Source organism: Paramormyrops kingsleyae, chromosome 5, assembly GCF_048594095.1.
Source record: "Paramormyrops kingsleyae isolate MSU_618 chromosome 5, PKINGS_0.4, whole genome shotgun sequence".
Lineage (NCBI taxonomy): Eukaryota > Metazoa > Chordata > Actinopteri > Osteoglossiformes > Mormyridae > Paramormyrops > Paramormyrops kingsleyae.
The window spans coordinates 37088268-37158593 of record NC_132801.1 but is presented as its reverse complement, the minus strand read 5'-3'; the positions used below and the strand labels follow the sequence as shown (position 1 = coordinate 37158593).

General features: G+C 42.2%; 4 protein-coding genes across 11 annotated transcripts in view; all 4 read left to right on the top strand.

Annotated features, from left to right (window-relative positions):
• Positions 1-10807, top strand: part of LOC111833206 (band 3 anion exchange protein-like) — a 15632-nt gene extending 4825 nt beyond the window's left edge. Inside the window, exons 3-17 of the mRNA XM_023791221.2 lie at positions 1-61; positions 959-1028; positions 1747-1789; positions 3211-3395; positions 3607-3817; positions 3930-4133; positions 4248-4396; positions 6149-6343; positions 7112-7342; positions 7610-7699; positions 8549-8715; positions 9372-9613; positions 9728-9897; positions 10170-10343; positions 10575-10807. The exon at positions 1-61 is cut by the window's left edge and continues 75 nt beyond it. Of these exons, the coding sequence (XP_023646989.1) occupies positions 1-61; positions 959-1028; positions 1747-1789; positions 3211-3395; positions 3607-3817; positions 3930-4133; positions 4248-4396; positions 6149-6343; positions 7112-7342; positions 7610-7699; positions 8549-8715; positions 9372-9613; positions 9728-9897; positions 10170-10343; positions 10575-10655 (2273 nt within the window). The 3' untranslated portion in view covers positions 10656-10807. The remainder of the gene's footprint in view (positions 62-958; positions 1029-1746; positions 1790-3210; positions 3396-3606; positions 3818-3929; positions 4134-4247; positions 4397-6148; positions 6344-7111; positions 7343-7609; positions 7700-8548; positions 8716-9371; positions 9614-9727; positions 9898-10169; positions 10344-10574) is intronic.
• A 1770-nt stretch (positions 10808-12577) lies between these two features.
• LOC111833202 (nucleolar transcription factor 1-like) lies at positions 12578-26151 on the top strand. The gene is made up of 22 exons (XM_072712707.1): positions 12578-13124; positions 14033-14126; positions 16111-16168; positions 16566-16738; positions 17512-17595; positions 17810-17965; positions 18334-18398; positions 19156-19285; positions 19439-19549; positions 19640-19773; positions 19864-20005; positions 20147-20188; positions 20281-20388; positions 21103-21258; positions 21867-22013; positions 22218-22328; positions 22425-22513; positions 22664-22853; positions 22999-23046; positions 23158-23226; positions 23315-23443; positions 23614-26151. Exons 3-22 carry the CDS (start codon positions 16132-16134, stop codon positions 23716-23718), a joined length of 2226 nt encoding a protein of 741 aa, XP_072568808.1. The 5' UTR covers positions 12578-13124; positions 14033-14126; positions 16111-16131; the 3' UTR covers positions 23719-26151.
• Positions 26152-27382: 1231 nt separating this feature from the next.
• LOC111833203 (ataxin-7-like protein 3) lies at positions 27383-38977 on the top strand. 3 transcript variants are annotated; one of them, XM_072712706.1, is made up of 15 exons: positions 27383-27843; positions 28128-28168; positions 28354-28440; positions 28581-28691; positions 28982-29114; positions 29458-29629; positions 29966-30063; positions 30333-30355; positions 30588-30633; positions 34416-34453; positions 35229-35297; positions 35592-35635; positions 35963-36034; positions 36530-36681; positions 37459-38977. In XM_072712706.1, exons 4-15 carry the CDS (start codon positions 28641-28643, stop codon positions 37647-37649), a joined length of 1089 nt encoding a protein of 362 aa, XP_072568807.1. In that variant the 5' UTR covers positions 27383-27843; positions 28128-28168; positions 28354-28440; positions 28581-28640; the 3' UTR covers positions 37650-38977. The 3 variants fall into 3 exon arrangements, with proteins under 3 accessions (XP_072568807.1, XP_072568806.1, XP_072568805.1); XM_072712705.1 differs by lacking the exon at positions 28128-28168; XM_072712704.1 differs by having other exon boundaries at positions 27383-28168.
• A 12412-nt stretch (positions 38978-51389) lies between these two features.
• Positions 51390-70326, top strand: part of atxn2l (ataxin 2-like) — a 20323-nt gene continuing 1386 nt past the window's right edge. The window contains exons 1-22 of one of the 6 annotated variants that reach the window (XM_023791214.2): positions 51390-52031; positions 53035-53074; positions 55533-55589; positions 56367-56438; positions 56530-56689; positions 57477-57598; positions 58419-58510; positions 59313-59561; positions 59687-60180; positions 60289-60375; positions 60676-60807; positions 61339-61419; positions 61498-61559; positions 61839-62176; positions 62272-62341; positions 62442-62576; positions 63331-63394; positions 63514-63692; positions 63768-63906; positions 64089-64198; positions 64351-64533; positions 64619-64796. In XM_023791214.2, coding sequence (XP_023646982.2) covers positions 51916-52031; positions 53035-53074; positions 55533-55589; positions 56367-56438; positions 56530-56689; positions 57477-57598; positions 58419-58510; positions 59313-59561; positions 59687-60180; positions 60289-60375; positions 60676-60807; positions 61339-61419; positions 61498-61559; positions 61839-62176; positions 62272-62341; positions 62442-62576; positions 63331-63394; positions 63514-63692; positions 63768-63906; positions 64089-64198; positions 64351-64533; positions 64619-64796 — 3160 coding nt within the window. In that variant the 5' untranslated portion in view covers positions 51390-51915. The other 5 variants (XM_023791213.2, XM_023791218.2, XM_023791216.2 and 2 more) reach the window with 5 other exon arrangements.

Below are 70326 nucleotides of genomic sequence, written 5' to 3'. Positions count from 1 at the left end.
AAAACGAGATCCGGCCCAGTGACCGTGAGGAGCTCCTGAAAGCCTTGCTACAGAACCGGAGGTAGCCTCCCCCAATGTATGCCAGACATGTAACCCTTTTCATATCCATAAGGAGCAGCATTTTTATATAGTAAGACATCATCCCACTCAGGGTCAAGCCCAAGCCTTTGGATCAGTTTTCACTGATACTTAACCTGCATAATACCTACTTTCTGTATTGTGCTTTTACCAGTGGTCATATAATTAGGCACTCCATTTTTCTCACCCCCTCCCACCCCCAAAATGATTTATAGCTTGATATTTCACCAGAATCGTTTAAGTTCCTTTCTTAGAAAAACTGCAGCAAACTCTGGATTACATGTGCATGTCCTGTAAACATTATCAAATTGCAACTGTACATAGACTAAAATTATGTGTGATTTGAACATGAAAACATATTGGTAATAATTCTGATGTGATAAACACATGGTAGATTTTTTTATTTTATTGTTTTGTAAATGCATGTGATCTGATGCCCCCAAAGGTTTCAGATCTGATTCCTAAGCTTGGCTCTGGGTTTTTCATGTTCTCCCCATGTTTGCATGGCTTTGCTTTGGTGCCCCATTTTCCATAGTCTGTCAGCATGTTCCCACTGAATGACTTGCATTCCATCTAAAGTACCCCCTTCTCTGAGCTTCCTGACACAGACTCCCAACTTACTACAATCTTACACAAACTAAGCAGTTCTTGTAGAGTTTGTAACATAGAGAATGTGTCAGTGTTTCAAGGAAGAGGTTATATTGGGGGACAAGCAAAACCGGATTTGATAATCACTCAATTTGCTGTGCTTAAAGATCTGGAGGGCAGCAAACTGGCCCTGTTTCAATCTACGCATCTTAAAGGTCTGTTTGCCAAACAGAAGGTTTATCAAAAATGGGGTGGATGTAAATGTATGACCTGAGTTATGAACTCTCCACAGTCAGTCTGAGCCAAAAGAGACCCAGACTCTGGCCCCTGGTTTGGAGATGACATGTTCAGTGTCAGGCAAGGTAAGACTTTTACTGACACACATTTCAAATGGGAAGAAGAAATAGAAAAAGAATAGACATTTACACGAGACAATAACATTTCATAGAAATGAACTGAGAAGATTGTGTTGTTTCAGAAATAACAATAATACAGATAATAATACATCTATTTTATTGTCAATTTTACAGTCACTTTCTTTTTATAGTTACTTTTATTCTTATTTATGTCATGTCAAGAGAAACAAAGGACTGAAGGTCAGGTCTCAGGTGAACAAAGGGGGCTTATTAAACAGAACAGGAGCAGGGCAGTGAGGGGTTGAAAGGCGAATGTTAGGACTGGGAAGGGCACAAGCAACAGGACTGTTGACCTTAATGACTGGACTGGGGATGATGAGACAAAAAGGTACTTATATACAAAGACTAACAAGGGGTAACAAGGTGTGGCTCATTAAGGCCACACTAGGGAGGAGATAGGAGGGTCAGACAGACATGGTGGGCAGGACATAACAATTTATTCCCATCTTTAATACTGTTTTGTTTTTCTTTGTATCGTATTTTTCCTTTCAAGCACAATTCTGGAAGCAGGTGAAAAAGCTTTTCATTACACAGATGTGCAGTGGATGATTGTTTATGTGAGAAAACCTGAGACTACAAAACTTGAACATAACACTGCTATTAGTCTGAAGGTGAGACCATCACATGCTATTCACTTCCTGAAAGAGCTGGTTTTCTCTTACAGAAAGATGTATCTGACACCAGTGAAGCTTCAATGGTCCTGGTTGGTAAGTGTGAACCAGATTAGTATCCAGTAAAATGGCATTTTGCATTCACCATCTGAGACTTTTCCATAGATTAAAAATTGAATCTGAAATTCTATACTGCATGAAAAACAAAAACTAAATACTCATCCCTCAACTTTCGCACGCAGCCAGTTGGACCCAATTTATTATGCTGTATTGTTACTTACATATTTTTTTTACAGCTTCTTTTGTTATGATTAATATATTCATTCTAAATTCATATCCTGTGTCAGTCATCTTTTTACTTGCACAGTCAAAATAGAAAGAAAAAACTAGACAGCATATTAAAATGCGGCAGATGTCTGGATGGAAACACAATCAAATTAATGGTATAAAAGGAGCTATTAAGAACAAAGAATTTCTCACACAGCTCAGCTCTAATCGGCAAAACACAAAAATACACACGGCCAGGAGCACGTTACATTTCTGTTGAATTTATAAAAGTGATTTTCCGGAAGAACACCTTTAAACAAAAATGCTTGTAGAGGCCATATGCAACATTAAAGAAGTAGAAAACCTAGTGCCTTGAAGAATAGTTCCCAAACTGGAGTCAGAATAGAATAATGACTTCATTAATCCCCATGGAGAAACTTTCTTTTTTCTGAGACACACTGACAGCAAGATTGGGGGTCAGAGCACTGGGCGCCCCTGTAGCTGGGGGTTTAGGGCCTTGCTCAAGGGCCCTCGGACGTGTGTCTATTCTGCCGAGGCCAGGGCTCAATGTGGCACCCTTCCAATCACAGACATGGAGGCTTAGCTCCTGAGCCATGTACCATAGACAGGAGATACTGATACACAAACATATATACATAACGGCTGATTGGGAATTTCACTCAGTTAATGCTGTATCACCTACCAGCATTAGAAAATCTGCTCATGGTATGATGGGAGAGTATGGGAAACTTTATATTGTAATGGACAACTTCCTGGGAGGACAGCAAGCCAAATCAAGCAGGAGGAGATTCCAGGACCTTCTGCAAACACAGGATGCAATATTGGTGACAGTGTAGTCCAAGCTGTTTCGATGCTGACAAGCGACAAGCCGTAGTCCAGTCAGAGTGGGACCGTCTCAAACAGAAATTGTCAAGAGACATCATGAGTTACTTGAGTTTTGGAAACGGCTATCTGAAATTAATGCACCAGAACGTGTACTGTTATGGAGAAAGGATTACTGAATAAACAGCTTCTTCCAACTAAACCTTGCTTCGATTTTTACCCGGTACAAGGCTAATAGAGCTGACAAACTGTGCTTTTGCAAGGATTGAATTCTGTGACTGTTTGGATAATTGTTCTTAAATTTGTATTTTTATACTTATTACCAGCATCATCCCTGTACCCGAACAAACACTGCATGCCAGGGGGCAGTATGTCAGTAAACCATCGTTTGTGTTGTTGTACAACAGGAGCCCTGGATTTTTTAGAGAAGCCCACTGTAGCTTTCGTGAGGCTGAAGGAGGCGGCGGAGTTGGAATCGGCTTTGAAGGCCCCGGTGCCGGTCCGCTTTGTGTTTGTGTTGGTGGGGCCCAATGACAACAGCATGGACTACCATGAAATCGGACGAGCCATGGCCACATTAATGGCTGACAGGGTGAGAAGCCAAGGTGGGCGCGGGGTTGCAGAAAGCAGGGGAGAAGCATAAGGATTCACACAGGAACACAGAGGGAGAAACTGAGAAGCTTTTGAGGAGAAATTGTACTTAACTGGGATTTAAGGGTGAGCAGAGAGATGGAAATGGAACAGTTAGTGGTGACTGGGCGATAACACATTGGTTTGCTAAATCTATGTTCTCTCTCTCCCAGGTGTTCAATTTAGCAGCTGTCCAAGCGCAGAACGATCGTGACCTGATGGAGGCTGTTGCAGAATTCATGGACTGCAGCATCGTGATCCCACCTACTGAGATCCAGAATGAATCAGTGCTGAGCTCCATTATTGGCTTTCAGAAACAGCTTCTGCACCGACGCCTGAGCCCATCCAGCCCCCAGGTCTCCTTGGACTTGAAGCCTCACAGAGGTTTGAATTTGTTGTATTATAATCTATTATTTTCATTTAATATGATATTGAGCTATTTGCCTAGCGTCCTTCTGAGCCTCATGTGACATCACACGTCCTGTTTATTCGGTAGTTACAAAAGCAGAGAGACCTCCAGCAGAGGACCCGCTGGCCCGCACAGGCCGGCCATTCGGTGGAATGATCAAGGACTTTAAGAGGCGCTACAAGCACTATGTCAGTGACATCACTGATGGCCTCAATCTCCAGGTCCTAGCTGCTATCATCTTCATCTACTTTGCTGCTCTGTCTCCTGCCATCACGTTTGGAGGTCTGTTGGGTGAGTGACAGTTTGTGCAGCTTTCTGCTGTCATAACACTGAATTAAATTCCATATGTTGATGACTGGTTAGCATGTGAATAATCAACTTAGTTGTCATTTCTCATCTGCCCAGCTGATAAAACAGATAACATGATGGGCATATCCGAGCTGCTGCTGTCTACTGCTCTACAGGGAATAATCTTCTGTCTCATCGCTGCTCAGCCAATCCTGGTCATCGGCTTTTCTGGACCCTTGTTGGTCTTTGAGGAGGCCTTTTTTGCGGTAAGTACCTCCTAGAAAGCATGTTGGAGGGGCTGGCATACTGTGACACGGTATCAGTCAGACGTTTGAGTACATATGCTGGAATTTAGGTATTATCACAGTGTTTTAGATCAGATTGTATATTTTTCTGTACATACGGTGAAGCACACAACATAAAATATTGAGTACCAAAGTATTATTCAGGAAAATTGAAAATTTCTCTGTTCCTGCTTGATAAAAGCTTCACAAACATGAGACACTCAGTTTTAGCAGGAAATTACCTGACATGATTCCCCTGGTTTTTTTTGTAACATTTCCCAGGGATGTAGGGTGCTTCTGGGTTGCTTTATTTTGACTCTTCTATCTAGTTCAGAGCTGTTCATTCCTACACCTGGCCATCTACCACCCTACAGAGTGTGCACAAGACATAGCTGGTTACTGAAGGGCCTGATTATCTGTATCAGGTGTGTTAGGGCTGCATCTAAGCTCTGCATGGTGGTAGATCTCAAGGAGCAGCCATGGTCTAGTTCATCCCATATAGGTAACTGAGATCTAGCAACTAGAGAAATTGACTAATTAAACGACGCCCACTGCTGACACAGATATAATTAGGCACACTGCTATGCAATCTCCAGAAGCAACACTGGAAGCAGAATGGATGGCTGTATAGAAGAGATTAGTGACTTTCAATTTGGCACCATCACAGGACTCCACCTTCACCACATTTCTGTCCTGCTATAGCTGCCCTGATCAGTTGCAAGTTGACGTGATTGTGAAGCCCAAAATGTCTGGGAGAAACTCCAAATATATGGCCATACAAACTCACAGCATGGGACCTGATTGGCGGCAAATCCTACCAACAATGTCCCAACATCTAATGGAAACCCTTCCCAGAAGAGTACAGGCTATTATAGGAACCAAGGATGGACAAATTTCATTTTAAACCCCTTGGTTTCAGAATGAGATGTTGGACAAGCTGGTGTTCATATACTTTTGGCCATATAGTGTATTTTTGTTTTGGGTTATCATGCTAAATCATGCAGGACTGCCTACTCAACCAAAAACCTGATGGAATGATGTGTCTTTGAAGATTTCCACAGTAATCATGCTGGTTGATATTTCCATTGATTAAGGACTGCCAGCTCTGTCACCAGCACAACAACCCCAGACCATGACATTGACACCACAAATGCTGAAATGAAACTCATGTGCTCATCCTCTCTATAGTCTATACCGTGGCTGAACCAAAATATTTCAAATGTTAATTCACTATATTGGGCAGTGTGTGGCTCAGTAGAGTAAGCGTCTGCACCAGTGATTGGAAAGTCAGCAGTTCAAGCCCGGCCTCTGCAGAATAGTTATGTCTGTGGGTCCTTGAGCAAGGCCCTTAAGCTCCAGCTCCATGGAGCTTGCTCTCACCTACTGTGTGTCATGGAGGGCAAGCTGGGGTAGGTAAAAAGAGAATTTCCCCATGGGGATCAGTAAAGTATCTTCATTTCATTAGTCGGTAAGGCCAACTTCCAATTCTCTTTATAGATAATTGCACATTGTTTAAAGCACAGATGACTATGTACTCAAACTTTTGTCTGATACTGTACAGCATATTATAAATAATTCCTTGAAAAGAACAAGTTTCCAAATGTAAATCTAGTGTACTGGCTATATATTGTGCACATAATTTAATTTCAGTAAAGCTACATTATCAAAGTTGATATTTTTGCAACGTGTAGGGAGGGTGTATGCATTATAATGACCAAGCAATGTCTGTTTTAGTTCTGCAACTCACAAGAGATCGAGTACATTGTGGGCCGAGTGTGGATTGGCTTTTGGCTGGTGTTTATCGTGGTATTAATGGTGGCATTCGAGGGCAGCTTTCTGGTCAGGTTCATTTCACGCTTCACACAAGAGATCTTCTCCATCTTAATATCCCTCATCTTCATCTATGAGACCTTTGCCAAACTCATCAGGGTATGTACTCCTCATCCTCATCTCTCCTTCAGCTCCAACATTTTCTATTGCAAGACCTTAACTAATCTTTGACCCTCAATTTTATTGTCGATCTGTATGTCTTCCTTCCTTTTAATTTTATTTTTGTTTTATTTGCCAAGTGACACAAGCATCTTTTACTCAAGCTTTGAAGTATGAGGCACAGTAAAACATCCCTTCCAAATAGATTCTTTGACTTAGAGCCCATATCTTGAAGCATGATGTGAGATGAGTCAGCCCGTCATGAGATACTGACACACGCACACAATAAGTCCCTGTGTAATCTAAGATTCCTGATTTAAACAGACACCACAGAACAGGCCATTATGTTCCCCACCTCGTTCTGTTACACTATATCACGTTCATATTGAAGTTTGTGTATAAGTAAATGCAAAATAGTATAAACGTTTTATCTTCCCTTCTCCTTAATTTAACCCAGTGTTTCCCAAACCAGTCCTCGGGGCACACTGGACAGATTCTCATTTTTGTTTTCCCCAGTTCCCAGAACACCTGACCCAAGCAGTCAAGAACGCTAAATACCTTACAGGTGTGCTGGGACCTGGGATGAAACAAAAATGTGGATCTGTCCAGTTTGCCTTGAGGACTGATTTGGGAATCACTGATTTAACCTGTCCATTGTTTTCAATATTCTTTCTTCAGTTTTTTAGTCCTTAATTTTCCTTGTTCAATATCTTCTTTAGTTTAAAATAACTTTTTCACCATATTTGCAATTTCCTTTTTTTGGCCCAGGTTTTTCAGCAGCACCCACTGACTCGTAACTATGAATATCTGAACAGGAGTGCAGGGAATCCCTTTTACGCTGCCCCTAGCCGTCACTCTGGCAACGCCTCCACCCTGGCTACACTCCAGGAAAAAGCATATCCCAACACTGCCTTGCTCTCCATGTGCCTAATGTTTGGGTGTTTCTTCATTGCGTATTTCCTCAGACAGTTCAAAAATGGACATTTCCTACCAGGCAAGGTAAACTTTTTGTCTATATATTAATACCAAATAAATAAAGGTGTGTTAAATAGTACATCCAGTATTCAGAAAACCTGTAAAAGCACACAGGAAACCGGAAGTCAAAAATGCTTAAACAAAAGAAAGCATATATACGCCTGTAAATATTTTATAATGGTAGGTTTAATATGATATTTACCCTATCATAAATCTGAAATTGTCCACATGGTGATGAACAACAATAACTATTTTGGTTACCATGTCTGGTTTGTGTCTGTTATGTTACAGATCCGCCGCTTGATTGGAGACTTTGGTGTCCCTATTGCCATTTTCTTAATGATTGTTGTGGACATCAGCATTCAAGATGTTTACACTCAGGTGAACGTTCTGCCCTATTAAAGATATTTAGTATTATGCAAAATGTATAACTATAGAAAAATGTAGACGTGTATAGGTTTGCTAATGTATTACTTAGCAAAGAAGAAAATCACATTTTCTTGAGCAGTACAGGGAAACTTTTCTTTCGTAGCTTTATCGACTGGACTAGACTAGACTAGAATGGAATAGAATAGAATACCTTTACTGTCATCGTACAGTATACAGTGATATTTGGCATGCCCCTCCAGCGACAATGCAGGAGAAAAATTGAACAAAAATAAACAAACAATAAAAATATGAAATATATACAAAATATATATTAAAATTAATACATTATGAAGTTTAGAACATGGATGAAATACTCTACATGAGGAATAAAGTGCAAGCAGGTGTGATCTTGAGGGGGGCAGAATGTGGGTCAGTGGGCTAAGCCTGTGTGCCTGTAATCAGAAGGTCACCAGTTCAAACCCAGTCCTTAAGCAAGGCCCTTAACCCCCAATTCCCTGGGCGCCCCAACAGGTGGCTGCCCTTTGCAGACAGCTTATCACAAGAGCATGTTGTGGGAGGCATAAAAGACAATTGCCCCACAGGGATCAATGAAGTATCAATTATTATATTGCAACAAAACGGCAGTGACGACAGGTGACAGAACATGGTGTGTGTGTGTGTGGTCTTTGATCATACTGGTTACTCTGTGAAGGCAAAGGGTGAAATAGATGCTGCCCAGAAGGTGAGCTCAGATCCCAAGACACACAAATTTAAACATTAATATACCAAAAATAGGAGTTGTTTACTACAAGTATATGGAATGCATTAACACTTAAATATATCCTCCACTTGCCCCGACAGAAACTTCTGGTGCCCAAAGGTCTGACAGTGTCCAACCCCAGTGCAAGGGGGTGGGTAATCAACCCATTGGGGATAAAGAGAGCTTTCCCTGTCTGGATGATGATAGCCAGTGTCATCCCAGCGATGCTCGTCTTTATCCTCATATTCCTAGAGTCTCAGATCACTACGTGAGTTGACACATTCTGTCGTAACCAAATTATTCGCTGTCAGTCTCAGTAGAATGAATGAAACAATGCTGTCTGGTTGGCACCATGACTTGGTGGGAAGTGCTGTTGCATCACACCTCCAGGGTTGGGGGTTCCACCTCCTCTACGTGTGTGGAATTTGCATGTTCTTGCTGTGTGGAGGATGCCTCTCACAGACCAGAGACATGCAGATACATTAATTGGTGTTTCTAAATTGCCCATAGAGTATAACTGAGCATATATGTGCCCGGTGGAGGACTGGCACTGTCCAGGGTATACCTGAACCATTATGTCCGGTGCTGCCTGGCACAGGCTCTGGGGCCCCCATGAGCCTGACCAGGATAAGTGGTTAGAAGATGGATGGATGGATGGGTGAATGAGAGACTTACTTCAATTGGATGACATCGTGACCACACAACTCTGTTACATGGCTTAGCTGTCCTTCCTGTGTTTGTGAAGGGCCTAACAGCAGACTTCTGTAAAACTGCAGCACTTGGGGAAAATGTTTGTGTGCGCACTGTAATCTTGGCACTCTGTAACAGCACGAGGCTGTCTCCATCCACTGCTGATTCAATGCTTAGTACAAGGCTTAGCAAGTGCATGTATTGATTACGCGATTTATGATGACCTCCTGGCAGACTGATTGTGAGCAAGCCAGAGCGGAAGATGGTGAAGGGCTCGGGATTCCACCTCGACCTGCTAATTCTAGTCAGCATGGGGGGCCTTGGTGCCATGTTAGGGTTGCCCTGGCTGAGTGCTGCCACTGTCCGTTCAGTCACTCATGCCAATGCTCTGACTGTCATGAGCAAAGGACCAAAACCAGTGATTGAAAAAGTTCTGGAGCAGAGAGTAAGCGGCATATTGGTAGCTCTGCTGGTCGGTGAGTACAATAAACACTATTTTTAACTATTGACTTTCCACACTGTCAGTTTGGAATCCCTTATCTATCCTGATAGAATATTTCAGTTGCCTGATCTTTTCTTGTCATTTTCAGGTCTGTCGATTTTAATGGAGCCTATTTTAAAAATGATCCCCATAACAGCTCTGTTTGGGATATTTCTCTACATGGGTATTACCTCACTCAGTGGAATCCAGCTTTGGGACCGCATACTGCTGCTTTTCATACCCAGAAAGTATCATCCTCAGGAACCATATGCCACCAAGGTACAGATACACAATATTATTACAGATTTTATCCTGGTATCATATTACTTCATTTTATTACATAATACTAAGAACAATTTGGCATTCCATAATGGAGTCCTACCCATAACTCTATTTCTTAGGACCCTTGGGTATATTACAATGATTAGGTATTATTATTGTATTTCTTTATTTTGATTGATGAAACTTCATAATTTGTGTGTTCATACACATACATATATTCAGATATATTAAGTAACATCACTGACTATCTCTCTGACACTCTGACTTAGGTGAAGACCAATAAGATGCACATATTTACTTTGATCCAAGTAGCATGTTTGGTGGCACTGTGGATAGTGAAATCCAGCCCCATCTCCCTGGCTCTGCCCTTCATCCTCATCCTCACCATTCCCCTGCGCATGTTAATGAGAGGCCGCCTCTTCACTGAGCTGGAAATGAAATGTGTAAGTACTGGCGAATGTCTTAATTGCTATCTTTTTCCTAAAATCCCAGTTCCTTAACACAAAACACATTATTAAGATATGCCAGAGCTGTTTTTAAAGGTTTAACATTGTCTTTTACTGTGGTAGAGTTGTGGGCATTTCCAATTTAATGAGCCCTGTAGGGAGATTGTCTACATGCAACCATGAATCTGTTAAAAAATGCCTCTATTATAACTGACTGTTGTGTTTCAGCTGGATACTGATGATGCCAAGGTAACATTTGAGGAGGAGCCAGGACATGATGTGTACAGTGAATCCCAGATGCCACTATAGACATCTGGATTGGACCACGCCTTAATTCACTTTAAATGTTTCATGGGAAAAAAAGAATGCTTTAATATGATATTGTGTATAGATATTTCTCTGTCTCATAATTCTTATGTGTTTTAAGTATTTAAATAAATATTAGGCTAATACTGCCTTCACTCTCTCTGTAGTGCATTTACCCCCTTATTGCTGTTAGGCTCATTGGCATCCAAAATTACTTATATGTGCCCTACAATGGACTGGCGTCCTGCCCAGGGTGTACCCCAGCCCTGTGCCCTGTGATGGACTGGCATCCTGCCTAGGGTGTACCCCAGCCCTGTGCCCTGTGATGGACTGGCATCCTGCCTAGAGTGTACCCCAGCCCTGTGCCCTGTGATGGACTGGTGTCCCGTCCAGGGTGTACCCCAGCCCTGTGCCCTGTGATGGACTGGCATCCTGCCTAGAGTGTACCCCAGCCCTGTGCCCTGCGATGGACTGGCATCCTGCCTAGTGTACCCCAGCCCTGTGCCCTGCGATGGACTGGCATCCTGCCTAGTGTACCCCAGCCCTGTGCCCTGTGATGGACTGGCATCCTGCCTAGGGTGTACCCCAGCCCTGTGCCCTGTGATGGACTGGCATCCTGCCTAGGGTGTACCCCAGCCCTGTGCCCTGTGATGGACTGGCATCCCGCCTAGGGTGTACCCCAGCTCTGTGCCCTAGCGGTATGAGATGAGCTCCTGGCTCCCTGAAACTCAGGGGCAGTGCCAGGGAGGGGCTTGGGGATGCTGTAGCTTCCCCTATGATAGACATAGCCAACCCCCCACCCACCCAAATTCCTGTGGTTTATGTAGATTTTTTTCTTTTTTAATGTGTGAATACTAGAATTTTATATCTGGCCTTGTGTTTAATACTGAACGTCATTGTAACTGTCACAGGGTGGGTACTGCATATGTGCGTGTCTGTTGGTGTATATGTCAGGGGTGTTGCAGTAAAAAGTGTGGCAACCGGAAACCCTAAATTTCAGACCACCCTCACTGAAAAGCAACCCCATAGCACCAGCAAAAGGAAATCTCTGGCACCAACCCTGCTGCACCATGTTCAAAATAAGAGGTTGGAAAAAAGGGACATAAAACATTCAGAATTACAAACTGGTATTTAAATGTTATTTGGGCATTCCTTTGCAAATATATTTTGACATTAATACATAATATCCTAAACCAAATTTTACATCTTTGGGTCAGTATATTATTTAATAATATCTATTTATAGATTGAGGAAAACAAGAGATTACGATAATTTAAAATGATCCCACTACCTGTATTTTTAAAAAAGCTAACTTGTTACAAATTATAGATGATTGAAGAGCATGTACTAAACAGCCATAAATATAGCTACATTTTAGATTTTCCTTATGGCAAGGCACTTTAACAACAACGGTCTTTAGATTATGTTAAATTAAATATTGCTGACTAAATGTATAACAAGAATATCTAAAGGTCTGGGTGAACATCTGGAAAAAGCGGAGAACATTCTTTAAAATAACAATGAAAAAAATTACTGTTTTCTGTCCATTTTGTCAGCTCATACTCTATTCAAACCATATTCTATAACATTTCTGACGTAGCACATGTCATTATTTCGAAAACTAAAAACTAAGGTATAATATCGCATCATTTTTCAGCAACTTACTGTGATTTCGAAATACTTTAAATCAATACTCAAAGTGCCTCCGACCTGTCCGTCCAAAGCGCCCTCGCAGTGTCGCAGCGGCCGATCCGGAGCCCGTGCACTTCGACGCGGAGACAGGTTGCCGCTCCATTGAAGTTTCATGAGGCTGCGCGCTTACAGGAATGCCATTCAATTTCCGAAGATCCTGCATTTTCGATTGGCTGCCTCGGGACCCGCCCACAAACAGGCAAGGTGGAGTTGAGAAAAAATTAAATTAAAAATGAAGCTGCCAAATAGACTATGCAAAGGAGAAATGCACAAGGCAGAAGATTATCAATGAAACTGCTTGCTGTGCGTTTCTCCTGCGGAAATAGTGCGCCTTACACTGGAGCATGATGATCACAGACAGCACGACATCAGATTTAAAACTTTAATACACTTATTTTAACTTTACATTCTCCCCAATCTGATTAAATTTTTATTAAATAGATATTAATCGCTACGCATAAAGTCTATAGTTACACAAAAACAGCGGGGAAAAAGAAGTTATACAGAAAAAAACAAGCGAGCAACTCGAACCACAGCCGTAGCTGAGCAAGAGAAGAGCAAAGTTGTGGATGTCTCGGCTGTTGTAAGAGAAATGGCTGGTTTGCGAGTGCCGAGCGCTGACTGGAAGAGACAGAGAGGGAGAGAGCAAGTGAGATGGAGGCGGGGGAAGTTCCCATCTCTGCGGGGACTGGAGTGTCTCTGCCCTGGACCAGCAGCGCAGTGCTGGCTAACATTCAACCCAACCCTTCCACAACGAGCTCGACACACGCATTGAGACAGGTAAGGGAACCAGCCGCTTCAAATGCAACACGATTTATTAAGATTTGGCGGTAAAACGGTCGAAAATCCACAAAATCGCCCCCTGTTGCTGTTGGTTAAATTTCACAAAAATCCCACATGCAAAAAATACAATAAAAGCGCACTATTTTAGCTAGCTATTTCTTGCTAGCTGTAGCGCGGAGAGGAAGGGAAGGGTGCGTTTCGAGGTCGCCATGCCGATTGACTGCCCCCGTGTCTCGGCTAGAAGGTGGATGACGAGCGGCCGCTTTTAATGCACAAAGTCCGCCGTTTATTCTGCGCCCTGCTCGTTCAGGTGCGATTAAAACCGATCATACAAGCATGCATCTCCTTTGTGCAAAAGCAGAACGAGGGTTTTTACCTCCACCAGGGAGCTCCACGCGGTGGCTGCAGGGATAACCCGCCGCCTCTCTGGTTAGCCATCTGGGATCGTAGTTTAATTTCTCACCGTGCGGGCTTGAGTCTCGGCTGGAGCAGGACCGCCTGAACCACGTTCCTCGGCGTTCACATTGTGCACCGTTTCCGCAAGCCGCTGTCCCGCAGCATTCGGCAATCCCAGACGGGTTAGTAGCCAGCTTACATGCCGCTTATTTTATTTTGAGTTGATTTTTGTGTTTTTTCCACCCCGCCTTGCATGTGCAGCAAAGCGCTTAGGGTGTCCAGAGGCGCCGAGCATGGCGGCGCTAGTTCTTGCTGCGTCGCCATTCTACCGCCCCAGCCATACCAGCCGTCTCTGATGCTACATTTTCGATTTGAACTGCGTTAAAAATAACAGCAGCCGCAACCGAGGGACATTTATGAACACGGAAAGGGCGCACGTATTTAAATCCGTGGTTTTATTGTATAGTGCCGTGGCCGGTAAATTTCACTTTTTTGTTCTGACTCGCCAGCCTTTGAAGAGCGTATTTCTGCCGCCATACCACGACTGAACCCCCTGCCTTCCAGCCCCACTCGCCGGGCTCCATAGGACATCTTTAAAAATAGGTAAGTACGTGTTTTATACACAGTGCGCAGTATGTTTAATAAGCTAACCGCGATCTTTCACTGGCATCTTGTGTGTTTCAGGTCAACTATGTTTTTGGTTTATAATTTTTATCCTGGTTGAGATTCGTAGAGGTCAACAAGGCACCGGGCGCTACGTACGGATCGCCATCTCGTTTTAGCCCGGCTGCATTATCAGCCCACTGGCTTTTTGTGGCATATATGCATCATTCGTATTTGTAATTTAATATTTAGCGGACGGAGCTAAATATTTTCAGTAAGGGTACAATTCAGCTTAATAAAGCGAAATATTATACGCTGATTGAAAACGAATTTCGCTCAAAATACACTTCCATTTCCAGTTTAAAAACCATTTTAAATACTTAAACTATGCCAAATGTAGGCTATTTTGTGTAGATGTATTCATACATCAGTAATGTTCCGTTTAGCAGATCGGTTCTTTGTGGGAATGATCTTACACCAAGCAAACTAGATATAAAATATGAAAATGTATTTTATTCTTTAAAAATCCCTGTTGAACGTAAGTTTTGCTCAATGCGTGGACTGCCAGTAAAAGCATTTTAGAGGCAGATAACGTGTAAAATAACGAATGAATTATTGGCGAAATTACGACGCCAAGTCTCCAGTCCACGCGAAGAGTTAGAGCGAGACTCGGGCGCTATGGGGCTTTTTGTTACGGCCGCCATTTGTTTCACAGTCGGTAACGACCACTGGAGAACGCCATTGCTTGCGATTTCCGTAAAAAATGTTAAAACGTAACATTTAACGTTGTATAATTTAAAAATGTAGTCGAATGAGTCGAAATTCCTGAATTAGGGGGGATAAATCCGTGCCGGGTTCCCCCCGAAGCGCACGTCGGCGGCTGAGCAGCATTGCGTAAACTGGCTCCGCAGCTCTGTGGGTGTGCGCTCTCAGGCGAGTCGGGCATTTTGCAGCCGAGCCAGTGATCCCGGCACCATTTCCCCCGTCAGCAGCAGAAGCCGAAAGCAGATCCGCCGTGGTCAGCTGGTCCGCCTGCTGCTCGCATGTCATGCATTTTGCGTGCTCGCCTCCTCCACCCGCGCCAGTCCCTGTAAAAAAAACCCCGACTCCGTCACGGATGAGGTCGCGGAAAAGAGCCTCGGAGAAAAAGCATATGGCACGAAATGCGCTTATGGGGGGAGGAAAATAGAAGAAAGAAAAAGCGACAACGCAGCCGATGAAGCTGGTTTATCCGAAGCGATTTTCCCCCTGCGGTGTGGCGCCGTGCTCTGAGTGTTATGAGGTCCTTAGTCGTCACAAATCTATAAACATGTCTTCTGTAGTGCAATACGCTCCAATGGGCGGTGTAATGAAGAGCATTTAAACATCATCCTGGGTTGGATATTTTAACCCGAGGAATTTTATAGGCTGAAATGACCTATAGGATCGTATTTTTTAAAAAAGAAAAAAAATCTTATCCAACAATGATTCGATTATGTATCCTTGTTTAGTTGAAAAATAGACGCGCTGCAGACTTGAACTCCTGCGGTTTCCTCCTCGTCTCTCGCCACCTTTTTGTTGCATCGTCCACAACGGAGTTCTCGCGTCGTCGTTTTTTTTGTCTCATTCCTTTTTTCAAATTTCCTGTTAATCTGTTGCCGCTCGTGTAAATATCATTGAAAGGCATATGTCGGATTTTGATGTTTTTGACCTTTTGTACATGAAGTAAAAATGATGTAATAAATACTTTTGAATCAGTACGGGTACCTAAACCATACTTAAAGAGATATTTGCTAGGTTATCGCCTATTTGTGGTGACCATGTAAGATGTCAAAAATAAAGCCTAGAAAAGAGCGTGAAAAGAATCTGTCTTGTGTTCTGTAGGAGATTTAAATATTGGACATAAGATTAAAAGTCAGTGATTTTAGTTTGAGATCATTCTGAATTGTGCTTAACTGTAATACTGCCTTTTCTTTAAACTCAGTGTTTTTTTCTCTCTCTCTAGAGACAACCAAGACTGTAGAGAATGAATGGAGAAATGGAAACATCCGCTAAAGATCAAGGTGAAGGATTTATACAGGGTTGTTGTGGTCTGCTGCATTTCCTTCTCTGCATAATCCCTTTTCTATGTATTAAAAGCAAATCAGAATTGTAGTTGTAGCGTGTGTCTTTGAAACATGGGCTGGGAAATCCAGCATGAATGTGATTCAGCTGATGTGCTTCCTTAGCTTTATACTGTTATTAGTTGCCTTGCATATTACCCTTTAAAGGCAGGTGATTTTAGACTTTTTCCTTTAAATTTTGAGTATCTCAGTGATGCAATAGGAAACTGAAGACTAGATTTTATGGTATTTGGTAAATTTTTGGGGGCTTTGTGTTAGTCATCAGAACCAGATGGTATGTATTATTCACCTGATGTTTATGTGTCTTATTTTAATGTTACATTTTAATCTGATGTAGGCTGGGGCAAGGATGATTTGCTGAAGTTGCTGGATGGCATGAAGGGAAATCTCCCACAGAATGACATCAGTAAATACAAAACTGCAGAGTCTCACCTGGATTGGGAGAAAGTGGCCTTCAATCACTATTCTGCAGAGATGTGCAAGCAGAAGTGGCTGGAGGTGTCCCGTGAGGTGGGCCAGTGTCACAGCAACGGCAGTGTTATGGCGTAATGCTGCGTTCCATTTACCTCGGAGGTCGGAGCTGGGAATGACCTCACACCCAAGTTAACCGGGTTCCAGTTCAACAAGTCAGATAGCCATTTGGCAATACCAAGGACCTGTTTCAAAAAGCAGGATATCTTTCTTAGCTGGTTTTAAGGTACCCTAGTTAATGACCTTTATCTTCATTCACTTGCGTTTAGCACAGAATACCTTAAATCTGACAAGCTATGCAGCTAAGCAAGAAATCCTGCTTTATGAAACAGACCCCAGTTCTAGCTAGGTTCATTGTTAGCCATTGATAGTAGTGTCAGTTCGTAACAATGCATTACGCAGTATTTTGCGCATACAAACACCATAGCAACATGTCCACAGATAGCAGTCATACAGTACTGTGTACGAGTGATTTAATGAAGCACATAAAGCATAAATATAATAAACAGTATATAATTAGAGCTTTCACTCCTTCTGATGAAAGCTGCAGCCATCTTGAATTCTGGGGCTGGGGTTGCAGAGGTTCCTCCAACTTTGAGTTGGAATTCTGACTTCAGGGGACGTTCCAGTTGAAATTTCTGACTAGGGACTCAGAAATATGCACCTTACGAGTTCAATTAGAATGCAGCGTTATGCCTGTGACTGATGTAATTGACATGGGGATGTACCTAAGTCTGCACTGTCATTATCAGTGTTTTGGTACCATTTGTCTTTTGGTCGTTGTAGCATTTTTTCCTTTTCCATGATTTCAGGTACGCAAGTTTCGTACATTATCTGAGCTGATTGTAGATGCCCAGGACTATATCAAGAACCCATACAAGGGAAAGAATCTGAAGGTATGCTTTTGAATCAAAGCACAATGCCATGTGTTGGGTACAGACATTTTCATTTTCATGAAAACAAACGTGACCTTAATTGCAAAAATCCAAAAAAGATTGCAGAGTGGCAGTAGATCTATTAAATGTACTTGTTAGATTAACCTGCTGCATTAACAATGTTGATATGGTTTTCTTAAGCAAACTGCATAATTTTCTATTTTGTTTTGAACAGAAACATCCAGATTTCCCAAAGAAGCCTCTCACACCGTACTTCCGGTTCTTCATGGAGAAAAGGGCAAAGTATGCCAAGCTACACCCTGAAATGAGCAATCTGGATCTCACCAAGATCCTTTCAAAGAAGTACAGGGAGCTCCCTGACCGCAAGAAGGTAAGCACACCAGAGATCCTTATTTAACCATGCCTCCATGCCTGTCATGGACAAAATACTATACTAATAAATGTAAGCTAAACAGTTGGCCTGGTCCACTCCATAACAAAGTGTACACTGTCTCTTTAAATGGGCAAATAGCTCTTTGGCCTGCTAAAATCAGATGGTGTATGGTCTCTCTTGTGGCATTGTATGAGCTGGTCCTCTGCTGCCACCTAGAGGTCAGAAGGAATACACAGACCCTGAGATGGGTGGTTGGAACATTTCTTGGTTTGAATGAGGGTGTGTAAACCTGCTGTGCAGCATTTTTGCTATGAAATAGCTGCTGGTGATAATTTTTTAACCTGTGTTTGTTTCTTTTAATACAGGCAAAGTACATGGAAGACTTTCAGAAAGAAAAGGAGTTATTTGAACAGAACATGGGAAAATTCAGGTTTGTTTCATTCCTGACCGTCTTTTCTGCCATTAATCCTGTTAATTCTCCAATTAGTATAAAATATCAACAAGGATATATCTGCTATCTACTACTATTATATTATTATTATATATATTATCAATTGCAATAATATTTTAGATTATTATGATAGCTGTATGCTGTTTTAATTTAAGAATTTTCCTGCTTAGAGAGAAGTAAATAACCTTTTTAAAAACAGAATTACTACCTCCAAAGTAAGTGCAGTATCAAGGGGAGATGTTTACTTTGAGGTAATTACAGTTTTTTAGGCATATATCAAAGTAGTGTGAATGTTCTACCCATTTAGTGCCACATACTTAGACTGCTTTTCATGGGATTGCAAAGATCATCTATTCATCCAGATTGTAGTGTCTTTTGGCAAATGCAAAATAATCCAAAAGAAGATAAATTGTTAGATGTTGGGAAGGGGTGGAAAAGCAGACATTTTTACTTTTCTGATGGATGGTATTGCATATAAAACAATCAAAAACCATGCTGAACAGTTGCACACCAGTGGAACAATTTGTTGTCACTTGAGTAAATGTTCAGGATGAACTGTGGATGAAAACATGTAGTTGGTTTTTTTTTTTGTATGTTGTTCAGTTCAAATCCTTAAGCACCCCTGCCGAGTGCCTGTAGATAGTGTGTTACTGCGAAGGCTGGTGGTTGACGGGCTCCTCTTGTCAGTCTGAGCGATACGGCTCACTGAGTAAGTGACACTGAGCTGCCTGTGCAGGGAGGACCACCCAGACCTGATGGAGAACATGAAGAACATGAAGCGCTCAGACGTACCAGAGAAGCCCAAGACTCCACAGCAGCTCTGGTACAACCATGAGAAGAAAGCCTTCCTCAAGGCGCATGCAGACGTAGGTGACACCGGGGGTCCTCATCTCTTCTGGGAGTAGCTTTGCCTGCACAGTGGTGTCTGCTTTGGTACCTTAGGGCAGGATCCTTATCTCCCCAGATCTCTTCATACTGAATTGTTATGTATGAGGAATTTTAACTTTGGTCCTCTGCAGGCTACAACAAAGGAGATCAAAGAAAGCTTGGGGAAACAGTGGACACAGCTGTCGGACAAGAAGAGACTGAAATGGATCAACAAGTCTCTGGAGCAGCAGAAACAGTACGAGGTGAGCACCAGGCCAACCTGCAAGAGCTTCCCACTGCATGGCTGCAGGTAATGTGCGAGTATGAGTCTTCCTGTTATCTCTGTGTTCCAGGAATCAATGCGTGAGTTCATCCAGCAGCACCCAGAACTGAATATGTCCCAGGAGAGCCTCAATAAGTCCACACTGACCAAGGCCGAAAGGCAGTTGAAGGACAAGTTTGACGGCAGGCCCACAAAACCTCCACCGTGAGTGATGCAACCCAGGTTTTTGTGTTGTATGACCACCTTACATCTAAGTCACTTATTGACTTGCCATTTTTCCCCCTCTGCTGCCAGAAATGGGTATTCCATGTTCTGTGCGGAGTTGATGTCCACCATGAAGGATGTTCCAAGCACCGCACGCATGGTCATTTGCAGTCAGCAGTGGAAGCTCCTCAAACAGAATGAGAAGGACAGTTACCAGAAACGCTGTGAACAGGTCTGCATCCGAAACAGATAGATGTACAGCAAAGATGCATGTCCCAGCCAAAACTGCAATTCGGAGAGTCCTCAGAGTGATTGAATGACCATGTTTGGGTGATAGTGTTTTAACTGTGATTTATGGCTTTTTTTTCCCCAGAAAAAGAAAGAGTATGAAATTGAAATGAACCGCTTTCTTTGTGTAAGTTTACCTTTTTCCTCCTTTTCCATAAACTACTTGCTCCAAACTTGTTCTTCTGGGGTTAAGGCGGAGCATTTTATTTACTCCACCAGAGTATACCTGAAGAGGAGCAGCAGCGTGTTCTGGGTGAGGATAAGATGCTTGGGTTCAACAAGAAAGGAGGAAGCAGCCCCTCTTCTAAGAAAACCTCCAAGACAAAGGTGAAGAGTTGCGGGGGGGGGACGGTATTGCCCACTGCCTGTCCTGCAGTTGTGCAACTTCAAACTTTCTTATCAGAAATGTATCAGGGACTCATCAACATGGTGTGGAATAGCTCAAATAACCACGTGAAGTATAGGATAATCCAGGCAAACCCGGAAGTTAAAATGGCCTTATTTTCAATATTTATCTATCAGAATCAGCTTAATTTTGTTGAGTGTGTGTACAAAATGTGTGTGTGTGTGTGTGTGTGTGTGTACAAATTCTTGGCCTAGTATAGAAATTCATTTCAAAGTCGCGTGAACTGGGTTACAACATGCCAGGTTAACATTTGGTGCATAAACAGTGTATAGCATGCAGTGCAGTCAGTGTTTATATAGTGATAGAAGGCAGAGAGAAGCTGAAAATCATTGTGCTGCAGAAATAACAGGGAGTCTGAAGGAATCAGCAGAGTTGGGTGCATGGAGAAAGCTGAAATGCAGATTTTTTAATAGGAACTGTAGCAGAATGGAATAATATCTGGTCTCAAAGTTTTTTACAAAGGGAAGAAACTGACGTCTTCAGCCTAGTGATAAAATTGAAGTTGACGTGTTTGTGAATAACTGAAACTATCTGTCAGTCATTCATAAGTAGTGTTGAAAAACATGCGATGTTTCCATATAATTTGATCGTTGCCCTGGCTGTATTAGTAATCGCTCTCCTCCTTTCCTCCATAGGGTGGCCTGAACAAGCCTAAGCGGCCCATCTCCGCCATGTTCATCTTCTCAGAGGAGAAACGGCCAAAGCTGCATCAGGAGCGGCCCGAACTGTCGGACAGCGAGCTGACTCGCATGCTGGCTCGCATGTGGAACGAGCTCTCCAGCAAGAAGAAGGTGACGGCTGAAGCTCATCACATAGCACCCACCAACCCACCAAGTCATCCTCCCGCAGTGGTGGATAGTTCAGGTCCAGAAAGTAAAAATCCAGACAGATTTTGTTTCGGCCAACTAGTCAAGAGGCACAGAGTACTCAACTGATTGGTTGAAACGAAGTCATGTTACTTTTTGGACCTGAGCTATTCACCTGTGTCTTCCCATAAGGGATAACACTGTAAACATTGAGATATGGTGTGTTCACCATAAAGAACAAGGAACATTCTGGAAGTTGCATATATTGAACATGTCTTGATAAATGCATGGGTACAATGAAAGCTCAGACATTTGTGTAAAGTATCACTATTTGTGTAGCTTTGTACTGCTATTACAAGCTAGACTAAAGCCTTTACAGGTAGCATTGGTCATGAAAAAATGACTCTGGCCATATCTATATACATATAATTTAATCACATAGGAACACATGAAAGTAGTAGATCCAATATAAACTAATGTATGACTTATGTCATCAGGATAGGGAGGACTGAAGGAAATGTGTATCTGGAGGTTAAACTCCAGGTGAGAATGGGAACATGAGCATCCTTGAGAAATGTGTCACTGCCTTACAGGAAAAGTACAAACGTCTGGAAGCAGCTCTGAAGGCCGAATCAGAGAAGAAGGAGCAGGAGGAGCGTAGCCGGCTGCCTGAGTCACCCAAGACGGCCCAGGACATCTGGCAGCTGAGCGTGATTGGGGACTACCTAGCTAGGTTCAAAGTATGTGCATGGCCACCATTACCGGGAGTGAGCAGTGGAGAGTCAGCTAATGTCCTTCAGTAAAGCTGCAGCAGCTAAAGTTTGCTTGTTGGCAACACTGTGACTTTAAGGTTTTTTTTTTTTCCCCCGTAAACTGTGTCACGCTGGTTAAAATTGTGGTGTCTTTGCCCTGCTTGTTTGAACGATCCACCTATCTTCCTGCAGAGTGACCGGGCAAAGGCCCAGAAAGCCATGGAGATGACCTGGAACACCATGGAGAAGAAGGAGAAGATTGTATGGATTAAGAAGGCAGCAGAAGACCAAAAAAGATACGAGGTACGTGGGATTCTTTTCTGCCAGTGCATGTTGGTTGATTTGATACGGTGACTCTTGTATGAGCCTCCCTCTGTGCTCATCGCTCATTTTCTTCAGAGGGAGCTCAGCGAGATGCGCTCTCCAGCTGCAGTTGTCACCTCAGGGAAGAAAATGAAGTTTGAGGGTGAACCGAAGAGGCCACCATCGTGAGTATCCTAGCGCTAACATGTGGGTGATTATTAATGCGATTGGAAGCAATCTGGGCACTTGAAGAGCAGGCCAAGCGCTTCACTCGGCCCTAGTGGCCTTCAGTGGCGGCAGATTCACACCGCCTGTCGTCCTGTGGTCTTCTTCAGGAACGGCTACCAGAAGTTCTCTCAAGAGCTGCTGTCGGGCGGGGAGCTAAACCACTTGCCCATGAAGGCACGCATGGGGGAAATCGGGGGGCGCTGGCAGAGGTTACCGCAGAAAGAGAAGGACCGCTATAAGAAGATGGCAGAGGAGAAGCAAAAACAGTACAAGGGGCAGCTGGAACACTGGCTCAAGGTATGGCTGTGGTGTCCCAGCGAAATGGCTGCCACTTACTGTTTGCTCCTGTTTTTTCTTCCAGCTTTTAACTGTTTTCAAGTAAATTGTAAGCTCGAGGTCATTTATATGTAGTGCATTTATCATTTTTTTTCCTGTGCCATAGACCTTGTCATCACACGAGAGAGCCATGTATATAGAATATCATTCAAATGTAAGTAAACTCTACAACCACGGGAAATACCAAAAAATCTCATGGTATCTGATGGTTTTCTTTCATTAATTTCCAAAGCTAACCACAGAATTGCTATATTCCCCCTACCAGAAGCGCAAAAGCACAGGAAAACCAGGAGGAACAAATATTAAGTTAAAGGCTGGAGGCTCCAGGAAATCAGTAAGTTCCTTTGCTTGCACTAGATTATGGAGTCAGTCTTTCTTTACCAGCTTGTACCAGCTCACCTTTTTTTTTCTTCACTGCTCAGGACTCAGAAGATGATGATGACGACGACGATGATGATGACGACGATGATGATGACGATGATAAGGCATCATCTGATGAGTCATCCAGTGAGGAGGATAGTGAGGAAGAGGATGACGATGATGAAGAAGAGGTATGAGCCTGGAATCATTTTTAAATGTGACGCTTTGGACAGATTCAGTATAGGCCTGGGTCTTTTACGTATCTAAGAGTGGCTCTCAGACCGATTGCGCAGGAGATCAATAAAAGACAAACAGATTTAGTGCCATTTTCAACATATGCTTCTGGTGACTTTCGCTGCAGAACGAGGAGGAAGATGACGATGAGGCTGAGGATAAAGAAAATAAATCTGGGAGCAGCAGCAGCGGCTCGAGCTCGGAAGATTCCTCGGACTCTGATTCAGACTGAGACCCACCCACCCCAGACCCCACCCCCACCCCCTGAAGGACTGTAGGCAGCCAAGTATCTGGGGGTAGAATCCGCCCCTCTGGATCTTCCTGGCCAACAAAAGGAGTCCGTCACTCCCCGTCTGTCATTTCATGCTTTTCTTTTTTTGAAAGCCTATCACCGTCTTATTTTTGAAATCTCTGAGATCTGCGGAGATATTGGCTAGAAAAACACATAAAGACGACTGGAACCCTTCCCCCCCCCACCCCCACCTCCCACCCGTGCTTTTCCTGCCATACGGACGATTTGGCTTCAGCGTTGATGAAGCTGGCGTCATTCACCGGAATCTCTTCAACGTGCAGACTTTATCAGTGGTCTACAAGGGGAAGGCTCTCCATTTGGCTCATTATTTCTATTGTTTTCTGATGAAAGAATGAAACTATTCCAATATATTTTATGTGAAATGCCCCTTTGGATCTGTGTGGTGTAATATACAGAAAGCGGTTTGAGGGGAATGGAAAGAGAACGTACCGCTTCAAACTGCTTCTCGGTCTTGGAGAAAATTCTCAGATATGTTATGCTTGTTTCTGTTTCGGCTCCTAAAGTCAAGGATTGTGTAATTCTGGGAGGGTGTTGGTGGCCAGGTCACTGAACTCTGAATTTGTTGTTTCCATCTTTTTATCGGTGTCTTTTTGACAATGTTACTTTAGGAAGAATGAAGCCATTTTGAATGCACTGTGTTGGTAGGCAGAACGCCAGTGAAATGGTGCCTTTTTGTCTCTGGGTCTTGTTTCGAGTAACTTAGCAGGAATCTTTCTCTGCTTATATCTCTGTGATGTCCGTTTTTACAGGATGAGGGAAAGTGAACTGACATGTAAAATAAGGATTCTACAGGAAGGTGTCTGACCTTGTAAAATTACTTGAGTGGTGCGTTATTTGATGTTAGCGTTTACATTAAAGCTTTACAGTTTAATGGTAGGTTTGACAGTTTTCGATTTACTTCAGTGGTCTCCACAGACACTGCTTCAAATTCTTGACGACTTATTATTCATTCAGTCAGCTGAGGAATATGATGACATGAAAAAACTTGTAAACTTGTAAATGTAAACCAAATGGTAAATTTGGCGTGCATTTTCAGCTTTCAAATTCTAGTTATTTGCGCATGTAGATGGTTCTGGTACAACTGGAGTTGTTTCAATTCTTAACCACTATTTTACAGCTGTTTCTTAATGTATGTATACCCAAGATATTTATTGTTTTAACACTTGGTTTGATTTGTTTTTAGATCCCAAAATTTGTCCTGAAAAGGAATGCACTTAAAATATATATCCTTTCCATTTCCCAGATTTTTTTTTTTATTATAAATCTTGTACCTGAGCCATGTGTAATGAGGAATTTAAAAGTTAGTCTGTTCTTTAGAAAACTCACGCACTTGTGCAGGGCCAGTTAATCCTACAGGCAGCTGCCTAGGGCACTGGCTTCTGAGGGGGTGCTGACTGGGCTCGGACACGGGGCGACGGCGGTGATGCTCGCCTAGGGAGCCACAAGGATCGGGACCGGCACTGCACATGGGACGGCTGTAACCTAGATATTCAGTGGCCTGAATCCAGACTTCACCATCCCTCACCACCGAGACCCTCCTGCATCCATTACACTGTAAAAGCATTAGCAGCAGTGGACAGCCTCTTCACAGTAGTTCTGGCCGTTTGTGTCTGTTGGTGGAAGTGCTGCAGCAGAAGAGTAGCCCGTCTCCTCAGCAGTAAGTCAGGGATACCAGGATTTTCTTTGTAACCCTGGGCAGCTATGTTTAAAGCAAGGTCCCTTTCACTTTTTAATCTGTGCTTTCTTACTTGGGACAAAGACTTATATTTTTGTTTAGTTAAAAAGAGGAGAAAACGAAAATCAAATGAGGGTTGTTCCATTTGAAGCTCTGAAGAACAAAAGTCATGACAAAGGGGATTTTGTAGCAGTTGCAGGTTTTGTGGTATTTATAATTTCCGAAGGGGGGGTTTGCGACGCAGTAATTTGGTAAAGGGGGCTGGGGGGATGAGCTGCTCTGTTTTTTGTGTTTGATTTATTGTTGTATGGTATTTGTATATAATGCTTTTTGTAACAAGTGGACATTGTTTTATTTGTACCTTTGTTTAGCTGTAGATTCACACTGGCATTAATAGCCAGGTCAGTGGGGACTCTTTGGCAGGGGCGAAATTCTGTACAGTTTGGCACATCACCAGCCCTGGGAGGGAATGAATGTTTTTATTTTGTGCTCTCTTTCTGTTTTGTTTATATTCCCTTCTCACAATTTTTTGTAGAAATGATTTTAAAAGGTAAAAAAAGCTTTGCAGATTTGTATGGCTGAATAAATATGAAACATTTCTGATGTTTTCTATAGCTAAAAGTGTTCTGTATTTCCTGCCATTTACTATTTGGGCAAGTAAACTTGTTTTTACCAAAGCCTCCAGCCTCTGTCATTCTTCACTTTCAGCATGCCCCAGGGTCGATGACTTTATAAATTAATTTGAATTATGTGACTTAATTTCTGCTCCAACAATGTGCACTGCACTTAGAATAAACCATTTGTTTTGTTTGTACAAGAAGGCATAGTCCCATTAATTACAATAAAGGAAAACATGAGTAAAATTACACATAATTCATCCAGTTCCCCTTAATTTCATATTGTATTTAAAATTCAATCTAATGTTTGAGAGATACAGTATTGAAACTTTTCAATAAGTGAACTAAACATGAGTTTTGGGTCAACTGTTGCATACAACACTGGGCGTGTGAAATGGTTTTGTTCTCTGCTTAAATTATGACTACTGAACATGGGTGTTGCTGCCATTAAATCTGAGGGGGACATGTCCCCCTCCCATTTCATAATTATATAATAATATTAGTTTTATGCCAGTGTGCCCCCCCCACATTCAAAATGCTTCTGACGCCCCTGCTACTGAATGGTGGTTTGTGTGTACAATGGGTTTCTTTTCAAATTGTGTAGTGTTATAATGTTCTGTGTTAATTATGTTTAATTTAACTGGCCTATGATACGTATTTTCTGTAAAAAATTAGCCTAATCTACATAATGAAGCCTCCTGTGAACTATAAAAAATGCTAATCTGGCTTCTCTGTCATTGCTAAAATATTGGTAACAGGACGCATCATTTTCATTAAGAGTATTCTTTACCTTAGCTCATCAAAATACCGTAGCATTAATTATTGCTGAGATTATTAATATTCGCTGTATAACATATCACATAAAAATTAATAGATTCAGTGGATGCCACTGTCGTCTCACACTTCCAAGGCTGTACGTTCGGATGCACCAATGCTCCGTGCCTGGAGTGTTTTATGTCCTCCTGCAGTCAGGCTAATAACGTGTGCATGTATGTGCCCTGTGAGGACATCCTGTCCTGGGCATACCCCAGCCTTGTGACCTGCGCTGCCTGGGATAAGTTACAAGCCCCCTACTGCTCTTCTGAAGATAAAGCGGTTTTAAGATGGATTGAAACATTATTTTCTATATAATTAAATTATAGTGTTAAAACGTAGTACAGTTGCAAATATCAAGCGCCAAAAAAGGACAAGAAACAACCGCAGTGGCGTCACACAACTAAACGAAGGTGTCCCCTAATAAAGGTATTTAATTGGAAGCTGGTTCACCTGTTTGCATTCCAATTGGTTAGATGAAACGTCAATCAAATAATGTCGGCTTGAAACAATAAGTCGACGTTAAAAATGGTTGCCTTTAAATGTTCTTTTCCGTTGTTGTACAGATGTTATGTAAAGTGGTTACTTCTGCAAAACCTCGTTGTAATCAATCATTTTCAAGCATTTGCGGCTCACTCGCGACCGCGAACATGCTCCGGCGTTGGCGATTGATTAGTTTTGCCTTTAAATGCAGGACCAAAAAAAAAAATGGCAGCTGATGCTTAAAGCGTGTTTCCTGTTGAGCATTTGACAGGATAACTGAGAGACGTGATGATGATGATGATGATGATGATGATGATGATGATGATGGTGGGGGGCTTAGCTCCTTGCCATGTGTGATGTTTGGCCAGGGGCTCGCAGACAGCCGCGGCCGCGGGCACCGCTAGACGGAGCAGCAGGTCTGCTCTGTGACGGTCCGGCCGGCCCCGTCTGCTTTGGGTGAGTCTGGTGCTCCGCTTGTAATAAAACGCCACTCAAACAAATAAGTCTGAGATCACCGAAATCATTTCTTTAAGTAACACCTCGGCGATAGCGAATTCCCTCTTCGGAGTTTCGATTCCCTACACTCGCTTGTTTGATCTGTTATTTTACAAGAAACGGCAAAAGGGACGAGCAGTTCCTGTATATGCTCCATATATTAATGGCCAGAAAAGCCGATGTCGGCGTTTTGTCAATCGGTAGTACAAGGAATCCTGGATATATAGACAGTTTTTCCGTCATAGGTTGGTTGCAGTTTTTTGTGAGGCACACGAACTGTACGAAAGTAATTTCCCCCACACCCTTGTGTAATAATTGTATTTGTGTAATATCGTATTGTTTGTTATTACATTAGCGTGACTTATTTGGTTGAGATTCTTTGTTGAACGTTAAAGACACCCAAATAATGAGCAACGTGTCAATAATTACTTATAACAAGTGGATTCCTTAATGCATGTTTTCAATCTACAGGACGGTATCGAGAGCAGTAACCTGTAAATATTCTAATTTGTTGCTGCTGCTCAGAAACAACAGCTTGACACGGGGTTGTACACTAATGTAAGTACACCCCCTTACAAGTTATCTCTTTAAACAAGTGGATATAGATGGTCTTGGTGTGATTTAAAAATAATTGTTTTAAAATAAGGATTTCCAGGGTGTTCTAAAGCTCCTATTGTTACTTTTTCTTTCCTGTCCAGTGCTTCACAGCTGCTGTGCCACAAAATGTAGGGAGGTGTCTTATACCCAAGCTTTTGCAAATGACAATGGAGGAAATGACCCAGTCAGACCTGGACAACACTAAGCTGGAGGTGCGTTAGCAAACAGACACACTGCACTGCTGCATCTGTTCTGAAAAACCACAAAATACTTTGCCTGGCCTCCAGCAACCATCACCGATGGCTATTTCTTTTTAACATGTCTAAGTCGGTATACTCCACTGGAGTTGGAAGGAGAGTTCCTGTTAGTTTGTAATTCAAGAACTGCTGCAACAAAGACAACATGAAAAACAGCATTTGCTGCGCCTACATGTGGATTGTAGGGTTTGCCAAAGTTGTGCAATCAGAATCAGCTGATGTGTAATAAGAGCAGCTTCTTTCAGTCCGTAGCTCATGACATCCTGATGGATTTGGTAGAGGATGCCTGCCTGGGCCTGTGTTTTGAGGTCCACCGTGCTGTCAAACAGGGATATTTCCTCCTGGATGAAACTGATGTGGAGAGCATGAAAGACTTTGGTAATTTTTTGCTTCCCCAGCACATACATTTTTTTTTTTAAATCTTAACTCCTGTCCATTTCTTTTCCTAAATTCCATAAAAATAGATATAAAAATGTAAACAATACTGTCTGTCTATGTTATGTATCCCTATCTGTCAATCTACGTGTATATCTACCTGTGTGTGTGTGTGTGTGTGTGTGTGTATATATATATATATATATATATATATATATATATATATATATATATATATATATATATATATGCATGCATTACAAATAGTTTTTGCTCATTATCCATGGCATTTTTGCCCTGTTGCTGGCACAACAGTGATTCTTGAGTCCATTGCTTTTCCTCACAGAAATCGTGGACCGGCCTGGAGTCGACATCTTTGGCCAAGTTTATAACCAGTGGAAGAACAAGGAGTGTGTGTGTCCAAACTGTGAGCGCGGCATCGCCGCTTCCCGCTTTGCCCCGCACCTGGAGAAGTGCCTGGGCATGGGCCGCAACAGCAGCCGCATCGCCAGCCGCAGGTCAGCCGGGGCACTGCAGAGACATTGCTGCCTCTTTCCGCTGTTGCTAGCGTTAGCAGGTAGCAGTTTGACTTCCCTCAGATTAATGTGCATATGTGCACTGTGCCACTATGTTTTGGTGTTATCCCACTCATGCTTAATAGGTGGGAAACTTAATAGCTTTTATCAACTGCATCTGTATCCTGGGTAACTCTATTGTGTATATATTGTGCAATATTTTAAATCAGAATTGGTTACGGAGTCGTCCCGTGTTCTCTAGTAAACACACTGAGTAAATAATTGAGATACGTTTGAAGTATGTTTTGTTTTTTCTCCTCTGCCTCCTTATTTGAACAGAATAGCCAGTAGCAACAATGTGAACAGATCAGAAAGTGACCAAGAGGACAACGATGACCTCAATGATAATGACTGGTCGTATGGGTCCGAGAAAAAAAGTAAGTGTGCTGGTATCCAGTATCTGCTCTCACTGGCTTTTAATTCTTTAGTCACACCACATCTCCAAGCTTATGACAGGTAATTTAATGTCTGTTTTGAGTCTGTGGTAGATGATCATTAGAGACTGGAATCGCCACTATAGATTCTTTCAACTTGTAGCTGGTCATTTTTTTTTCTCTTTGCAGAATCTTTTTCTTGGCAAGTAAAAATTATCACCAGTTTGCCCTCTCACAGCAGAATGTTATTAAACTTGACTTTTCTTTTATAGCCAAGAAGCGAAAATCAGACAAGGTATTTTACATTATTCAAAATGAACTGTTATGTGAAGTAATTTTTGTAACAGTTTTCCTTTGTTCCTTTTCCTTCCTGTCTGTGTAAGATGCACAGTTTGGTTGCTTTCGGTACATTAATACCTTATTTCTGGGTGCTTTTATGTAATGGAGTTAATAATAATAATAATAATAATAATAATAATAATAATAATAATAATAATAATAATAATAATATATTTCTCCACCCCCAGAACTCAAATTCGCCTCGAAGATCAAAATCATTGAAGCATAAAAATGGTGAGTAGTACTAATGTAATGTGTCCACAGCCTCAAATGAAATTTATATTATTTTCTTGTCCTTCAGAGTATAGCGTCCTTAAAAAGGATCCTGATTTGGTGTTATTAATCCAGTATCTTTTTTTAATTATTATTATTATTTGCGTATGTGTTTAATGTATATGTGCAAAGATTGTGGGATGTTACCACATTATACTATGAGTAGATGCTGGATTGTTGCGCTGGGGCCAGGGGGAGGGTAGGGTTTGAGATTCTCTAATCACTTAAAGCTAATTACAGCTGAACTGCAGGGGAAATTTGTAATGAGCCGAGATTACACAATTAGCTAAAAATGGCATTCTTCAGTATTATTAATCATTCTGTGTTTTAAACAGAAATATAGGCTTGTAGTTATTTATAGGAATTCTGTAAATGGAGCAACTGAAATAACACCAGCATTTTTATCTGTTTTTGGCAGACATGCAGAGGGGTACTGTTTGGGGTGTGCGATGATCTGTGGCTGCTGACATTTACTCTAACTGTATTAACTGTTTAAATACTGCGAGTGAGGTATCCCTATTTTGCCAGAATACTCCACAAACCTAAAACGTTTTGTCTTAAGATTTTACCACCAATATTCATAAGTAAGGCCTGCCTTCTGTGATTTGGTGCACTTTCTAAATTCAGACAGAAAACATTTACCAAGTTTGCCAAAAGAAGAAACAAAAACAGCAATATTTGTGATTTGATATTGAATCGCCCATAAACTTCAACTTGTTCAAACGGTATGCACCATGACTGTTAACAGTACTTCTTCCCATATGTTTGTGAAAATCACCTAATTTTGCCTTTTTTGTCCTGAACAAATCTGTTTTAAAGAGGACCACACCAAACACATTCAAGAATGAGTGTGGTCCTCACGGTTTGGACCTTAAAAGATAAGAAATGTGGGCAAATCCGATTTGATCTGGAACATCTGTGTGTCAGATGAGGAATATTTATTTGGTGTTAGATTCTTCTGTCTCCTAGAACACCTTGAGCTTTGGGCTTTCATTATATACATTATCTTAAATCGACAGGTGAGATTTCAGCTTTAGGTGCGGCATGTTGGTCTTAATCATATAACGTAATGTGAGTTATTTCCATGGGAGCTTAGTAGTGTATCTGACATATAATGTAGATCTTAATGTGGTTGCCCTTTTTTCTTGGTACTCTATTATACTAATGTGAATGACTGTGCTACTTAAATGGATGCCCCATTATAAATATCCTAAGTTATTGCAAAAACAAGCTTAAGGACATTTAGCCTTTAAGATGGCATTGTTGAGGCCTGGGTGGTGCTCTTAACTAGTCTGCAACGTTCTTCAGTAACTCGAATGATCCCCTCCAGCTAGAATGCAGACTGTCCTTAAAATAATCAGGCCTTTCCAAAAAAGTCACCCCAGTTGTTAATAAAGGCTGTTTTTGAGGGACTCCAAGTGACTAACCAGAGTAGCCTAATATACGGTGCATGTCCTATACAGAGAATTGGTAAGGCTGTTAAGTTTTTACATTTTCTTCAAGTGATGTTGGCAGGAATCTTTTGGGTCTTGATAATTCCAGAACAGCCAAGTAAAGTACAGAATTCGTTGCTATAAAATGAATCCAATTTAGCTTGAATATGAAATGGGCCCTGTGCTGATATTCCACTATTAGGAATTTTGGCATGTCTGTCTATTGAGTGCTTACTATTGAGCACCCTATCCAGAATGGCAGGCTGTTTAAAGCAGAAAATGTTGGTTTGAGCTGGTCAATGGTGTGCAGGTTGTCTCTTCTTTGACCCCAGTCTGTAACCCAGGCTGCTGCTGATGCCCAGGGGTCAGAAATGGCTGGGTAATCAGAACAGGCCAAATCCATCTCGTTGTCAGTCTGTCTGATATCTAATAGCATGTTAATGTGCAAATCCTGTTCTCTCGCTGTGCTGTAAATAAGCATTTTTGACGTTATCTTCAGTTTGAACAGGGTTCTCTGCTTAATTCTCACACATCACAGGCAGGCTTTTGGGCAGGACCTGGAGAGCACATATCAATTTGCTGCTATGCATACAAAAATTCTTCTTATTGTAAAGTTGTAACCAGTAGTCACTGAATTTACATCCCCCTTATCCTTGATAGCAGATGGTGTTTCTTCTGTGTTCCTATAATTAAACTAAAAACTCTTATTTGGAGTTAGTGGTGTTTAAAAGAGCCATTATTGTAGAGTTAAGACTAAGTAAATGTCTTTGATGAAACTGTGTATCTTTCAGTGTGCCTCCAGTGCACTCTTAAGGCAGCTGTTGTATCTCAGTCCAAAACTGAGAAATAAAATATGTTGCCAACCCAGTTATTCAGACAGTGCCGTTTTGAACTTTCAATATGAAGAGCCAGTAAGAAATGGAATAGGGTGGAGGATGTGTATGGCCAGAGGGGGCAGGGCACGGCGGGGAGGGACAATGTGGGGTGAAGCTCTGTGTAGCATGAGGCAGCCCTAGGAAGTATGTTTCCAGTCAAACTGGAGTTTATGGGAGATTCAATATCAGTCACAAATATTGCTGTTTGTTTCATCTTCTGCATTATGTGTAGGCTTACATACATGGTCCAATACAGCTTTGCTGACACAGGAAGGAGAATTTTAAAGATTTCATTGGAGTTGCTCATCTCACATTAGCTCTTTTTTAAATAATCATATCCTTTAAAAAAAAATAAATAAATAATAATAATAAAGGACATTTTCTTAGTTTATTAGTGTTGTTAAAATGTATATTTCATGTTTTATTCCATACACATGGGGGGTAGGTTAGTGCACACATTAAATTTATAGAGATCTGTACTTTATTATCGCTGAAGAGCACAAAAGCAGATACAGAATCACATGTTGGAGCAGATGCCGTGCAGGAGTGTTTTCTTGCTTACTGGTCACTGTGTGTAACTGAGAATAATTACTTAGGAACTCGAGTTATACAGCACGCTTGCCGGGAGATCGGCACATTTTTCCTTTTATATGCTGATCTTCTTTTCCACCAACCTCCCCACCTCCCAGATTCCACTATAAAGAAAAGCCAGGCTTGACTCTCCCTGAAGGAAATTAAAGCCACTTGATACATCTAGACCAGGGGTGGCCAGTCTTATCCGCAAAGGGCCGGTGTGTATGCAGGTTTTTGGGATAACCTGTAGGTCAGCTGTTCAAACTCAGGTGTGAGGACTCTTCAGGCAATCACTCCTCTAATTAGTAATCTAATTAGGGAGTTGCAGCGAAAACCCGCATACACACCGGCCCTTTGCGGATAAGATTGGCCACCCCTGATCTAGACACTTGGTCTTATACTGTGAGGAGTTTTCTGTGGTTACGTGAATTTAGTGCTGCTAAGCTTGGCCTGGTACCTGGTCAGTGTGTCAGATGGAGGTGGGTCTTTCTGCTCCATCTCCTAGTTCATCTTCCGTAGTTGTGCATTACTACAGAAATACTTTTCTCCTCATCTTACCAGCTATTGAAGTTTGAGTTTATTGTTCGTTATAATTTATCAGCCTGATTCAGTTCATGCCTTCTTTTAATCTGCACCAAGGTCAAACTAAGCACTTATGTAAGTCACTCTGGCTAAGGGCGTCTGCCAAATGCTGTAAATGTAAATGTAAACTAAACCATTGAGTAGCGCTGCATGTTTGTCATGTTAGATGAGGCAGGGGAGGTTTGAGTTTTTAAAAGCGGTCTCCCTGTGTAAATAGCTGTGCTAGGATACAGAGTGTCAGTCACCGAAAGCCTAACTTTCTATTTTCTTCTCTTTTCAGGAGAACTTGGTAGCCATTTCAGTGCTGATCAGTACAGGGTACAGTTTCCCTACTCTGTCTGCTCTCATTTTAATTGAATTTGTTTCAACATCATCTTGAATTATATTAATAGTAATAGGCATCCCATATTTCTTCTGATTTGAAAGTGGAAACTAGGGTTGCAAAATTCTAGGAATATTCTTGTTAATTCCCATACTTTCCCGTTAATTCCCATGGAAAGTTTCTAATGTGGAATATTTCCAAAATTCCCCAGCTTAACTTCCCATGGAACGGAAAGTTTCAGGAAAATTTCCAGAAATTTTCCAGCCCTTTGCAACCCTAGTGGAAACAGAGAAAGTTTGCCTTACAGCGCCAGTCTGATGTGTGTTGGACTTTTAAGCTGCAAAACGTACTTCCACCCCACCGGTGTCTTTACCTTGTTCATCCACAATTTCTGCTTTGAAAAAAGATATTGTAGCTGCCAAGCTCACTTTCCTCCTTTCTTCTGAGGGAGCACTAATCTTTTCTATAATATTACCAAAACAGTAGCACGTGGCTGCTGCATTCATTCAATGAACCATGGTATGCATTTGTTGGGTGTAGGTTTTCTGTTTTTTTAAGAATACCATATGACTGGTTGGGATTTCATTCTTTCCTGTGATAGGCTGATGTGTGCTATCAACAATGTTCCTTATTGACAGTTAGATTCTTTTTTTTTTGTTTATACAAAATTGACTTATTGCCATACACAATTTAGTTTACCGTCCAGCCCTAGATCACAGTAATCCAGTAAAAGTCTGTAAACCGCTAACCTGTAAGTCCCCCCCCTCACAGTACCATTGTAACTCTGGAATAAATTATGAAACTTTGGGACCAGATGAGCTGAGATCACTGTTAATGACGGTAAGATATTTCCTTTCTCTTTTCTGTTGTGGAAATATTAATCATTAACAATTTCCTTGAGCTGAGAATTTTTGTGAGTAATTTGGATACTCACACCCACCTTTCTCAGTTGGGTGACCTTTTTTTTTTATAGGCATTGGAGTGAAATAATTTATGCTTAATTATGTTACTTCATAAAATGTGCAGTCCCTTGTCCAAAAATCCATCCACTTCAAAGCACTTACCCTTTTATAATGGGTTAAGATGCTTGTTTTCTGGCCTTTGGTTGTTGGTGATTTTCTGTTCTCTCTCTAGCAATGTGGGGTGGTATCGGAGCACACCAAGCGGATGTGCACACGGTACGGAACAAGCATTTACACCCTTTCCCATGAAGAATCTGCCTAGCAGGCGAGCTTGACATGTACCTGCAAATTTCATTGTGAAAAGGACAGTAAAGTTACTCGGTAGCTAATATCTCACAGCTTGAGAGTTTTCAGTTAACGTTTGACCATAGCTTAGTTTGTGTGGTATTTCCATGAATGTGATAAGTTGCTGCTTTTATCCGTCATGCATGCATGTGAACTGTATTTGGACTGAAAAGCAGCATTGGAGAAAGGTCTGTTGTTGCAGGTGAAGTGGTTTTGTGGGGTCTTGGGGATATTTCACATTAATCTCTGTTGCACCAGGTCTCTGAAGTGCCCCCAGCACACAGATGAACAGAGGAGGGCTGTCCGGCTCTCCCTCTTGGGGCCAGCTGCGTGAGTGCCCCCCCCCCCCCCCCCCCCAAACACACACCTAGGGTCAGTCCAAAATATGTAGTCAGCTGTCCAGTCAAATCTTGGATGTCCCCCTTCAGTGGTATGGAATTGACAGCCAAATGCTTCACTGACCCCCATTTCCCCTCACATGTGAACTTCGAGTTAAAGTTATCTCCAACATGCCATGTGGAATATTAGCTGCTCGTTCATTGATCTTTTCATGTTATGTGCCACCTGTAGTCTTGCTGAGTATTTCTCCCTGGGGAGGCAAAATTGTGCTGGAGTGTCCAGTGTGAGCGTGACTGTCACACTGTCACCATAACGTTCATCTGCAAGAGTACACAGACGCGTCTGTCACCTTGCTTTGTATTTTCCCGGCTAACATCACAGCCTGTTTCTCCCTCCGCTATGTGCTGAGCCTCACTGACACATTTCCCATAAGCCCTTGGCCTCTTTCTCTGCTGTACTGGCAATATTCCTCGTTGATCTTGCCAGGCCGGCGCTGCCAGATGGAGACGCGGTAGTGGAGAGCGACAGCTACGAAGCTACCAACGGACAGCAGGTGCCGATTGGCCGGTTGCACTGGGGCGGGTCGTCAGACGTCTCCCCCTCTGACTCAACCTCCTCTAAAGCCAGTGAGTTCTTTGGTAAGATGGATTCCTTGCCGTCGGACTAAATGCAGAATTGAAGCATAGGTTAAAATTAATGCTCCTAGATTCTGTGATGCTACTGGCTTATTGTCGACAGTCGGCTTACTGTTATTGATTCTGTCTCAGTGCTGTTCTCCTCTCCCTACACAAAGCTGGCCACTAGTAATAGGGAGTAATAATCCGTAAAACAGAGGCTAATCGGGATGGTTCCCAGTGGAAGGTTTCAGAGCAGATTATCATGGGCATGTGGCAGGTGTCTGAAGAATCACTACTCCCATGGATGGTGAAACTCTGAGTGCATTGGGTTAAGCAGGTGTGTGTGTCTGTGTTTGTATTTACCACTAAATATCCCCCACATTTACTTTTTAGGTTATGGGAACATTTTTTCTGGTCCCCACAATATAAACCTCAGGTTTATGAAAATGTGTCTGCAATCAAAACATCTAAAAGAATCTAAAATCTTGTATTTTGTTTTTTTACTTATGTTTAAGGTTAGGTCTGGGTTAAGGGTGAAATGAATGGTGTGTGTGTGTCGCGTTTGTGGAGGAGCTAAATGCAAAAAACTTTGCTTATTCTTAATTTTAAAGATAAAAATTTGCCCTGACAGAGGGAGCTTTATCTGTCGTCAGGTGTTGATTTTAGCTGCTCGGCAGGTACAGGATGTCACTGGAGAAAAATACATTATACCTGCAGTTTAGAGTCCAGAACATGAAGGTTTGTGGTTTTCATTTTTAAGTTTTATAACTGTACCCCCCCCCCCCCTCTGTACTTCAGGTACCAACAACTCGGTCTCCACGAAGCCTAAGAAAAAGAAGCCGTCTTTGAGCCTGAGCAGTGCTGGACAAGGCCGAGCCTTGGGGGGAGGGTTTGGAGCCTTGCATGGAGATCTGGGCCCCTCTAACCACCGGAAGAAAAACAAACATCCCGTGACCCCAACAGCCGGCATCTACGAAGACATGAACTAGTGAGCAGTGAGGTGTACACCTGTAAGGGCACATGCGAATGCAATCGTACTGTCTTGGAAGATCAAATGGCAACTGTTTTCACCTGATTCCTGACACAGCCTGACACTGTCTGACCCGTGCAACCTGTGTAGTGGAAGCCCAAGTGAAGCGGCATGTCTGGTAAACATACTGGGACCTAAACAGCTGTCCATATGCACCATATGTAGATATCAAATGAACTAAATCAGTCTGCAGTTATACAAGTACTCATACAGTGAGTCTGAACATTCCTTAAATGTTTCTGGTCCTTTATGATGTTTCACAAATGTGTGATTGTGAGTTATTACCTTTTTTTTTTTTTTTCCTATGATTTCTTTCCCGAGCGGTGATTAAGACCAAGGCAACATTTTGTTCCTTGTTCCATGCACTTTGTTTTTCTGATATAGGTTCCTGCTCTTTGTAATCAGGATTGGACCATTTCAGAACAATGAATGTGAAATATATATGTGCTTATGATTACGCTGTAAGCTGTTAAATAACGTTGTTCTTCTGATCAGTCAAATCAATTTTTTGACTTGGTTTCTACAAATTACCCACAGTCATGGAGGTGGTCTGTATGTATTGGTTCGGGGAACCCCAAAGCCTCCTATTTGTGGCATGGCACTTGGCAAAGTGCACCCCTGTGAGTCCCTGGTGTCATCCCTTCTTCAGGGGTGCCAGTCCAGGAGCAGATATGCCCGCGGGCAGCCGGTGTGGCACACTGCCATAGCGCCCATTGCCAGTGTCTGGAAAGCTGCTAATCATGTGTGATGGTGCATGTATGTATGGGATTTGCACGCATGGCTGAGCTTCAAAGTATGCGGGCATGAACATTCAGGTTTACCGCTCCTGTTGCTGAGTGTGCTGTGGTGTTTGTGTGAGCAAGTCATTTTGTGATTTTTGCATATAGCAGTGTGTGTGTGTGTGTGTGTGTGTGTGTGTGTGTGTGTGTGTGTGTGTGTGTGTGTGTGTGTGTGTGTGTGTGTGTGTGTGTGTGTGTGTGTGTATATATAATATATATCACTGTGCCATTGTATGTGTATATGACTTAGAATATGTGATTTATATTTTTGTATAACTGTTATGAATTTGTGTGTGCTTGGAACTCCCCTGTATCTTCAGACCATTTTATTATATAGCTACCGGTGTGGGTATCAAAGCAGGCAGGTGGCACCAAAAAAAAAAAAAACTTGAATCATGTATAACTGCTTTCTTGGAGATAATGAAAAGATGCACAGACTGCATCAACTGGGCCTTGATATGACATACTGCTTGTGAATGAAGTGTCAGTATTAAAGCACTTGTATGAACACCTGTGTGAATTACTGGAATTTTGATGTTGTACATCTTTTTCACATTGTTGATGTTTATCTTTGTATGAGATGGGCAGCTTTTATTTCTGGTTTATTTGCCACCAAATGAAATTGAATAGATTCCAAATCATTTGTTTTATAGTGCTGTCGACATTGTGTTAAGGTTTCCAGATTAATCACAAGCGTTAACATACTATTTTGTTTTTAATGCGACTTAACCCTCTTAAGGTGGCAAAACCACCTTCAAGATAAAAGAAATCTCACCAGATCATCTAAAAATAAAAAACTTAGTGACACCTGAAAACACCCCAGAAGCCTCGAACAGTCTATTTTCACGTGTGTGTGTGTGTATTATACATAGTGTTCAGCATAAATGAGTACACCCCCTTTCAGAAGTAAGATTTTAATCAAAATCTCACTGAACACAAGAACAATTTCCACAATTTTGACAAGAGTTTTATAGAACATTTGCTTAATAATATGACTTGGATTACAACATCTTCAGTTTTACTCAAATCAGATGATGCAAAAATGAATACACCCCACAACAAAAACTACTACATCTAGTATTTTGTATGACCCCCATGATTTTTAAGGACAGCACCAAGTCTTCTAGGCATGGACCGAACTAGTTGGTGACATATTGCAACATTATCTTTTTCCAGTCTTCAAGAATAACCTCTTTTAGAACCTGGATGCTGGATGGAGAGTGACGCTCTTCAGAATTCCCCATAGATGTTCAATTGGGTTCAGATCAGGAGACATACACTCACCTAAAGGATTATTAGGAACACCTGTTCAATTTCTCATTAATGCAATTATCTAATCAACCAATCACATGGCAGTTGCTTCAATGCATTTAGGGGTGTGGTCCTGGTCAAGACAATCTCCTGAACTCCAAACTGAATGTCAGAATGGGAAAGAAAGGTGATTTAAGCAATTTTGAGCGTGGCATGGTTGTTGGTGCCAGATGGGCCGGTCTGAGTATTTCACAATCTGCTCAGTTACTGGGATTTTCACGCACAACCATTTCTAGGGTTTACAAAGAATGGTGTGCAAAGGGAAAAACATCCAGTATGCGGCAGTCCTGTGGGCGAAAATGCCTTGTTGATGCTAGAGGTCAGAGGAGAATGGGCCGACTGATTCAAGCTGATAGAAGAGCAACTTTGACTGAAATAACCATTCGTTACAACCGAGGTATGCAGCAAAGCATTTGTGAAGCCACAACACGCACAACCTTGAGGCGGATGGGCTACAACAGCAGAAGACCCCATCGGGTACCACTCATCTCCACTACAAATAGGAAAAAGAGGCTACAATTTGCACAAGCTCACCAAAATTGGACAGTTGAAGACTGGAAAAATGTTGCCTGGTCTGATGAGTCTCGATTTCTGTTGAGACATTCAAATGGTAGAGTCAGAATTTGGCGTAAACAGAATGAGAACATGGATCCATCATGCCTTGTTACCACTGTGCAGGCTGGTGGTGGTGGTGTAATGGTGTGGGGGATGTTTTCTTAGCACACTTTAGGCCCCTTAGTGCCAATTGGGCATCGTTTAAATGCCACGGCCTACCTGAGCATTGTTTCTGACCATGTCCATCCCTTTATGACCACCATGTACCCATCCTCTGATGGCTACTTCCAGCAGGATAATGCACCATGTCACAAAGCTCGAATCATTTCAAATTAGTTTCTTGAACATGACAATGAGTTCACTGTACTAAAATGGCCCCCACAGTCACCAGATCTCAACCCAATAGAGCATCTTTGGGATGTGGTGGAACGGGAGCTTCGTGCCCTGGATGTGCATCCCACAAATCTCCATCAACTGCAAGATGCGATCCTATCAATATGGGCCAACATTTCTAAAGAATGCTTTCAGCACCTTGTTGAATCAATGCCACGTAGAATTAAGGCAGTTCTGAAGGCGAAAGGGGGTCAATCACCGTATTAGTATGGTGTTCCTAATAATCCTTTAGGTGAGTGTACATGGCCACTGAATCACTTTCACCCATTTTTGCAACATGGTCTTAAATGAATTTGTTAGGACATTTCCTTTTTTGTGTGAGCGAATTAACAAATCTTGTTTGCAATCAATGGCCGACATTTGTGGGAGTATTTTGTAGTATAATATCTCATAGATAATGTTGATTCTGAAAGGAAACTAAAGGTTTTCTGACAAATCTGTTGGGGTGTACTCATTTATGCTGAGCACTGTATATATGTATTGTATTTATATATTGGTAGAAACTAAATATATTTTTAGAGCTTTCTTAGTGGAATAAAAATAACAAAAGTCCAGTTTCTGAGTTCCTGACCACCCATCCATTTGCAAATAGAACTATTCATATGATAACCAGGGCCGTAGTCAGCTATGAGGTCACCAAGGTCCAGACCTCGGTAATTTTTTAAGAGCTAAAAATAAAATTTTGGGGCAAATATTCACGTGAATAAAAAATTAGACTAATGTTTCACATAACTAATTAATTCAAAGTTGCAACACAAAATTTAAAAATAAAGAAAAGAAACTGGGGGCACAGTTCCCCATGCAACTGAATGGTTTCAACTGCCCCTCTTACCAGTTTGTCATGCATTTCTTTGTTCCAAGATCACTCATGGATTTGTTTCAACTTCCAAAAAATACAAGCAAATACTACCATTTTAAAAGCATGAGTAATCATGATTAATCACAGACTATTATTGTTTTTTTGTTTTTTTAATCAATTGACACCACTAATGTTTAATAATATCTACAATGGATTGACATGGGTGTTATGGATTATACAGCATTATTTTATGTGTTCTTTTTTCCCACAGCAGTTCTTCACCAAAAATGTTCACAATTGGGAAAACATATGTATGTTTGCTTCAACTCTGTTCAAGCAGAATAGACATGCCCCAGTCTTTTGAGGTTACACCCCCCCTTTTTTTACTCCACAATTTACTCTGGAAGTACTGCCTTTTGTTAGCCTGTTTATTAAAGACTCTTAATCCTTTTCTCACGTTTTTTAACATCTGAATGTTTGACCAAGGAAAGAGGTTTTAAATGATGTGTAAGACATTACTGGGTGACCATGTTATGAGACCGTATGTGTATTTATGAATTATTGGTATTGGCAAAGAAAATGTTTTTTTTACATTCAGACAAGAATGTGCATGTTTGGAGTTAATGAATAAATGAGTATAGAGCTAGTTGTTAAAGGTTTAAAGAATGCAAATTGTATGTGGGTGCCAAAATGTCAGTCAGTGCAGTTTGTTTGATACTCCCTTACAGTAAAACATGTAACAATTGAGTATATGCAGCTCCAGAGGTACAGATTCTGGGCCATTCCACCGAATGGGTGCCATTTCCGTCTCCAGGAAATTACATGCACAAAAAATAACTGTAAAATACATTTTATTATTAAGCATAGTATCTTGTACATTGACCTAATTGTAAATTTAAGATATATAATTAAAAACATTAATAAAAACTACCTAGAACACTGAAAAAATACCATTTGTTACCTGTCCCCACTCTCTAACTATACACTTTACTTTGAAATATAATTATTAAAATCCTTCAGAGATTTAATTTTTTTTGCATTGTTGTGTGACTCCAAATCCCATCTGTGCTTTGAAAATATTTTTTTCATAAGAAAACCATAATATTTAAGTTACAATACACATTTTAGTTGTGTCCCTAGGTTTTCACTCAGTACTGTTACCTTAACACATTACCCCATCTGAAAAATTTGGAACATTCCACAAGTCACATGTTCAACAGGAAGTTGCATCTGTTGGATCTTCTGAAGGCCATGGGTAGATGAAAAGTAAGTTCCCTCCTTTTTTCCCTCTATATTTGATAAAATTTTAACTATGACTGAGGAGGTCAATCTCAATGTTCTGTCCTGATACCTAAATTAATTCTTGGATATTATCATGTAGCTATATTTCATGTTTTTGCTAATTCTATACTAAAAACTCAGTCCTGTTACTTTCAGTCCTGTTACTCATATAAAGAGTAACAGGACTGAGTGCCAGTAACAGGAGTGAGTGGAGCCCTCTGGTTTATTGATTTATTAGTGTGAATATTAGTCAGTGTAATACTATTCAACTTTTAAGTTTTACAGTTGAAATTACTGAATTTGTTGAGATTTAAGATCAGTTTCACAATGTGGATACCATACTTACAGGGTGCCAATCCACCCCTAAGTGTTGCAGAAAAGCAGCGACGCTATCGTGCTCGACGTGATGCCGACTCAGAGAGGAGAGAAAGATATTTAGAGAAGGAACGACAAAAATACAGGGAGGACCTAGAATCAGGCATGAAGAAAAGGATCAATAACCTAAGTGAGAGAGAAAAGCGCAGACAATGCAAAAAGTGGAGGGAAACATACCATAGAATCAAGGACAGGAAAGAAGCTCTACAACACCTCATCACCCCTGCACACAGTCCCCAGCTATCAGCAGCACAAGCTGTAGATCCACAACCAAGCACTTCCAGGTGTAGTTTATGAAATGGGTCAAGTGTCAAAGAAAATGTGCAAGAGATGCAATAGGGCATGTGTGTGTGTTTGTTGCAATGTAATAAAGTGTTGTGCATAGGGTTGCAAACCTTGGAGGCAGAAACCTCGAGCAGAACCAGACTCAAAAAAGACTTGATTGCATTTCAGTATAAAATTCTGCTTATCAAGTCACAGAGATAATGCAACAGTGCATTTTAACAACTGCAATGTGTTATTTAATGTGATGCACATGTGTGTTTTAGGCAACATAATCAAGGGCAGAGAAGATAATGAAAAAAACAAGAGAATCTTCAGAAGCAAATTCAAGAATTACAGGTTCTGTTGAAGAAACAAACCCAAAAAACAGAAAAGTACAAGAAACAAGTCCAGCACATGAAAAAGAATAATGCTTCTCCACGCACAAAAGTAAAAAGGCAGATGAGACAGCTTCCACGTGCGGCCATTCAGAAGACACTTTTGTTTCATGAGTCTATGTTACAAGACATCCAAAACAAATACAAAGCAGCACAGGGGGAGAGGGAAAGGCAAATAATTTCAAAAATAATAACAGGAAAAGTTCTGAAAAAGTACATTCTGCAACGCTTGGCTCAAAATTCATTGGGCTTTTCAAAGAAAAGATGGAAAAATGACAAAAATGGGAAAGTTAACTACACCTACCAGTGGAAGCAGAACAACAGGGTTGGAGATAGTTTGTTAAGCAGAGTGAGAGCTTTCTACTCAAGGGATGATGCTCATTCCTGTTACTTGATTATTTTTCTTAAAAAAATAAAGATAAACCACTTTTTTTCAATTATGTTTGGTCCATCATTTATCCATTTGTTTAATCAATTACATGATAAAAAAATTTAATCAATTTCAGGTTTGGGTTTTCTTGAAAAGATAAAAATGGCTTTGCATCTTTTAGAAAAATACAACATGCATGCATATATAGTGATTTTTTGGTCATAAATATCAATAATTTGAACATGTAGTCAACCATTTCTTTAAAATAAACACTTTCTTGAGGGAACCTCAAAGTAATTAGTTGACATGCTTTTAAACATGCTTTTTAAATGTCACATGAGTTTTGGTAACAGGACTGAGAAAAATGTAACCATCTTCAGCTTAGAAACCTTGTAAAAGATTAAATAAAGCTGCCTGAGATTGACCAATACACGTTTTGAATAGTTAAATATATGTGTTATTAGATTCAGAGTTGAAAAAAGATAAAAAATTAAGTTTAATTTGGAAGAGTTACAACAAGCAAATGGCACCCATTCGGTGGAATGGCCCTTCTACAGATGCATCATCCCATGATGAAATGAAGACATCCAGAGAAAATGCTGATGCCTGTCTGTTCTGACAGTATGACAAAAGTCATCTCTAAGGCTCTGGGACTTCATTGGACCATAGTCAGAACCACATTTTCCAAATTGAGAAAGGTTTTAATTTTTATTGAATCTTTCCAGGAATAACTATTGTGCAACAGTCTCCAAGCCTTATATAGTTCATGCTTATAAAACTGATAAAGTCTGAGTTTAATCATGAATCATCGGAATTCCGCTGCAGTGCTCCTTGACAGTAGCTGATCAGTCAGTACAGGAAATGTTCACAGGCATTAGTGCTGGAGGTAGCTTAACTGGTTTGTACCGTGATGGGGACTTTTCCATATAAGAAGCCATATATTTAATAATGATGCATGCAACCAGTTACGATTTTATCTACCATTTGATTCTGGTTAACAATCTGTATTTAGTCTAATGCTTTTTTATGGTTCTCTATGTACAATTAATTCTATGTTATGTTCAGTATATACCATTGACACATTTTGTGCAATATTCCTTAGTTGGTTTAGGAAAAGCTAAATATTTTGTTTTCATGAATATTTGCAATGCCTTGCATCCCTGTCAGCAGGTTTCAGAGACGATGCGGATCCCCCATGGCTGAGTTAGTCATGGCATCTGATGCTGGTTTGGCAGGCTGGCAGAAACTTGATCTCAGACTCAGGTTACTTTGTGCTTTTTGACTCCCAAAGCTACAAAGATCTGCTTTGGAAACCGAACTGGTAATAGCTAATGTCACTGGGTGCAGGCCGTGTGAATGTTAATGGGAAGACATGGAGCACACTGCAGCCTTGTTAGTTAAATGAACAAAGTTCATTGTATTTCATTCTGAAATGATTAACTGGGCAGCCTCTTAATTGTAACTGTGGAAGATAGCGAAGTTCACAAACGCACCAGTACAGTAGAAGTTTGTGGGGTGCTGGATTGCACCTGGTGCTTTACGAACCCTCAACAGAAAAACATATTGTTTTAGTGTCCAGTTTTGTGAAAGCAATCCCTGCCTTTTTGTCAGTGCCTTTCCAAAATGTGTCTGGCCAAATGGCTGTTAGCTGCAATTGGAAGTATTGAAATATAACATTCTAAAAATAAATAAAACCAGTACAAAATCAGAAATCAAAACCAAGAAAATTCTGTGGGATTTTTAAAAGTACATCTGCCGCATCAAAATTTTATCATGGATGTCTGCCCTCTTGGCTTTGAGTTTAAATGAGCACCTTCTTCATTGAAGTCATCATCAGCCAGTTGTTCAAATGTTTTCAGCATTTCTCAGCTCAGGGTTTGGCTCCCATATTACTATAATGTCATTCCGCTGGAACCTAGGAAGAACACAGCCTTTCTGCAGTAAGCCCATCTCCATCAGCTTGAGCAGACTGCATTTAAAACTAGCACTCTACATCATTTACATCATAGTATGAAGTATAAACACTAAATGGCAGATTTCTTTCCTCAGGATTAAGTCCTCAAGTTATTCTGTTTAACTATAGCTCTTATAATTCTTGTGAATCCTTTGTAGTATCTACAGATCATGAACATCATGTCCTGTATGTGGTCACACACTATCCTATTGTTAAACAAATCTAGCCTCTAAGATGCTCCTGTGGGGTTCTTTGCAGGAAACCGATAATAACAGGTCCCTAGTGGATGCTTAGTTAAAGCATCTCACAGCAAACATGAGATGACAGTAGGAGGTCTTAATTCCTACTGTCTGTATCCGCCGTTAACACACCCTCAATATGTGGTGCACCTATTTATATCTTTTTCATTCCAACATAGAATACAAGTTCCATAGTGTGGGTGGAGAGTTAGAGTTATTTTTTGGGTGAACCTTACCAGTCAATGAGCCATTTGTTGGCAAAAAAAAAAGATCTATATTGAAAATAAATGTTCTATATTGCTGTCTGATCTTAAAATAGCAGTTGAAACCATACTCTGTGTAGTTAATCATATCACATTTTCATGAAGTATTTTAATGCTTCACATACAAAAATACTTGGTTTATTAAAATACTTGTTAGTGAGCCATTCAGTTCAGCAAATCAGTTCTTTAAAAAAAAAGCCCAAGCCAACCAGATCATTCATAATGCAGTGTTAACAATTCCCTTCAGTACCCCACTGGTGGCCATAGTGCTTTGAATCAGATGGACATTTGCTTAAACGTATTATCATATTGATATGATTCAACATCTTTTAACATATACCTTAATTATTTATAGAAACGGTACCTTAGATGTATAGTAGAATGTAATGGTGGTTCACTTATTTCTATCTGACAGAGGGGATTTAAGCACTGTTACTGAAAAACAGTACATTTCTAAAAAGTACACTCTATTGCCAAAAGTATTGGGACACCCCTCCAAATTATTGAATTCAGATGTTCCAATCACTTCCAAAGGCACAGCTAGGTGTATAAAATCAAGCACCTAGGCATGCAGACTGCTCCTACAAACATTTGTGAAAGAATGGGTCGCTCTCAGGAGTTCAGTGAATTCAAGCGTGGTACCGTAATAGGATGCCACCTGTGCAATAAGTCCATTTGTGAAATTTCCTAGCTACTAAATATTCCACAGTCAACTGTTAGTGGTATTATAACAAAGTGGAAGCAATTGGGAACAACAGCAACTCAGCCACGAAGTTGTAGGCCATGTGAAATCACAGAGCAGACAATGCATGCTGAAGTGCACAGTAGTGCTGTAGTTCTCGAGACCGGTCTTGGTCTCAAGACCAATTTTTTGTGGTCTTGGTCATGTCTTGGTCTCGACTCTATTTGGTCTCGGTTTTGTCTTGGCCTCGGATATAGCGGTCTCGATGGGATGGGGAAAAAAAGAGAAAACAGCACATCCTCACAGAACAGTATCATTATTTATTACGTGCCTCAATTCAAATGCAATCAGTCAGATGCATCTATTTTAAAAACGTTACATTTTATACATTTTCTCAACGGACACTGCCTGTGCTTCACAGTCCACACACATCATACACATCGCATCGTAGCGAAGTCGGCAAAGAAATGTCCGAAAATGTCCGCGAAGTCTATAGCATAGTTATAATTCAAATAAATTAGGTATTTTACATTGATTAGAAAGCACGGTCTTGGAGGTGCAAATCAATCTGGAGGCTCATTCTCTTCAATTCAAAGCAAAGGATCATTACATAGCCGTATTCATAGCTTACCCGAGGCCTCTCTCCCTGGTATAAGAGACTTAATATGAACATCTTTCTGGTACATCTCATCTCTTTCCCTTGATGAGGTCTGATAAAATGGTTATAGGAGAGGATTGCTGAGAATATTATTTTCCATCAGGCCTCGTAACTATGACAAATCTGGGAGATTTTAAATGAGAGACATATGGACATATGGACAATATAATTGAAAAGATAACATGAATTTGATTTAACGAGTAATGACACTTTACAGCAATGCCTTTTTTCTCTACAGTTGAACTGGGTAATGTGATGTTGATTCTAGCCCTAGTCTGTTTTCGGTCTTGATCTTGACCAGTCTTGGTCTTGTTCTCGCCTTAGTGTGTCTTGGTCTTGGTACCCTCAAGTCTCAGCAGTGTCTTGGTCTTGATACCCTCCGGTCTCTGCAATGTCTTGGTCTTGGTTTAGGCGGTCATGACTACAACACTAGCGCACAGTGTGCAGAAGTTGCCAACTGTCTGCAGAGGCAATAGTTACAGACCTCCAAACTTCATGTGGCCTTCAGATTAGCTCAAGAACAGTGTGTAGAGAACTTCAAGGAATGGGTTTCCATGGCCCAACAGCTGCATCCAAGCCTTACGTCACCAAGTGCAATGCAAACCGTCGGATGGAGTGGTGTAAAACCCGCCACCACTGGACTCTAGAGCAGAGTATGGGTTTGGCGGTTGCCAAGAGACTTGCCTGACTGCATTGTGCCAAGTGTAAAGTTTGGTGAAGGGGGGATTATGGTGTGGGGTTGTTTTTCAGGGGTTGGGCTTGGCCCCTTAGTTCCAGTGAAAAGAACACTTAATGCTGCAGCATTTGAAGCCATTTTGGATGATTTCATGCTCCCAACTTTGTGGGAACAGTTTGAAGATGGACCCTTCCTGTTCGAACATGACTGTGCACCAGTGTGCAAAGCAAGGTCCATAAGGACATGGATGATTGAGTCTGGAGTGGAGGAGCTTGACTGGCCTGCACAGAGCCCTGACCTCAACCCGATAGAACACCTTTGGGAAGAATTAGAGCGGAGACTGTGAGACAGGCCTTCTCATCCAACATCAGTGCCTGACCTCACAAATGCTCTCCTGGAAGAATGGCCAAAAATTCCCATAAACACACTCCTAAACCTTGTGGACAGCCTTCCCAGAGTTGAAGCTGTTATAGCTACAAAGGGTGGGCCAGCTCCATATTAAAGCCTATTTATTAAGAATGGAATGTCATTAAAGTTCATGTGTGTCTAAAGGCAAGTGTCCCAATTCTTTTGCAAATATAGTGTATGAGTAGGTAACAAGATCCCTTTCAAAATGCCATCCCACCGATTACAGAGGGTGACCCTGACTTTCTTTTCATGATATGTATGCAAGTTACAAACAGATTACAAACTAAAAGCAACAGCTGCAAATGTTTGGAAGTTCAACAATTTGACAATTAAAAAAATACACATCACCAACAATGACCAACTGAGTTCAAAGTACTCAACAATATAAGAAGCTACACAATACAAAGTAATATACAATGCAATACATTAACTGTGCAAACAAGCTAACTGGCACAGCCTTTCAGGTTGTAACTTTTCTAAAGGAACACCCAATTTCTCTTGACACTTGTACACCATATGTTCCAGGCAAGAAGGTTCCCAGAATCAAATTAGACATGATTATAGACGTCAAGGTCTTGGACATTACTACTGTGCATTTGACACCCAGATGATCTGCCTAAATATGAAAGATTCATTGGGTCTTCCTCCACATAACATCCCCATGCTAACAGCCCCTAAAAAATCAGCATGAATTCTGGATTTTTTAAATCAGTTGTACTGGGGGATGCCAAAAATTCTTCTGTGAACTAATAATCAACATATTGCTGCACAGCAGAACTGGGAGCAAATAACAGCCATCACAGGAATTGTGCTTGTAAGATAACACTGATGACCTATAAAGTACTGACCTGTAACCTGACAGGTCACTGAGCTACACAAAGGCTTTGGCTTTGTTCCCCCTCAGCAGTTTCTCTCAGTGGATGCCGACTGTCTTCTAGTAATGCAATTATCTATAAAATACAATAGCCTTTACTTAAAAGCTTCTGGTAATCACTTTAAGGTCTAAATCTGTCCATTTTATCAACATTAAGTACATTTTAATCTCTTTTTCAGTAATTCATAAAATATTTTATCCTTTAAAAAAAATATATGTTTAAATTCATTAATCTCTTATTCTCTTCTTTTGTCATAATCCACTGGGGCATGGAAGCATTCGATTTTAAGAAATAGCACAAATAGACAGAGATCATGCAGCCTTAGTACACAGTTTTAAACAGATAGAAATCTGTAAGCCATGTGTCTGCAGCTTTTAAAAATATTATTTTAAAAATTAGACTTATAAATATATATAATTTATTTATATAGTAATGGGTATGTTCTTGTCATATACAGTGTGAAGACACTAGAAGATACTTTGCAAATTTTAGTAATTATGGCATTAATTTCATCTAGTTTTCGTAAAATATAACTTGATACCTTATTAAAAGGAAAATCTTCTGCAGCCAATGATATATTCCAATGTGTACAATATCTTATGCTTCATCGTGTCAAATGACAGGATAAGAGCTTTTTTATGATAGATGGAATGATGATTGGAATATAATAGGTAGGCATATAATTCCAAAGTACACCAATAGAGAGAAAGGGGTTCATGGTACGTTTGACTAGTTTCTACTCTTGTCACTGTGACTTAGACTAGATGAAAGAAGAGACACATAGGAATTAAACATCAAAGATGGAAAAAATTGTTTTAAATAACCATTAATTTTCCAGCTAGTTCTCCAGTACAGAGTCGAGGAGACTGAAAAAGTGCTGCAGAGAATTTTGAGGTGGCAAATGGATATGGTGGGAAAGGTTATTAGGATGATGATTAATTATTAATACTTTCATATATATACACCTACACATATATACAACCACAGATGGAGGATGCAAATTCAGTAGTATTGACCTATACAATAATAAAATGAGGAGTAACATTGAACATGAATGTTATGATGACCATAGAAGGTTCGAAAAGAACAATGAATGTGTAAATGCTTGGGATCACTACTTCTTCAAAGTTTAAAGCTAGTTACTCTATTAAAAAAAAAAAAAGAAATCACGTGTGTTTCAGTGTCCATCGAGTATAACCTTAATTTTCAAAGAAATACGTTATGATTCGTTTAAGGGAAAAAGATCATTGTCACAACATTATTATTATTATTATTATTATTAGCTTATTTATTTAAGTTTTACCAGTCACAGTTTAAAATGAAAAAATGAAATTTAATTGGCACGTCAACTACTCCAAAAGACGAGAGCCAAAGACGTTAGCGTCCATAAAGCAGCATGCAGTAATGGCCCTTGAATATGCGCCGCTTTGCGTACGCACGCACGTAGACGCCTCTCGAGCCCCCACTTTTCACTTTCAGTGGCGCGCGGGCTGAGAGCGAGTCGTACCTTGGTATCTGGTGACGGCGGTCACCTCGAAATGCTAACATACTGCTCTTTTTTTCGCTCGTGACATTAATACTAACGGAATACGTCGGATTATAAAATCGGAATCGTTACAATATCTAATGAAAGGTTTCAGACAAGAAAGAAGAGGGCAACTAGCTAGCTAATTCGCTAGCTGACAACAATTTATGCAGTTCTGCCGATTCAACTGGACTCTTGGTCTTATATTGTCATTAGTAACAGAGGGATTTATTGCTTGTTTTTGTAGAAATATAGCATCTCATTTATAAGTTTGTAGCTATAGCTACATACTTTTATCATCTGAACTATACCTAGCTTAGCTACCTAGCCTCGGTAACTGTAACTATCGATAGCAAGCTAGCGGACAGAGGATTTTGGGGGGTTTGACTCCATCGAGAGGGAGGTAGCTAATATAACTCGGCCATGTTGAAGCCACAACAGTCGGGCTCTAGCGGGCGAAAAACCTCGAATGGGATTTTGGGCCAGGGCAACATGTCTTCCACGGCTTCTGGGATCAACAGCCGAACAGTCAGTGGAAGGTAAGTGAGAGCCGATTTGAGCTGATCAAGCGAGGCCGGGGATTTTCTCAGTGTGTCGGGGCCTACCGGTCAACGCGAGGAATCTAAGTGGGCGTGTCGTGTAAGGGGGAGGATCGGCTCTTGTCTCTCGTCCTATCGGCCCATCTGAGCTTTGATTGATTGGGCGTGTCTGCCAATAAGAAGACTGTAATTGAGCCCGGCGTAATTTATGGTAAATCGGTAAAATGGCGAAGGAGTTCATTAACAAGGACTTCTAATCCAATGTAAGTGTCGACTTCTGTCGCTAAAGCTAACGGGTTGTTTTGTCTGAGAGCTTAAATACATTAAATGTTAATATCGTTGCGTTCCGTGAAACACCGGAATATTAGCATAGGATGGACCTATGGGGGTTTTAAATAACCAGGAGACCACACATGAACGCGGCCGTGTGCCGTTACCGTACTGGTATTGCGTCACGCTATGCGCAGCATCGTTTATGAAGTTAGTGTGCGGGCGTGCATCCTCTTAGCTACTGAGCTGCTCATCTACATGCATCAGTCATCCTAGTTTTACAAGGGCTACCAGAGCCATCCGCGCCAGAGGGAGATATTGCAAACCGTAGAGACCAGTCTGCTTAAGATGAATTATATTAAAATGTATGATTAGCGAGATCGTGGTTGTTTTCAGTGTTTCCGCGTGCTTTGGTTACGACGTAGATTAGTCATCACGGCGTACCGGTTTCAGGTGATCTCTCACATGTAAAATTAGCCTTTTTGTTACTAGATAAAACTAATGAAGCAATCACCATTATTATATATAATGTGGTACTGACTGGATGAATGGTTTTTGAGAGTGGATGGGTGGTGATATAGTTACTGCTGGAAATACGTGAGCTGTTGCCTATTTCATATGCCTAACTGGTCATTTATATCGCGTTGTGTTGCAACGCACGTTACTGAAATCTGGTTTTGTGCATGCTGCGTGTTCAGTTTTAACATGTCGATCTGTCGCTTCTTCCCTCCAGGAGCCGTAACTCGGTGAAGCCCACTCCCCAGTCCTCTGTAGTAAGTCAAATGTGAAATGTGTTTCTTGCTTTGCTCTGTCATGTGTGTCTGCGCTTTTTGTTGCATTATTTAAATTCTAATCGTTATTCCCCAACGTTCATGCTGATTTATTGACAGTTGTGCTTTATGTTCATATGCACTCAAATACCAGTGAAGTTACCGTTTTTATACCTTCTGGTTCAAAGGTAAAAACTATGTTGAACTGCGCTAAAAGTTTTAGTTTCCCAAGCGCTCTGTCTCGTGCAGTCTTACATTCTATAATTGTGTACAGTCCTGTTTTATATTAATCTTGTTTGGTCACAATACTGTCCCACTGAGTTTTTTTTAATGGCGTATTAAGTTGCTTTTAAACTCCCGCCCCCCTGCTGTTGAAACTATATCTGTTGAGAATAATTGTTATAAGTCGAGTATCATAAAATGGAGAGTTAACCTTGGTTAATGAGAGAATTTATTTATTTTTACCGATAAGTCTTTATTTTTATCGACATGATTTCAGTTTGGTCTTGCATTATTTTGGTGTTAATTTCTGGTTTGTCTAATGGGGACTAAATTTAACACGTCTTTTAATATAAGATGCTCATGGTGTGTTAAGATTGCGAGCCCCTGAATGTGGTTTAATTGTTTTATTTAGACTGCAGTAATGTATCCAGGTTTACCTGCTTTATTTTATAAATTATAGCTGCTTACTGTATATGGGAGAAAAGTGTCCAGCTTATTAGAGGACTACAACTGACTTAGATGATCTTACTGGTGGATAGAAAACAAATGATATTGTGAGGCAAGTCAAGCACATGTTTCTCAGCCTGAGGTTGTGGCACTGATGAGGGACTTGCGGAGTACATTAATGTTCCAGCACTAGCAAATGAGTACGTTTCAGAACTGAGAAATGTGTGCTGATAGTTGCAGTATTAGAACATGTAAAGGATAGCTTAGCTTATTAACTTGGCTTATTACTGATTTCAGGATTTTTCATATAACAAAGAAAATTTGTAAATTTCAGAAGTAGAACAGACATCTGGCAAAAAAGGTAATCTGCTTAGAGACTTATCTGCAAAATTCTACAGCAGACTTTGGACATTTAGAAATGACCTACCTAACAGTTGACAGACTATCGGTTTCTTGGGCTTCTGGTTCCCTCTTAAGCTTGGGGGAAAATCCCAGATATGTCGAATATCTCATGTAATACTACCTTTCATGTCAGCACTGCCTCATGAAGCTGAACGAAAGATGCTCTATTGAGACATCATGCATGATGTTCTACAGTATATCCCAGTTTACTGAAAGTAATGAATGGTAATCTTTGCGCAATACAGACACCAATTATACATACTCTGTAGAATATTAAATGACATGACTCCTTACTATCTTACTGTTTTGATTAATCTTTAGAATTTGATGCAGGAGACTAAGCAACCATGTAGTTTTTATTTTTTGCATCCCAAGGTAGCTCTTTCCATTCTAATGGAATAAATTGATGAATGTAATATACTATAGAGATCCAAAATCGCTTGCATGACCATGGTCAATTCGAAAGCAATGTGTCCCCTAGTACCCTATAGCTGTGTTTATAGCATATCCCCAAGGTACAAATGTCATATGTCTTGTTCTGTCTTCCATTTTACTTACACTACTCAGGAGCTGCTATCCCAGCCTCGTTGTACTGTCATGTACAATGCCAATGACAAATTGAATCTTGAATCTTAAAGGTAACATTACCAGTAATGATGCCAAGGTGAAGACCTTTAAGTAATGCTCCAAAGTTATTTTTTTTTCCTTTACCCTTCAGTATTGCTAGTGACTTTTTTCCCCCCATTGCGTGGAAGGTAGAATTGAGTTTTGCAAAACTATATTTATTACCTAAATTGGTGTTTTTTTTAAGGTGCTTTTAGAAGAAGGCAGGTGACTAAAGGCCGTGCCCTTCAAATTATGTATATGCATGTCTTGTGACAATGAGACTCCCCATTGAAGCTGCTGCCCTCATTTTTAAAGGCTTGCTGGATATTCAGACCGACTGAAAAAGAAGTGACATGTTTAAACCTAAGCTTACCAGTCCCTTTCCTTTGCACAGGCTGTCTAACACGAAAGTTTTGTTTATTTCACATTAAGTTCATATTATGTAATACACATTTATGAGTTTCGCAAGAGGTTCTTTTATGTAAATATTTACTTATACAAATGTGAATTTATGCTATTTAACTTTTTAGCCTCATGCCATTTTAAATATGCTTAAAATTCTCTCCTAAGGTTTATTTTTCATTTTAATCTGCACTTATAAATGCTGCATCATATATGTTTATCTCATCCTAGTTTATGGTTTCCTCAAGCACATGAAGGCCTAGTATGAAAAAAGTCTTCACACAAAAATGTTTTGTAAGGTTGTCTGCAAATGGATCTGTCATTTTGTCTGTCTAGGCATGTAAATACTGTTCTGACTCTGCTTCTGTGGTCCCTTTTTAAGGTATTCGAAGGCGTGTACAACAATGCCCGGATGCTGCACTATCTCACAGCCGTGGTGGTGAGTTTGTCTTGTTTACAGTGGTGTAACCTATTGACAAGGACAGCACTGTGTGAAAAGATTCTTGTCCAGTGTAGCAAACTTTGTGTTTTGTACTGTATCTTCAGATATTCCACACAACACCCATATCCATGGCAACGCTCTGAGCAGTTGCCATGGATATGGTGGCTGCATTAACACAAAAATCGATACCCACTTCGGACTTCATTGGGAGGCGGTAAAAATGCTTGTCGTGAACTTGCAGCCACTTGCAGCTGCTGAATTAAAAATGGGTTATTGGGGAGAGATTCCTTCACTTTTCACTTCCTTTATGATAGTTTTTCTTTGGATAGACTGTCACGTAGTTTTGTATCTACAGTAGTTTTTTTTTTTTTTTGTGTTGCCTGCTCATCGTGGAGGTTCCTTCTGTTATCTAGTTGGATTTGTTTCCTTAGCTGAAAGTATTTCATTTTTTCCCCCAGGACGGGATCAGAGTACATTGTCTGATATAAAGCAATGGGAAAAATCCATACAAAGTACATTTGCTTATATGAGTTTTAGTTTGTATCCTATTTCTAGACTTGTACTAGAGCAGTTCATGTTGAGCGCATTGATTAAGAATCTCTTCTGGGAGAACCAGCCTAAAGGTTACTGTGGCTCTCAGCATCTCCCTGTTCCTAGTTGTGTGAGCTGCAGATTTTTCTGAGTGTTTTCTGGAGAATGACATAGCAATGTTTTTTGTCGTTGTTTGGGGGGAAAAATGCAATTTGAGGTTAATATTTTTGGATTCAATTGCAGGGCTCAACTTGTGACATCAGAGTTAAGAACGGCAGCGTATACGAGGGCATCTTCAAGACCCTCAGCTCACGGGTAAGTCACACCTCTGCCTTTTTTTTGCTGTGATTCCTTTCTGCGTGTGCTCGGCGTTGCTGAGTGGTGGTGGTGCTTCCTTTCACCCCAGTGCGAGCTGGCAGTGGATGCAGTGCACCGGCGATGCGAGGTGGCAGGAGGCTCCTCTGCCCCTCCCAGGAGAGAGGAGATCACAGACACCATGATCTTCAGCCCCTCCGACATGGTCACCATGACCTGCAGGGATGTGGACCTCAGCTTTGCCACTCGAGGTACCTACAGCCCAGCCTAGCACCACACACGCGAATGACTATCGTGAGATGTTGCAGGGCTTCTGTATCTGCAGATCTATTCTGTTATCATGGAGCTTAACCTCTTATGATGCTAGTTTTGTGACTAAGTTAGAGGACCAGTGGGATACTGGGAAAGGCTTGTAAAACATTTTCTCACTAAACTGTTGATGTTATGTTCAAAATAACCAATATACAACAGCATGTGAAGTTTGCATTTCTTAAGTATGGCAAGCAGGTGCCAATGACAAGAGGATGGAACAAAGAGTTTATGAGCACCTTTAGGATATAGTGGGCTGGACAAGCAGAGCAAGTCTCCAAAACAGCAGTAACAACTGAAAATTATTAATGAAATGAGATTTCCCAGCTAGTCTCATTATGTGTACTGATGTATGTTACAAATACATCAGAACAGCTTCTACGTTGGTAGCTGTTCACAATTTTCTAAACATTTATTTTTATCTGCAACCACTACATTTTATACTCATTGTCCTCATCTGACTGTAATGTGTCCGTATGCCTGGGTTGCTAATTGGGGAAAATTCTGGGTGGACTGCCCTGGTTGTAAGATGGTTACAAGTGGTGGGAAACAATTTTTTAGCGATTATAGCTTGTGTCAATAGTTCTGCAACTGTGGCAGAAAAATGACCAAGTGGCATGCATGTTCTGGGATGATTGTGGCACCAAAATGAATGTCAGATTTTGCCTGCAGCCTAGAGTAGTGAACCTGTACATCTTTTAATTGCTGTGTTTTTCTGTCCATGTGCAGACAGTTTCACAGACACTGCCATTAGTGCATCCCGGGTCAATGGAGAACACAAGGAGAAGGTGCTGCAGAGGTGGGAGGGTGGAGACAGCAATGGAGAAAACTATGACCTGGAGACTGACGCAGTGAGTCAAATTTCTCTTTGCGCATCCTCCTCCATGAGCATGCTGTGGGTCTCTCCTTATCTCTCTCTGAGCATCCTCCTCCATGTATGCCCTGTGGGTCTCTCCATGCTCATCCTCGTCCATGTACGTGCTGCAGGTCTCTCCTTATCTCTCTCTGCGTCCTCCTCCATCTATGCGCTGCGGGTCTCTCCTTGTGTCTCTCTGCATCCTCCTCCATGTATGCGCTGCGGGTCTCTCCTTGTCTCTCTCTGCATCCTCCTCCATGTATGCGCTGCGGGTCTCTCCTTGTCTCTCTCTGCATCCTCCTCCATGTATGCGCTGCGGGTCTCTCCTTGTCTCTCTCTGCATCCTCCTCCATGTATGCCCTGTGGGTCTCTCCTTGTCTCTCTCTGCATCCTCCTACATGTATCCGCTGTGGGTCTCTCCTTGCTTCTCTCTGCATCCTCCTCCATGTATCCGCTGTGGGTCTCTCCTTGTCTCTCTCTGCATCCTCCTCCATGTATGCCCTGTGGGTCTCTCCATGCTCATCCTCGTCCATGTACGTGCTACAGGTCTCTCCTGATCTCTCTCTCTCTGCACATCCTCCTCCATATATGCGCTGCGGGTTGCTCGTTGTATCACACTTTAATTTACCACTCTCCCAGGTGGCGGATTTCTCATGTTTGAGTATGAAAAGCCTTAACACCCAAAACCCGCAGCCAGAATAGCCATTCACACTTTGACTGCCATGACCATAGTTTTGGGAGTTTTCACATTTGCATAACAAAAGAATTGATTATTCTTGGATGTGCGATAATGTTCTCTTCTTTCTTCTTTTCAGTCAAATGGGTGGGATGCCAATGAGATGTTCAGGTTCAATGAAGAGAACTATGGCATCAAGTCTACATACGACTCCAGTCTCTCTTTATATACGTTAGTATCCTTTTATATAGCCGTCTTCAGTAACTTTAACGTCACAGAAAAGCTACAAGCTTATTTTTCTGCTCATGAAAATCTGTACATCAAAATTGCCTTCAGGGTGACGAGTTCACAGCTGTGTTTTGTCATTTCTGAGCAGTAAAGTTAAATGATTATTCTAGTCAGCGCTTTTCTTCACCATCCAGGCCACATTTTTTGTCTTTATTCCCCTCCCTGCATAACTCATGCTCTTGATTATTGGACTGAGGTGAGCTGTAGAAATATGTAGACTTTCAACACTGAGACTTTCAGTTTAATTCATCCATATTCTGTTTGCAGTGCTGCAGACTATCACCAGATGGTTTGGTCGCTGTTGGTTGCCCTGTTAGTCCTGTCTGTCTTATCTTAACCCAGTATCGTATAGTAGAGTCTGCCTTGGTGCATGGATAATGGTGCCCTCTGAGCTGGCTGGGGTTAGAGACGTGGGGGACTGGAAGCATCGTGCAGACGTGGGAGCGTCTGAAGCATGCAGCTGTGTGAGGGAGACTCTGGCTGAAGCTGTTCCTCCGCTGTGTCAGAGCTTTATTAAGAGGATGGGCCTCATTCAGAATGGAGTGCATTTTTGACACCATTCTTCCCTGTACTGCTGCATCTTTCACCCCAAGTGAAGAATATGACAGTGGTTATGGTGGATGGCTAAATAGTACAGCACTTAGCTGAAGGAGCCTACTCTGCACTTGTGTGTAGCAGTGCCAATGGCTGACTTCCGTACAGGTGTTCTGCCCCTAACCTGGTCTGATCCCTGTCCTCCACGCAGTGTCCCCTTGGAGAGGGGCAATTCAGAAGGCTTCCGCCAGCGTGAGGCGCGGGCAGCCCGCCTGGCCAGCGAGATCGAGTCCAGCCCTCAGTACCGGCACCGCGTCGCCCTGGAGAATGAGGACGGCAAGACGGATGAGGACCGGTTCAGCGCCGTCGTCAGGGAGCGAGACGGAGGAGAGAGGGAGCGGGGGAGGGAGAGCCCCCGGGAAAGGGACCGGGGCAGGGACAGCCCCAGCTGTGGAAACAGGTGAGTATCCGAGCCCCAGAATGACAGGCTGCTTTGATCGCTGCTTGCAGGCGTCTTTCATTCTGCCGTAGGTCTAAATTTCGACATCCGGCATGTTAACAGTGCAGTGCACCTGTCTCTGCCAGGGAAGGGAAGTACATTCCTCTGCCACAGCGAGCCAGAGAGATCGGCACCTCCAGCAGCGGTATCAGAGGCGAGCGTGGAGAGAGGGGCGAGAGAGGGGGTGGGGGGGCGACTACGCCATCCCTCCCCAATCGCATGGGAGGCTACCACTCCAGCAGGCCGGCGCCTTCCAGCTCCTCCCCTAGGCCTCCTCTGCCTGCCTCCAGCGGCCAATCGGCATCGTCCTCTGAACGGAGCAGCCCCCTCTCCAGCAGGGGGGGGTACTCTCCGCATCACCCCCAGGGCAGCCCTGGCTCTGGCACTGCATTCACCTCCCCTGCTTCCTTGGGCAGTGGGGGCGGTTTCGGCCTGCCTTGCCCTGGTGATTCCCCAGCTGCCCCTGCTGCCCCTGTGGCAGCCTCTCCCAACAGCCCCCCTGCCCCCCATGGCCAGTCAGGCACACCCTCGCTGTCCCACCCTCACACTCTCAGCGACACCACCAGGCCCGTTAATGGAGGTGAGCGAATAGGCAGCTGTGTTCATGCATGCTTTTTACAGTGCTTCTTGGCTGCACTGTATTTTATTGCATTGGTTGCTTACTTGCAAAGTGTCTTGTACCCCCCAGTATCGTCCAGAACATCTCCTAAGTCTCAGAGGCCTGTACAGACCAGCAGGCCCCTGCGAACTGCCGCCACCCATTCCACCCCTGCTGGTAATTAATACGGCACTGAGCCGTGATCCACTCGTACCGTTACATCACAGCTAAGGCTGCTTCACTTCCTTTGCTAAGTATATATATAGTTTTTCACTAGATTTTCAGTGTCCGGTTTCGCACTGAAGGCACGGTGTGCTAACTGCATTACACATTTATGATGGCCTGTAGCCTGATTCGCGGAGAATCTGAGACTTAATGTGCATGTGTTTTGTTTGAGAAATTCACTGCATTGTTAGAAGCAGTGTGAAACATTTTTTATTTTTTTAAACCCTGGTTCCCTCCCACTCTTCCCTGCAGTGTCCCGTCCACCAAAATCAGGGGGTTCTTCCCAGGACACATCTCTTGCTGCTTCTCAGTACCAAGACACCGTGCCGGTCTCCATGACAACGAAAAAGCCACCCGGTCCAGCTCCTCTGTTCCCTGTCGATGGTGAGACCTCATCCTTGTTTGCTTCTGCTCTCTCTGTGTGAGTGTGATACTCCTTTATGTCTTTTTTTTCCCTCTTTCCTCTACTGTTGGATCTGTGCTCTGCAAACAACGTGTTGGCTGTGTGAATGTGTGCTGTTGGTGTGTAGTGCTTTCACATCTTGTCCTTTTGAAACAACACTTCACCAGAACTTAAACGTAATGTATAAATCTTTGCCAGACGCCTGTCCTTTATTATGGCTGATTAAATCCCATAACCTCTGAAAACACTTTTTGTCCCTTTGTCAAAAATGTAGAAAATAAACCATTTCAAAAAGTAATTAGTTAAATATAGTTGGAATCCTGTACATCTACAATTTTATATTTTGCTTCATTCTACAGTGACATGCCTTCACTTAGTGACAAACTCTGTTTTGCTTTTCTGAGATGTGGAGATGACACGATTATGGTCTGAATTAAAATGCACTAGAACATCATCGGTGCCATGCAGTGATTTTGATTTTCCTGGTGAGCCTTTCTAAATGTTTTCTCCAGTGAATGAGATCCTCGGTTCGGCGGGAAAAGACAGGGCAGTGGAGAATTTGGTCAGCCTGCAGGACGTGAAGACCCCCAAAGGTAGGTCCCATATGCATCTCACCATGGCTATTGGGTCATATTCCAAACAGTGATTAAATTCAGCTTTCCGTCTTGCAGTCACTTCCGTTCAGCAGCGGTCACAAATTGAGGAACTCCGGAAATTTGGCAAGGAGTTCAGAGTAAGTACAGTGTAATTTTATGTTGTCTGAAAGTTTTGGTCCTAAACCCAGAAATAATCAGACTAGTAAAGATGTCTCACTGCTGACTGCTAACACTTTCACCTTAGCTAAAGAGAGCAGCACTTATGCTCAATCTGACATGTTACTTTTAAGGCAGCTTGTTGACAAATGGTGCTGTGCTGCATGAGCTACAATGAGTTTGAGGTGGTACATTTGTACTCCATCCGACCTGCCCTAAGTGTCCTAAGCCGCACCTTCACCTGCTTCCATCCTGCTCAGCTTCAGCCCAGTGGAAGCAGCACCAGTACCTCTGTGGCAGCGTCTGCCGAATCTCCTCAGTCTAGCCCAGCCCAGACTTCTCCAGCAGAACCTGTCCCAGCACCCGGACCCAAGCTTAATGTGACCCAAGATGTCCCTCAGCCACCAGCACCCTCCTCACCCTCTGAGGAGCGGGCGAAGGACAAGGAGCCAGAGGGCACGGTTGGTGCTAGTGCGGTACCCACCATCCCAGCTGTGGCCCCAGACAGGCAGTCTCCAGGGGCACCCCAGTCTGCCAGGACCCCAGGAAGTGAAGAAGCCAAACTGGAAACAACAGAGAGAGTAGAGGGTGTGACTGAGTAAGTAAGGAGAGTATGTGCAACTGATGAGACAAGTGATTCCAGGGAGGCTTTATTACATTTTTGGTTTTAATACCTACATGCATTTCCTCCAGTCAAGTGAAGAAATCTACTCTGAACCCCAATGCGAAGGAGTTCAACCCCAACAAGCCCCCTCTGACTCTGGTAAGCCTGATGCATGACCAATAAGCATGGAACAAGGACCGTGGTATGGAAATGCCTGCTAATCGTGAGCCATAATTGTCCTCTGCTGCTTTTCCCCCAGCCGTCGAAGCCTACCTCAGCCCCCACCCCGCCACGGCCCACGCCCCCGAGCCCCTCGGTGGTTTTGCAGCCTCCCCCGGGACAAGGACCTATTTACAACTCCACCTATGTTTCCTACATGCCCCAGATACATCCAGTACAGTGCCACAATTAACTTACCATTTTGAGAGTTGTTTGTTGCTAGGGTTCATTTAATGGTATTGGTGTGTGTGTGTGTGTGTGTGTGTGTGTGTGTGTGTGTGTGTGTTATACACGCATGCCACATACATGCAACCTTTTTAATACATATGTATATATGAACATGTAGCAAGTGTGTGTGTTTGTGTGTATATATGTATATATAACACACACAGTACCAGTCACATGACCTGGCCACCTGACCTCCTTCGGAACGGCAGGAACAGCATTCTAGGAGGCCACCTTATGAAACTGGTATAGAGGAGACGCTAGGGTCAACCAGTCCTTGTAGTAATTGGGGTTTAGGGCTTGCTCAAGCCCCCAGTGGTGGGATCACTGTGCTGACCCAGGGATTTGAACAACCTTCTGTGTCCCAATGCACAGAGCTGACCCCACCACCAACAAATTAATTTCTTGTGTAATACTTTGTTAATCAGTACATAATTCCATATGCTGTTTTAGTTTTGATATCTTTATTCTAAAATGTAGACAATAGTACAAATAAACCTTTTTATGGGTAGCCGTGTCCAACCATTTGACTGGTACTCTGTGGGTGTGAGAATTAAATAAATCATTAACACCATTGTCAGTCATATAAGCAGATTTTGTTGGACTGACATGCCATTCACAGAAACTGATCCGGGGGCCGTGTGAGTCGCCCCGTGGCCCTTAACCCACGTGCCCATTTGTCCTGTTTCATCTCCTTTCCCCAGCCCACCCCGTTGTACCCGTACACCATGTCTGCTGTCAACCCGGGGAAATATTCCAGGACAAAGGGTGAGTGTCTGGCGGCATCCCCCTCCCCAGGACAGCAGCCCCCTCCCCAGGACGGCCTGCTATCTGCTACTCCCTGCTGCACTTTCATGTGCCTCTCTCTCCCCCTCTCTCTCTCTCAGGCTCAGTAGTGGCCCCACGTTCAGACCACAGCTCCTCTGCCCCCCCCATGCTGCAGGCAGCTGCATCAGCGGCTGGCCCTCCCCTTGTGGCCTCTCCATACCCTCAGTCCTACCTGCAGTATAGCCCCCAGCAGTACAGCCAGCAGGTCATTCAGTCCGTGAGCCCTTACCCCGGGCAGGTAATGTGCCAGCACGTCTCTGTGGCCGTGTCATCCCAAGCCCTGCTCTGCACTGATGTCCTCTCTGCCTCCCAGCCAATGTACCCGGTTCTGCCAGCTGGAGCACGCATGCTGGGCACTGGTGGGGGACACCCCCAAACCCTGGGACCGCCCGGCGGCCCGCAGTTTCCCGGCCAGGGAGAGGGGCCTCCGGGGCCACAGCAGGGGATATACGGTATGTGAATTGGAGGAGTCTTCACGTGGGCGAGGCATCCTGTGTTTCTGGAGGCACTTTCATGATCTTGTGATGAAATATGTAAATGTTAATGACCCTGCCTGTCAGACAGCTGACTGGCCACTGAGGCTGACCCTGGCACAGGTTTACTCACAGAAACCATCCCTGTCTCTGGCTCACAGCTCCTCAGACCTTCTCCCATCACTCAGGCTCCATGCATCCCCCGCAGCCCTCCAGCACGCCCACGGGCAGCCAGCCGCCCCCCCAGCACACCGCTCCCAGCCCTGGCCAGGTATTTCATACTTCCTCTGTCTCCTTTCCATCTCAAGCCTCTCCTTTTTGTTTGACCATTTGCTAACAGAGCAATTTTGCTGGGCTGAGAACACTGTGTAGAAATGGCGGAGGCGTCCGTAGCGATTTAATGCTTCTCTTTGCCCTCCCCAGTCTGCCCAGTCAGGCCCACAGACCCAGTCTTTGTACCACTCTGGCCCACTGTCTGCCACGACCCCTCCAAACATGCCTCCCGGACACACGTCCCCTCAGGGCTCCTACCCGCTGCAGGGGTACAGTTTGCATGGACACCAGCACATTCCGCATACCTACCCCCCTATCGGCCAGCTGGCCCAGGTGAGGCGACTTGCCCGCTGCCTGTGTGGAGTCTCATTCAGGTACCTGTAGAGCTTGGATTTTCAGGTTCTCTCTCACTCACCAGGCTCACGTGCCAGGTGCTCTTCCCGGCCCCCACCACACGGGGACCCACGCCCACCATCCCATGATGCTGCTGCATGCCCCGCCCCCTCAGCAGGGCCCCACCTCAGGCCCCCAGCACGGGCCTCCGCCTCAGCAGAGCACTCATCAGCATTACGCCTATACGATTTCCCATCCACAAGGTGAGTGCATCGCGTTAGCTGCCGTCCTTGCTCTGCGTCCAGCTTCCACTCATGGTTTATTTCTGTTTTTATTTAAAAATATGAAAAATACAGGCACTAATTGGTCTGTTCTTAGATGGTTTAACTCCAACACATACAGATCCAGCCACTTAAAATTTCCCCTCCAGTCTGGCTGGCAGCCAAATCCCAGCCAAGTTCCTTCCAATTACCATCCGAAAGGTAGAGCCCCCCTTCTTCTAGGGGTGGGCCTATATTTGACTATAAACCCGCCCATTCATTCACTTGCAGGGTGATACCATTAGATGGCGCTGTCTTTACAAAAACTTTACTTTTCTTTTTACAGGGTTAAATTATTGAATGGTCTTTGCTATTACTTAAAAAAGCTCATTTTTGTTTTGATTTATTTTATTTACTTATTTTATTTTAATATGCTTTATTGGTTTGTTTATTGTCTTATTCTTATTTATCCTTTGTACAGCACTTTGGTCCTACAGTATATTGATTTGTTTTAAAGTGCTTTATTTTAAGCATAGTCCACAAATTTTCAATAGGGTTCAGTTTGTTGGCTTTGGGAAGGCTGTTCTGACGTGTGTTGTGATCATTGTCCCTGTATCAACTGTCCAGCTATTGATTGTTGATACTGTAACTGTTGATTGATTAAAGAATTTGTAGGTGATTGGGAGTTCATGATCCTCACCTGCTGCAGCAATCAAAATCAGAATCAGAATCAGCTTTTATTCGCCAAGTGTGCTGGGGCACACAAGGAATTAGTTTCCCGCAGTTTGATACTCTCTCGTACACAAACAATAAGTTAGAGCTGGGCGATAAATCGATTTAATTGATTAATTCGAATTTACAGTTCAGGACGATGTGTTTTCATGAAATCGATTTTATTACTTTTTTTACACACAAGCGCCAAATGCGGAACTAATGCGATGCACCATTCCTCACGGGTAAATTAACACTGTAGCAGATTCACTAAAAACATGGCAATGACAGGGGAAAAGCTGGCACTTGTGCCCAAAGAAAGGTGTTGCTACTTCTGTAATATGGAATTGGTTCGGTTTTGCACCGTCTGACACAGACCAAACACGTCCTCGTTGCAAAGACTTTAAAAACTGTTGCAACCAAAGGAAGCAGCGCGACTAATTTATTCCAGCACGTAAAGCAGAGGCACGCAGCAGAGTGGGAGAAGTGCCGCTCCCAGCGAAATGAAAATAGCCGCAGCACCAGCACGACAAACAAAGTTAAGCAAGCAACAGTCCCCGACAAATTTTCAAACTGTGTGCCATATGATAAGAATGGGGCACGATGGAAGGCGATAGCAAACGCTGTCGCGATGTATAATAGTGCAAAAGACATGGTGCCCATACATACTGTGGAAAAGCTGGGATTCATTAACCTGCTAAAAGTTTTAGACCCGAAGGACGTGCCTCATTTTTCTTAACACTGGTAATTTTTCAAAAGCTTTCTTTTGCACTATGTCAAACCCAATGGCATAAAGTATTTACTTAATACTAAGCTGACATGATAAAATTATGTGTTTTTTTTCTATTATTATTACAATATTACTTATTACTTTTATTTATAAGTTTGAGGGTGTATTGTGTTGTTGCCAGTTTTAAAATAAGCTATAGAGAAACCTTTCTAAAAGTGTTTACAATAATAACTGACACTTTATTGATCCCTGTGGGGAAATTGTGTTTACGCCTCCCTCAACTTGATCTTTGAAGAATAAGTTGTCTGTGAAAGCCACCTGTTGGGGCCTTGCCCAAGGACCTGCAGACGTTGGGCTTGAACTAGTGACCTTCTGATTACAAGCACATGGCTTAGCCCACTGAGCCACACGCTGCCCCTAAAGATGTGGTCTAAAGTAAAAAAAAGCTAAATAAAGTAGTTTGATTTTGAGTAGGGGAGGGGAAAATCGATTAAAATCGGAAATCAGATTTTTTGTGAAAAAATCTGAGATTTTATTTTTAGGCCATATCACCCAGCTCTACAATAAGTGACACTATAAAAACAAAATACACTATACAAGAAATACTGTACACAGTACAATACAATACAAATACAATACTAATGTGAAAAATTATAAATATTATAAATATACACAGGTGAGTAACACTGTGCAATTTTAAGGTGCGAGGTAGAGTGTAAACAGTTTTTGTAAACAGATCTGTAGCGCCTGCCAGAGGGGGGTAGCTGGAGAAGATTGTGTCCAGGATGTGACGGATCTGAAATGATTTTAACTGCTCGTTAAAATCTATGCTCGTTTAGCCGAACTAAAGTCCACAAACAGGATCCTGGCATAAGTTCCTGGTGTCCTGTAATGTCCTTTAGATGGGCTAAAACCAGGCGTTCAAAGGATTTCATGACCACAGACGTCAAGGCGACAGGTCTGTAGTCATTCAGTCCTGTAATGGTGGGTTTTTTGGGGACCGTGATAATGGCGGAGCGTTTGAAGCAGGAGGGAACTACACACAGCTCCAGGAATCTATTGAAGATGTGGGTGAAGATGGGAGCCAGCTGATCAGCACAGGTTTTGAGGCAGGAGGGGGATACACCGTCTGGTCCCGGGGCCTTCTTGGTTTTCTGTTTCTGGAAAGCCGGCTCACTTCCGCTTCGTGTATTCTGAGTTCCAGGGGGGAGAATAGGGGGGTGAGAGGTGTGATGGGGGTTATTGTCTCTGGAGTGGGGTGGATGGGGGGTGTGAATCTGTTTATCTCAAACCTGCAGTAGAAGTTGTTCAGCTCGTCTGCCAGGTCTTTGTTTGCTTCAGTGGGGGGTAGGGGTCACCTGTTGCTGGTGATGTCTCGCAGGCCTCTCCACACTGATGCAGGGTCATTGGCTGAGAACCATTCTTTCAGCTTCTCAGAGTAGCTTCTTTTTGCCACTTTGATCTCCTTGGTCAGCGTGTTCCTGGCCTGCCTGTACAGGGCCCTGTCACCACTTCTGTAGGCATCCTCCTTGGCCTGGTGAAGATGTTGCAGTTTGGGAGTGAACCATGGTTTATTGTTGTTGTATGTGCAGAAGGTCTTGGTCGGGACACACACATCTTCACAAAAATTGATGTATGATGTCACAGTGTCTGTCAGCTCATCCAGATTATCAGATGCAGCTTCAAAGACAGTCCAATTAGTGCAGTCAAAACAGTCCTGCAGTTTCTGCTTTGCTGCATTGGTCTACTTCTTCACAGTTTTGACTACAGGCTTGGCACGTTTAAGCCGTTGCCTGTAAATTGGAATAAGATGGACCATACAGTGATCAGAATGTCCTAAAGCTGCCCGGGGGACAGAGCGATAGGCATCTTTTAAAATGGTGTAACAGAGGTCCAGTGTGATGTTGTCCCTGGTGGGGCAGTCGATATGCTGTCTGTATTTAGGAAGTTCCTGATGTAGATTCACTCTGTTAAAATCACCAAGGACAATAAAAGGGAATAGGGATATTTTCTTTCCGGGGGGGTGATCTGGTCGGCCAGCGTGCATTTACATCTCAAGCTCATTTACATCTGAATGTTGGTGGTGCTGTTAGACTATGAGAATTGTATGCTTTGAACTCTCCAGTGCTTTTTTAATGCCATTCAGTGACTGATGTTGGGAAGACAATGGATATTTACTGTACACCTCCATGTCTCCTGGATTACTGACCCCAAGTCATTTCTGCTACATGGCTTTACACTGTACAATATTTATATTTACATTTAAAGCATTTAGCAGACTTATCCAAAGCAACGTACAAGGTATCAAGGTACAATAAGCTGGGTTTAGAGGAGCTTACAGTTTTGATGACGAGTCCGGCTCTGTGATGGAGAGATGTTAAAGTGTTTTCTGTCTTGTGATTTCTTCTATTTCAGGGGCTTCTGGTGTGTTTAGAGGTTTAGATGGTGGACCAGACTTCACGAAATAGCGCTCTAATGTGACTAGCCTTTTTCTGCGTATTGAAACTTTTCAGAAATGCAAGACTTTGCCAGTGCTTTTGTTCACCACCCGAGCGTATAGTCGTGAACAGATGTGAAATTTTGGCCAACTTTTTCATTGAAATTCGATTTGTATGTGTTCAGAAAAATTTGTGATCAGAGGCTTTAAAAGTGTTTATCCAAATAGGGACCTCAAAAAATGTCCCCAAAAGTAGGAAAATTTCAGGTTTTACTACACTTTGGGGGCAATTTGGTCCTCAAATGTGATCTATGCAAACCCACACACAAACACACACATACTACCAGTCAAAAGAGATGTTAATGACTTTCACACATTCAGTTGACCCCCCCCACCCCCAGCCCCACCACTTTTCTTGTGCTTGTGGGCAGTACCTTGCGCAGGGTACTTGCTATGGTAAACTTTCATGCAAAAAACATTTGCACTTTCAGGGTCCCTGTGTGGCTCAGTGGGCTAAGCCTGTGTGCTTGTGTTCCCCAGCCTCAGTATGTCAGTCATGACTATACAATGTATAAATGTTTTTGGTAGACGATCATACTTTTTTTCCACTATAGTCTTCTGGTTTCTAATTTACATGCCAACAACAGTTTTGACTGGTAGTGTTTTAAATTGTTTTTCCTGTAGTGTGTAATGACTGTTTAGTAGTGTTTATTTAACCGACTGGCTTGATAGTCAGAGTATGGAATAGTCTTCCTGATAACATAGTGCAAGCTGAATCCTTGAGTTCCTTTAAATCAGAGCTAGATAAGATTTTAACAACTCTGAGCTATTAGTTAAGTTCTCCCTAAGCGAGCTTGATGGGCCGAATGGCCTCCTCTCGTTTGTATAGTTCTTATGTTCTTATGATCTGAAAGCAGTGTTCCTTAGGTTAAAAAAATAACCTCACCTTGACCCCTTCAAACATCTGTCTCATCTGTCTCATTGTTTCATTGTGGCCAAGCAGAGAAGTTAATGACACATTCACACATCACCCCCCCACCTCCGTGGATGCGCAGCCACCAGCAGCCTATCCGGCTGTTAGCCAGACAGAAAGAAAGAACACACTAAGGAGTGTGTCTGTTTTATTCCAGCACAGTACAGATCCATATGTTTTTTTTCCATTTTCCACTCTGTCCACCTTTATTCTCCACAGTCAACCTTATTACTTTGTTTAGACCTGTAATTAGTCTGTCACACACATCTTGGGTCACTCTCTTCTCCCAAAATAACTCTTGGACATGCTGCTGCTTTGTACCTGGCTTGGCCTCCTTGCGGATGAAATCTTTCATCTTGTGCCAAACAAGCTTAATGGGCTTCAAATTCTGTTTAATTTTCATATACCTCTCATTGCTTGACAATATCAGTCTTAATACTTTGTTTAGACCTGTAATTATTGTATTGGACATATCTTGGGACCGCCTCATCTCCAAAGAGGGAAGTAAAATAAAATTCTAATTTCATCAATAAACTGACTAAAAACACATTTTGACAGTTTTAGGCCATCTTTGCCTCACAACAGAAACTATTTCTAAATTTCACAGGCCATTTATTGCAGTGTAGTGAGTTTATTAATGAAATTGGAATTTTGTTTAAATATAGGAAAATTGTACTTGCTT

Excerpts from the sequence above, each read along its gene's own strand:
- LOC111833202 (XM_072712707.1), top strand. The coding sequence starts at position 16,132 with ATGAATGGAGAAATGGAAACATCCGCTAAAGATCAAG. Across the intron at positions 19,286-19,438 it reads TCCTCAAGGCGCATGCAGAC|GCTACAACAAAGGAGATCAA; the intron begins GTAGGTGACACC and ends GGTCCTCTGCAG. Across the intron at positions 23,444-23,613 it reads ATGACGATGATGAAGAAGAG|AACGAGGAGGAAGATGACGA; the intron begins GTATGAGCCTGG and ends CTTTCGCTGCAG.
- LOC111833203 (XM_072712705.1), top strand. The coding sequence starts at position 28,641 with ATGACAATGGAGGAAATGACCCAGTCAGACCTGGACAACACTAAGCTG. Across the intron at positions 28,692-28,981 it reads TGGACAACACTAAGCTGGAG|TCCGTAGCTCATGACATCCT; the intron begins GTGCGTTAGCAA and ends AGCTTCTTTCAG. Across the intron at positions 29,115-29,457 it reads GGAGAGCATGAAAGACTTTG|AAATCGTGGACCGGCCTGGA; the intron begins GTAATTTTTTGC and ends TTTTCCTCACAG.